Source organism: Aristolochia californica, unplaced genomic scaffold (genome assembly GCF_029961685.1).
Source record: "Aristolochia californica isolate CCGP_79_NKW_82.1479 unplaced genomic scaffold, dmAriCali1.0.hap1 SCAF_7, whole genome shotgun sequence".
Classification (NCBI taxonomy): domain Eukaryota; kingdom Viridiplantae; phylum Streptophyta; class Magnoliopsida; order Piperales; family Aristolochiaceae; genus Aristolochia; species Aristolochia californica.
The window spans coordinates 8,849,512-8,921,600 of NW_027182268.1; the positions used below are offsets into that span (position 1 = coordinate 8,849,512).

General features: G+C 37.4%; 2 protein-coding genes and 1 pseudogene across 2 annotated transcripts; 1 reads left to right on the forward strand and 2 right to left on the reverse strand.

Annotated features, from left to right (window-relative positions):
• The first annotated feature begins 218 nt into the window (after positions 1-218).
• LOC137936643 (protein NEN1-like) lies at positions 219-5,115 on the forward strand. Its single transcript, XM_068781446.1, has 6 exons — positions 219-596; positions 691-848; positions 939-985; positions 1,820-1,883; positions 3,532-4,247; positions 4,832-5,115. Exons 1-6 carry the CDS (start codon positions 305-307, stop codon positions 5,064-5,066), a joined length of 1,512 nt encoding a protein of 503 aa, XP_068637547.1. The 5' UTR covers positions 219-304; the 3' UTR covers positions 5,067-5,115.
• Positions 5,116-6,429: 1,314 nt separating this feature from the next.
• LOC137937244 (protein CDI-like) lies at positions 6,430-8,258 on the reverse strand (annotated as a pseudogene).
• A 41,170-nt stretch (positions 8,259-49,428) lies between these two features.
• On the reverse strand, positions 49,429-55,698 carry LOC137937594 (uncharacterized). The gene is made up of 5 exons (XM_068782691.1): positions 55,261-55,698; positions 54,022-54,121; positions 53,780-53,915; positions 49,839-49,934; positions 49,429-49,756 (listed from the first exon to the last, which is right to left on the reverse strand). Exons 1-5 carry the CDS (start codon positions 55,625-55,627, stop codon positions 49,619-49,621), a joined length of 837 nt encoding a protein of 278 aa, XP_068638792.1. The 5' UTR covers positions 55,628-55,698; the 3' UTR covers positions 49,429-49,618.
• Between the last annotated feature and the right edge of the window lie 16,391 nt (positions 55,699-72,089).

Below are 72,089 nucleotides of genomic sequence, written 5' to 3' on the forward strand. Positions count from 1 at the left end.
GAACAATTTATTGGCGGGCAAGATAGGAATACTCCTATTATGAAGGTATTCTTACTCTTACATACCTTTTATTAAAACCATTTGCTCTAAAAGATAGACTTATTAGAGAAGAGCAACGTGAATATTAAAGACAGGCACCGACAATAAATGCAGCCAATTCTAACACTTCCTCGCACGTGCAATACCCGAGAGCCATTTTCATACTTCCGTCTGCCCGGAGGAAAATACCATGGAACATTTCCCTCAATCCACCTCCATTTAAGACTTCAAATCTGAATCTCGTGCTGCATTAACTGCAGTTGAGATGGAATCATCCGGTGATGTAAGTAGCGCTCGTCAAGAACTCGTATTCATGGATGTTGAGACGACGATGCCTTTCGGAGCCGGCCAAAAGCGCTTGCTTTTAGAGTTCGGAGCCATTTTAGTGTGCCCTCAGACTCTCTTGGAACTGGAGAACTACTCCACCCTCATCAGACATTCTGATCTTTCCTCCATCTCCCCCGCCTTAGACAGGTGCAATGGTATCACAAAAGATGCCGCCACTGATGCACCTTACTTTGCACAAGTTGCTGATAAGGTTTTCGATATTCTTCACGGTTAGTTTCCCTCTTCATTCTGATTGATTTGCTGCGCCCATTTCCATTTCTCTTCTTCTCCGTCGCTTTCTGTTGTATGATGTTGTAATTACAGGACGAGTTTGGGTTGGTCATAACATCCTCAAGTTTGACTGTCCACGAATTCGCGAGGCGTTTGCACACATTGGTCGCCCTGCACCTGAGCCTAGTGACACCCTTGACTCCTTAACATTGCTGACGCAAAGGTTCGGAAGAAGAGCCGGAAATATGAAGGTTATGGATAATATTTAGCGCTTCATGGCGTCATCGACTATTCATTCTCTGCCATTTCTACATTCATGCACTGAACAACTATTTTTTCAGATGGCTACTCTAGCGAAGTATTTCGGCCTTGGAGAACAGAAACACAGGTATACTTTGCAGATATCTAAATAATGAATCCGCCTGCTTCTTCATAGTTTATTTATGCTGCTGCATGTTATTGTACTTCTTTGAATTTGAGTTGTCTTAGGCCCTAGTCAGACACCCTATTATTTTGAGACACAATGTTCTCGCCATGTAGGACAATTATGACCTGATGGTATTATTTATATTTATTCTTAAATTGTGCTTGTACATAAGAATACTTGTTTTTAATTTCTATCACTTTGTTATGGTAGTTTTTTCCTTCTTGAGTTGTAATTCTGTTGGGTCTTCTCCCTTGACCTGGTCTGCTTTTGTTTGGGCTTCATAAACCATAATTTGAAATTTACTCAAGTTAGAAGGGAGGAAAGAGAAAAAAAAAAGAGGGATTGAAGTGATGCGAGAAGTAAAAGAGCAGAGAGAGTTAGTCTGAGAAGATAGAAGATAGAAGATAGAAAGAGAGACGAGAGAATATGAGGAGGAACAGGATCAACATGAGGCATCCAGAAAAAAATATGTTTCCCTCGATTTCTCATTCTCTATTGTAATGCTTTCTCACTAATAATCTTTTGACCAAGGTTCAATGGCAACTCAACCACTCGTAGAAATATTCGCCTCTAATTACTTGTTTGACTAATTCTCTAGCTTCATTTTTGGTTGTTCTGGCTCTAGGCTTTTCATTTCCTTCTTGTTTTCTTTACCTTGTCTTTATAAAAGTCCCCATTTTCACAAAAAAGAAACTGCAACTTGCCTTTCAAAGGAAAAAAATTGTATATAATCTTTTATTATCCCCTACAAATAATTTGTATACTAATCATTTTTCTTCTCCTGTCATTTTCCAGAAGTTTGGATGATGTGCGTATGAATCTTGAAGTTCTCAAGCACTGTGCAGCAGTGTTGTTCTTGGTAACTTTCTCATATCTTCTGAATTTGATAGAAAAGTCATAAAATTGACTATTAAAATAAAACTGAAGAAAAAAACAAACAGAACATGGTATCCTATGTCATGTTCTGTTGGTAAGTTCCTTTAGTTAAATAATTAATTTATTTTTTGGAGATTCATAAAAGAAAAGATTCTACTCTGTTATTGTTGGTCTTCATGCATTTAGTGCTGACCAGATTATAGCTCCAAACTATTCTGCATGTGAAGCCATTTTTGTGGATTCTCACATCCATCAATGTGGTTGTCCTTGTTAGCTTATTTTTAACTTTTTATTTCCCTTACTAAAGGCTTTGTTTCCTCCTGTTGGTAGCAGAGTGCTATACTGTGGAACTGTTGTTGTTATTAGCTGAAAGTGCTTCCCTACTTCTGTTAGGTCTTCCCCTGTAATCCTGTAAGATCTCTAGATTATATGAGCTTAAGGTGCACTTTATGAGTGATCCAGACATAGACATTATTTCACGCAGTTGAACCACCATAATGTTACACCATTTTGTTCAAGGGAAACACATTAGAAATGATACAAGCTGCACAAAAACTTTGTAGTAGAAATACGCAACCTCCTATTCTCATCTGTGGAATATGTACAATTTTTGTAAAGAATGAAAGAAACTAATATACCTAGTATTAAGTTCTTAGAAGTAGTCAAACCCTAAGAATCATCTTAAAGGAAATCCAATATCACAAAACATTGCATATAAATTTAATGGCCAGTAACTTCTATACGAATCAAGTAGAAGAAAACACATATCTTTCTATATCTATAGGGAATTTGATTGATCTCTCAACTCTTTGGATTTATTGTTATGTCCTTAAACTTTTGATTTTATAATTGATTTCTGGGTTATCTTTCACTTCTCATCAATAATGAGGCTAAACATGGTTCTTTTGCTATTTGCTTGAATCAATTTGGGTGTAATTGAATTTTTCCCCATTCTAATAAGATAAGTTTCTTCTGTTTCTCAAATGTAACCGTTTGGGTCTCATGATAGGGATGCCACTACTATATCGTTCCCTTTTTGGTCATTTTTCTTTTCTGTCTAACGAAATTCTTCATCTGACATAAAGACTAGTAGTATAGCTCATGTCAGTATGCAAATGTAAGTAATCAAAATAGGAGTAGGACTGTGCAGTAACTTTCCTGCACTCGAGGGTCACTGGTGGCCCATATTGCCCCTTTGGCTGAAGAAGTACATCCTGCTTAGTCCTTCAAGGTGTTTTGTCTCCATGGCACTCTCTTTTCCTCCCCAAATAGATTTTCATTTATTGCCATTACCTGGGTGTATAGCTAATTTTCACACATCATGCTTGCATTTCAATGGTGCTAGTTTTGCATGAATTCAACAAGTTTGCACTTTTCAGCTGAGTGGTTGTGCATGTCTTTAAGTTTGAACTTTGTTTGGATTCTGACCTAGATAAGAATGTTTTTTGAAAATAGTGTGGATAGTGACCTGAAATATTTTGTGTGTTTAAGACTCGATTTTTTTCATTAAATCAATGGAAAATTTTCAGCACTTTGCCATTTCAAAAAAATGTGTCATCAATTTAAAAAGACATGTTTTTCCATGTACTGAACACTGTGTTTACCCTTTCGATGATTTTCCAATTGTTCAGGAGTCATGCCTTCCGAACACTTCTACAGCCTACAATTTGGTATCCCAAAATGTCACTGCAGGAAATCACATCAATGGAAAAGCTTCATCAGCAGAAACAAGTCTGCACTCAAGATTCTCTTCTCATCTTGAGTTTGGAAATCATGTTAGAAGATCTCAAGGTGCAGAAACGGTGGGAGTTGTCATCAATTTAGATGAAACTGTTGCACAATTATCAGCAGCTGACCCTGTTGACCTTGTACCTCTCATTGACAAAATGAAAATTGACCCTTCACTGCATACTGGGGCCATGGATGAAATTCTTGCACCAAACATATCTGGGGTAGTTTCTGGTGAGAATACAACATCAGATTGTTCTAATAGTAAACCTATGTTTTTAGACCCTGATGAAGTTTCACTCCATTCTATTACTACATCAATTTCTCCTGTTAGCCATGGAAGAGCTCCTAGGATTCTTCTTCTGCATGATGACATTCCTTTGCAAATCTGTTGCACAAAAATGAGAATTCGTTTTGGGGTCAGTTCCAAGTTTATAGACCCTGCTGGACGCCCACGAATCAGTATTGTGGTGGATCCATCTCCAAGCCTGTGCAAGGTGCTTGACATGTGCGGCCATCTTGTTAGGAGCTCTTTTATGAACTTGGGTAGCAAATCTGAATGGAGGTCCGTTGTGATGAAAAACCAAGGCTATACTAACATGTCAACCATACGACTACAGTAAGTTTTAATCTTTTCTTATTTTGGTTCTCTACTGAAATGGATATCTTATTTGCCTGCTTTAGTGAGGAGAAAGATGATAGTTCTTTGCAATGAAATTCTTCTTCTTTTTTCCTTCATTATTATAGATCTCAGTTTTGATTACAAAGCTAAGCATTGAAACTAGGCATGGTGAGGAGAAACAAGCTGACATTTCCACGGATTTTCATGGCAAATACCATTTGGCAAACGTGAGTGAGTGAAGCATGTGTACTGGCTAATGGCTTGGAACTGTATTAGTTATTTAGAAACTGTCACCTTTGTCCTGAAAGATGTCATTCCCTTTGCCGATTCCTCTGTGGGCAATCTGGTGTTGTAACACTACACTATTACTACTTTAGTTAATGTTTTGTATCCACCATGTAGGCTGTGGCTGTCTTTGGGCTCCCTTTTATTTTTTGGCCTCTGATACTGACCTCATTGTCTTTATATTTGTCACCCACAAGTTTTTTGGTTTTTTATTTATATTGATAGGATAGATCATAACTTATCTTGATGAATACTAAATCACTGTTCTGACTAAATCATTGTTATGCTTGTGTCAGTATACCCATTGCTACTTCTCCGAGCACCATGAAATACTGCACTGAGATATGTCAAAGAGAAACGTCTGGTAACATTCAAAGTCTTGTTTTTAGTGAAGTTGATGTCGCAGAGATTGAGGCATTGTTCATTCCTGGATCTTATATTGATGCATGTTTCTCTTTAGATGTGTACGATTATCAACACTATATGGGCATAAGACTGGTTTCGAAGAAGTTAATAATTCATTCTGCATAGATTGTATTTAAATTTATAAACATAAAAAAGTTTCAAATATTTACTTCTGTCAAGGGGAGAGATGCTACATCTATGTTGCATTTGATATTTCTGAAGAAAAGACTGGCTGGGATTAATCTGGATAGAAAGTCGCTAATTACTGATAATTTTAGGCACAAGTGAGACGATACGAATCTTGAGTTGGTCATGACCCATATGGGAGCCTCTCTTGATTGCAAGTTGGAAGACGTATCACTTCTTTGTGAAATAGGCTTTCATATGAAATTATTGGAAGCCAATTCACTTCGTTAGGGAGAACTTCAAACACTTCGTCCCCATTCATACGAGATCTCTAGTTGCTTACATGTGCTCTACTAGAGAAGAACTTTCAGTTTTAAGGCAAATAATTACCACCCATAAGGACGGGTTTCATTGTTTATCTACCCGACATCGTTTTGGAATTTCTACTCAGCAGCAGTAATTAGTGCCAACAGAAACTCTGTCACACTGAACCAAACGATGCACAATGACATCCTTTGAAAAGGAAGTCAAGGGGGAGGCACTGTTGGTGTTGTAGGATGTGGAGGAAGTCAAAGGGGGAGGCACAGTTAGGTGTTGTAGGATGTGGAGGCATATGGACAGGACTTCATGGCACCTTTCGTTAAATTACGCCCCTTACCTTGCTTTCAAACTTCTCTTAAAAACACTAACGTAGAAAAGGAGAAAAAGAACAGATATACTTAAGGGGGGTTAGTCAACAAACTGGAAATTTGATCTTCATCTCATGTATCTACATGATCTTCATCTTCGAAATGGGGTTAGTGTGGACAAGTTCATGTTTGAAATCTTTGAAATAGGGTGTTAGTGTGGATAAGTTCATCTTCATCTTTATCTTCGGAATTTAAAACCATTGATTTTATTAATTATAAAAATAAGTTAATTAAACCAAGTGCTTTAGTTAACAATATTTAATTACCACTATTAAATCACTAATACAATAGAGTAAATAAAAAATAAATATGATTAATGAATAAAAAAGTATTATATTAATAACATAAGATAGATTTTTTACATGGTATTAATTAATAATATATTTTCACAAAATTAAAAATAATTAATTAATCAAATGCATACTTTAATTATATTTTATTTACCAGCGACTTAAATATGAAGTTTAATATAGTAATAAAATTTTAAAAAATAATAAATAAATACATATACAACTTTATTAATAACCTAAAAGAAAGATTATTCAAATAACGAGTTTGTACCTTTAATATTAAAATCATCAAGTTACAAGTTTAGTACATATGAACGACACATGTTCAAAAGTAATAAGATACAACCATCATTTATCGTTCCACATGGAAATCGATATGGCATCTCAAAATTGTGCGGCTCTTGTGGATTGTAATGCACTTTGCCTCCGAAAGCATGTTACTTGACTACCCACATCCTTAAGACCATCGCAATCGTCGCTGTTTGTATCATCCATTGCACCTGATTGGACAGCATCACCTCCTCTACCGAGCTCACCACCCGAATCATCATCTTCATCTTCAAATATATCAGCATAATCCTCTCTTTGTGGTTTCAAACTAGACACCTGAACCAAAAATGTTGCTACTTTCTTTTTCTCTATCTTCTGGTTTTCTTTCAAGTGGCTGCTCCAAAACAACCATTCTCAAAAATCTTTTTGAAGATTATAGAACAGTGAGAAAAAAATTGAATGAAGCAGGGACTTGAATTTACAAACAGAATGGCGTTTACAAAGGCTCTTCCTTTCTTTTGCTTTCCTTCCTGAAATCAAGAGAACAATTACAATTTGCACTGCTACATCTTCATAGCATGCACCACAAAAAATTTCTAAAAAAAATTAAGATTTAATAACAAATTGAAAACATAAAACAGATGAATCTAAATCATGTTTCTCTTGAAGGAAATTCTTGTTCCAATCTTAGAATCACCAAAGAAAAGGGTTGACAATAGCATGGATAAACTTTTGAGTTTTACAGGGATGCAGAACTGATTAGCATTTAGATTTCTCACAATCAGAATCAGGTACCAACCCATGAATCCCCTCCAGAATCACATCTTTAAGATTGAAACAGGAGAAATTTAGTTTTAATGAAACTTAGGAGAAATTTATATTCTCTTTTCTATTTCAACAACCAAGCTAGCAAATAGATGACTAAACATTGATCAGAAAGCTTAATACTTTCCACAAATAGAGACCTTTTAGCAGGAACATTGCAGCAATTTGAAAATTTTTTACAACCCACCAGATCCAGCACTGCTAGTACACTATCAAGAAAATTAATTCCCAAAATCAGCTACATATAATCAAAACAACTCGCAGAAGTCGAAACTACTTTTCTTCTGAACCATCCACTGCATCAATAACTAATAGAATAAATGCACCTCACAGGTCCAACTGAGAAGAAATTTTTATATGAAAACTAGACTTATTGAAAGAACATATGAAACAATACACGTAATGGAACTGTTGGACAAGATATACCAATCCTGAGCTTCAAATACCTACACAATTTAATCATGAGAATATGGACCTCAACAAAGATACAACAAAGAATTGAACAGACAAAAATATAGAGAGGTCACCCATCAACTTACGAGGGAACAATTTTCCCAGTATCTGCTAGTATCTACTTGGTCTCCTTTGACTCCTTTATGTACTCCTTCATTTCATTCAACCAAAGATGTGCAAAATCACAGTTCTTCCATGCTTCAAACCATGGCCCTCCACTGGTGTAGTGAATAGCCTTTGTGGTGGTGGTTGGGTCACTCTTATCAACCTTGCTGTGACCGACCAAGAAATTCCAGACAAATGGGATGGCGCCAATTTCATGATCCTCAAGCCACATGAACTTATGAAGAAATGCACCTGTCTGAGAGTTGACCAAATCAGGTGTCAAAATTTTGTTCTTTGGATGACCACAGTTATATAAAACCATGGATGACCAGTTCTTTCTTGGATAAACGGTTTGTACTGCGCCATCCATCTTGGTGGTCTCCTTTGGCTTGTAATCGTGTCGAACACACATACTTATCATCTAAAAGGTCTGTAAGCTTTTTAATGTCAACTGTGTAAAGAAAATCACAGTCCACAAACATTGCCCAACCATCAAAATTCGCAAGATAAAGAAAAAACTCTATCAAACAACCTTTACCCAACACAGAAACACAAACCATAAAAAATAGAATACCATGTGGTGGATATGTATAACACCCGAATCTCCTCACCACATGGCAAAAACATTCCATAACACTTCAAAAATCCTCAACAACATTCTAAAACATTTCAAAATTAATTAAACTATTTCACTACTGCATATGCACTAAGCAATGAGAAAACACATACATCAAGTCCAAATTTATTGAACACCCCTGGTAGAGCCCCATATAACTTCACAGTCACTACGAACTGTACCTCTTCAGTGACGGGGGTCGGGTTTCGTTGGCTAATGGACGCCCGTATAGGCGACTCAGCCTTGTTTGAATTGGACTAAAAAAACCCTAATAAAACCTAAACCCTAACCCATCAAACCCTAAAGTCCCTAAACCCTAAACCCTATCACCTTCTAAACTCTAAACCCTAAACACTAATTCCAGAACATAATACCTTAAACCCTAAACCCCCTAAACCTTAAAACCAAACCCTAAAAATAATCCCTAACACGAATCAAGAATTTATACACTAAACCGTAACCCTAAATCCCACAATTATGCACAAATAACCCCCAATTAGGCACTGAAAATAAAATTAAATCAAATAAAACACTAATTTAATGAAAAAAATTAGGGTTTAGTCATACCTTCTGAAATTTGGGGAAAATCGAAGCCAAAGGGTGAAATCGATGCCTAATTGATGTAAAAATTAAGCAATCAATGCCCAAATGTCAAAATCGAAGAAAATCGAAATCGAACAAAATCGAAAGGTATTTTGGGGGAAAGGAGAATAGCCAGAGAGAGAAGGGAGTGGGAGGCTGAAAGGGAGAAGAGAGGGAGAAGAGAGAGAAGAAAGGGAGGTCGAGAGGGATAAGAGATAGAGAGAAGGGAGAGAGAAAAACGAAGAGCGAGTCTGAGAGAAGAGAGGGAGGCATGGAGACGAGAGAGGGGGTGCAAGAGAGAGGGCGAGTCCGAGAGAAGACCGAGAGATGGAGGCTGGAGACGAGAATCCGAGAGAAGAGAGGTAGTAGCAACTTCGAGGGTGCAGGGAGACGAGAGAGGGAGTGCGGGAGAGAGGAAGAAAAAAAGGGAAATGAGGACGAGCGAGAGAGGAGGGTGCGAGAAGAGAGAGGGGAAAAGCAAGCATCGCGCGTCCTTCATCTCAAAGAAGATAAAATATGGACTTCTTTGAGATGAAGGATTTAAAACCGTGGAGATGAAAGACCGCTTCATCCCCTGCATCCAGATGAAATGTCATTTGCATTCCACTAACAACTTCAAGTGTTAAAGGGCATCATACGGTTGAAGATCATCTCGGACTTCAAGTTGACTAATTAAGTGTATCTCTTCTAGTAGCCGGTCAAAACTTTTGAATCCACCGCTTCCCCCTCCCCCTGTATGAATGATACAAGAGCACTGTTTTTTCTCCTTCCTTACTAGTATATGTCGTTTTTAATGAATTCCAAAAGACGTATGCCACGCTGAATACATAAAACTTCCAGTAGGAAATTTTTTAAATTCTTTTAATTTGCCTACAAATCAAATTGTTGTTGCTGCGAAATCTGCTTTCTCTAAATATTGCTTGTTCATGCAATATTTCCTATACAAACATGACGTTCATAAAAGAAATAAGTATTTCAGTAGCAGGCTTATTTTTCAGATAAGAATGAAATATGTTCAACAAAAAAAGAATTGGTAACTATCTACCACAGCATCGGGATAAATTCAAATGAAATCTTCTTGGTCTTCTCTTGACCGTTTACGTGCTTCCAGGTTAAGTTTGAGATTTTTCGGGAGTGGCGGCACACCTGCTTACAACCAAATACAGTGTCAAACACTAACCTTGTGCAATCAAGTCGAGAAGAGGACAGCAAAGCAACTATTGCTCACCGACGATGCTTCAAGTTCTGCAACACCTTCACAACCTTGGTCCCTAGAGAAGGTTACAATATCTCACTGCATCCTGCTCATCCTCTAAGACTTGGAGTAAGCACCAAACATGAAATACCTTCAGTCCTATACCATCCAAAGTCAGCTTTCAGTGCGTGTAATAATTTGTCTTCAACCAAACATGAAATTCCTTCAGTCCTATACCATCCAAAGTCAGCTTTCAGTGTGTGTAATAATTTGTCTTCACTGTTTCCATCTTAACATACTGCGGATGTGTCTCATCCAAAATTTGTTACAGTTTAAGAAGCACAAGAAGGAATCCAGCTAAAGAGAAATTGGACAATCCTTTTACACTATTTCTGTCTTAACATACAGCAGATCTGTCATATCTAAACCTTGTTACAGTTAAAGAAAAACAAGAAGGATTCCTGCTAAAGACAAATTGACTTTGAGGAACCTAAATCGATTGGGAGAGAGAAGTCACTTGGAACCAGTGTCAATGCAAAAAGGTATGTTACAATTTGACATTTCATTTCATATGTGCACACTGGAGAGGATTCAGCAAGTGTCATAAGCTGGACGAAAGTAATCCTCTCCTCGGAGATTTCTTCATGTACTTTAAAGAAATTTCAACTTTTTGTAGCTCTCTCAATGTGTCCTGGTAGCATACTTTGCGTTCTGCCAATAGTATAACTGATTAGTTGGTTATGGAGGAGTTCCTCTCCCTTCTCTGATTATGTGAAACTCATTTTCTTTTGCCCTTCAAGGGTGGCTCCTGTTTGTAATCTCTCATTGTTTTTCCAAAACTCTTAGGGATAAAGTCAATTACCAATTTTTTTTTTTTTTTTTTAAACTGAGATTTCGTCCATTAAAGTAGTTGCCATGAATGTTATAGGATCTACTTTGCTAAATGGGTAAAGGTTTTACTGAGGGAGGGGACAGAAGACAAGGCTCTTATGGTTAGATTTATTATCCTTCAGTTACAGATAATACAAAAGAGGAATTAGCTAAAAAAGAATTAATGAGAAAGAAAGAAGACCTAAATGTTAAAGTGGAAGATGGCACTAGTGCGGGCCTGAAAGCATTGAACTATATTTGTTTTATAAACTGCTGGCTTTCTTTTCTTCCCACAAGACCCAGATGGATGCATGAAGATCAGCTATCCACGAAATTTCCCTTACCTAAACAAACTTCTAGAAGAAGCTTGCAGCAACATATCAGGGGAAGATACAGGTGAGTAGAAATGAAAGCCAAAGTTGTACAACATGACACTCTGAGCTGCGAAGTTATGGGGGCAATGTAAAAAAATTGCAATCCTCTGATTCGTCTAAATTTAAACAAAAGTGTACATCTAGCATTTGAGCAATTTCCCATAATAAAGGAGCTAATGGCTTCCAAACAAGAGCAGAGGTTTCGTGACAGCAGTTATTCAGGGAGAAAAATCAAGAACAAAATGACATACTATATAAAAACTGGATAATTTCCAAACTGTTTGGTCTTTTCACCTTTCTAAACTGACTTGACCTTCTACAAGAGCGAGGAGCCTATAGACCTCCCCAAATTCATTATTATGCAATTGACAATCATAGGTAGTTACTTGTATATCTCTCTCAAGTTTATATAAAATGGGAAAAGAGGACCATGAAGGCTCATAATAAATCCAGTTGTATGACCAAAAAGCTACCCTATTGCTATACCTCACATGAAATTGAACTCGCACAAAAAATTCTATAATTTAGGAGCACTTTCCAAAGACATGACATGGCAAAATATGTCGAACTTGGTAATTGTATTGAATTGAATGAGAAATGAATCACAATGATTTACATGTAAAACAGAGTGTTACTATATTAGGTAACTACCTAATCCGGGAAATACAATTATTCATAAAAGATGCATAATTATATATAAAATTTATTTAATAATCAAATACAAAAACATTCATTTGAAAAACAACGCTACATTTGAAGTGATGCGAGAAGTTAATGAGCAGAGAGAGTTAGTATGAGAAGATGGAAGATAGAAAGAGAGATGAGAGAATATGAGGAGGAACAGGATCAACATGAGGCATCTAGAAAAAAAATATGTTTCCCTCGATTTCTCATTCTCTATTGTAATTCTTTCTCACTAATAACCTTATGACCAAGGTTCAATGGCAACTCAACCACTCGTAGAAATATTCGCCTCTAATTAATTGTTTGACTAATTCTCTAGCTTCATTTTTGATTGTTCTGGCTCTTGGCTTTTCTTTTCCTTCTTGTTTTCTTTACCTTGTCTATATAAAAGTCCCCATTTTCACAAAAAAGAAACTGCAACTTGCCTTTCAAAGGAAAAAAATTGTATACAATCTTTTATTATCCCCTACAAATAATTTGTATACTAATCATTTTTCTTCTCATGTCATTTTCCAGAAGTTTGGATGATTTGCGTATGAATCTTGAAGTTCTCAAGCACTGTGCAGCAGTGTTGTTCTTGTAAACTTCCTCATATCTTCTGAATTTGATAGAAAAGTCATAAACTTGACTATTAAAATAAAATTGAAGAAAAAAAACAAACAGAACATGGTATCCTATGTCATGTTCTGTTGGTAAGTTCCTTTAGTTAAATAATTAATTTATTTTTTGGAGATTCATAAAAGAAAAGATTCTACTCTGTTATTGTTGGTCTTCATGTATTTAGTGCTGACCAGATTATAGCTCCAAACTATTCTGCATGTGAAGCCATTTTTGTGGATTCTCACATCCATCAATGTGGTTGTTCTTGTTAGCTTATTTTTAACTTTTTATTTCCCTTACTAAAGGCTTTGTTTCCTCCTGTTGGTAGCATAGTGCTATACTATGGAACCGTTGTTGTTATTAGTTGAAAGTGCTTCCCTACTTCTGTTAGGTCTTCCCTTGTAATCTTGTAAGATTTTTAGATTATATGAGCTTAAGGTCCACTTTATGAGTGATCCATACATAGACATTATTTCACATAGTTGGACACCATAATGTTACACCATTTTGTTCAAGGTAAACCCATTAGAAATGATACATGATACACAAAAACTTTGTAGTAGAAATACGCAACCTCCTATGCTCATTTTTGGAATATGTACTGTTGAATTTTTGGAAAAGAGAAATACTTCATTGACTTCATAAACTTAATATAATTAGAGTACATTAGCCTCTATTTATAATAGAGGAAAGTAGTAGAGTCCAATTACAATAAAACTACCTTTGTCCCAATTACACCAAAACTCTAACACTAGAGTACATTAACCTCTATTTATAATAGAGGAACGTAGTTGAGTCCAATTACAATCAAACTACCTTTGTCCCAATTACACCCAAACTCAATATAGATAAAAGATAAACATAACTCACACTAGAACTCTTCTAGGACATGACCACAGATAAAGATGCCTTTGTGAGTCCTTCTTGATCTTCCAACTTATGTAATAAGGATGCCAACTCGTGGTAATCATGGTGGGTCCTACTTCTTATGAGCTTGGGCCCATCTTGTGGGCCTTCCTTGGTAGTGTAGTCTATCTTATAATACTCTTAGATATGTGGGCTTTCCATGGTCATGTGGGCTGGAGCCCATCTTCCAACACTCCCCTTCAAGCTGGGGGTGAAAGAACATCATGAAATCCTACCTTGCTGCAAATGATGTATTGAATCTTTTTGTATAAAATGACACATCTTCCAATATGCCTTCATCTTCCAACACTCCCCTTCACACTGTTGCATCCTTCCATGAGGCCCTACTGGCATAATATAAGTGAAAGTAAAAATCACTCTTAGTCGGTAAGACATTGTTCCATAGTCCAGTCCTAATGCTGGATGTAGGGCACACTCCGTGTTATGGACTCGATAGCCGGACGAGTCATCCAAAGGCAATGCGGGTGAGTTGGTGACTCAGAGGATCATTCAAATACCTTAGGATTTATATGTTTATTTTATTTCAGTATGTGGTAGCATGTATGCCAACAATGGCATTATTGTAAAAACACTAAATCAGGTCCTTGGCGTGATTAGCCTTTAAGAGGGCTTACGAAAGGGAAGAAGGCAAACATCATTTCAACCTAAATCAGGATCAATGTTCTCCTTTAAGGAACCTAGGATCGGCGTTCTCCTTGACGAACCCAAGGTTCAGGTCTTCCTTCGACGAGCCTGAATTTTTCTCTCCACGTAATCCACCATTCCATCCATTCTCGACAATATAGGTCGACCAGGCAGGTCTGTTCGCTTTGGTTAATCCCTTGCTCCCTTTGACGATCCTTCACTTCGTCGAGTGACAAGGTCTATGGTCAAGGACCGTAACACTTTGGTATCAGAGCAGGGGAGTTTTCAAGCCATGAGGAATTGCTGGCAAGGTTCACAGAAATGATCAACGCCAGACAGGAAGAGACTGAGGGCTGATTAGCAACACTGTTGGATAGCCAAGTCTCTCAAGCGTTATCTCAACAAGTAGAAACGGTCACCAATCGGGTATATGAGATGTTTTCAGGAAGAACACCAACCCTGAGAGAGGGGGAAAGGGGCCCTTCGAATGGACAGGGCGTACATCAGGCTGGACGCATAGAGCACACTGTATATGGGGGAAATTTCAGTCCAGGCAGTGGGGCCGTCCCAAGGTACACTAAACTAGACTTCCTGTGTTCAATGGGTCGGAGGACCCTTTAATTTGGTTGTATCATTGTGAGATTTTTTTTTCTAATCAACGAACGGCTGAAATAGACAAAGTTGGGTTGGCCGCCTTCCATATGCTCGTTGAAGCACAGCTATGGGGCCATCAACTCGAATTGGAACATCTGGTCTAGATTGGGAGGAGTTTAAGGAATTGTGCACCATTCGGTTTGGACCGCCCACTCAAAGCAATCCTTTGGGCAATTTAGTACTCTTAAGACAAACGGGAAGTGTAGCACAGAACCAAAAAAAATTTCAAGAAAAACTAGTGCGAACAAGCAAGATGGTACTAGTAGACTAGCATGTCAGTTTGTTTATGGCAGGCTTAACTGAGGCACTACGATTAGAGGTGGAACTCCTTGGACCTATGGATTTGGCCAGAGCCATGAATTTAGCAAGAGTGTTGGAGGCCAAACAAAAATTTCAAACAAGAAGGCCAATGTGGCAAGGGGGGAAAACTAGTTTGGGAGTGCCCTCCTCAGCACCACCGTGGAGAAGTAATGCTGCTGCCCATAATCCTCCAACCCCTAAAAATCCTCCATCCACTCCAGTGTTCATCCGGAAATTAAACAGGGCTGAAATGGAAGAACGTAGAGCTGAAACAATGAGTGATTCGTGGAGCGTTGATGAAATATGTGCAGCAATCCGTCAAGTAATTCGGGAGAGGAAGGTCGCCATCACAAAGGAACAGTTACTAATCCATGATCATCTTGTAGCAGTGCGCACAAAAAGAATTTCGGCAGTACGTGATGTGTTAGTAGCAGTGCACAAAGAAAGAATTTTGGCAATACGTGATGATATACGACAAATTTTTATTGAAATGTCAGAGAGAGGAGCTGTAAACTCCTATAGTCATTTGGTCTTCTTGTGTGTTATTTATTTTATTTTACTTGTGATTTTATAAGTCTTGAGTGTTTGATTCCCTTACCAAACATGTATTTGAGTATGATTGAATTCTCTACGACTCTGAAATTTGTGATTGAAGATGGTTTTGAGAAAATTTTTTAAAAATTTCTTTTATGTCAGGTGGAGTTTCGTGGGTACTTTGATTTAAATCTTTTACCTTGAACATAGTTGAGCACATAGTCATTTTTCTTTTATTCCATTTTGCTTATGAAGAGAAGAAGTTGAATTAATTGGAAGAGGGAAGTTCAATCTTGCTTTGCTCTAGAATCCGTTGATGGATCCTTGAGGCAAAATCCTAGTTGATACCAAATATTAGAGAAATGATCTAGGCAATTTTTTTTCATAACCGAAAAGCTTTCCTAGCTGTCCTAAGTATCAAGCTATCATTACATGGTGTATTTCCATAGTCAACCCCCTTGAGCCTTATTTTACATAAGCCTTTATTTTTTCTTTTAACTACATAAACCATTCCCGCTCTAAGTCTGAAAAAAAAAAATAAAAAAATAAAAAAACCATGAATCTACCTTTTATAGAATTGAGAAAATACTTTGGTGGGAAATTACATTTAAAGAGAAAGTTAGTTCAAAGAAAATTATCCATATTATGTTTGCTCTGTTTGAACTAACTTCTTCAGGCTTGAAGTCCATGTGTAGTTAGGATCCTTCAACTTTATTTTCTTGATCAAATTATCCCTTCTATCTTTAGCATATTGGTTTGATGCCAATCAGATTAATTTTTGCGTTTCTGTTTCTGGATCGTATTTTCATTGCTGCTATCCATCAGGAGTCTCTTTTCGCCGAAGAAGAAGGCGGAGAGATCTTCCATTTTGTTATGTTCGGTGGAAGAAGAAGATACTGTAGAAAAATTAAATTGTTTCCTAAGTTAGAAAACTCAATTAATCAGCCGGGCCTTTCCTATCCTGCCGAGACCCGGACTCGCCTGAGTCAAGCCAGCGAGCTAGTGAACCAGATCTTTATCCTCAAATTGCACCGGTAAAATTTAGATCTTTATTTTCTTCAAATCTGACATAACATTTAAATAACAACAATGAAACCTAAAATCAATGAAAAATAAATAAAATTATACTAAGCTTTACAGTAAAGAGGTGATAAAATATATTAAATTATGCAAGTCATCAGGGGCCAAAATAAAGACACATCTTGATAAGGATCCAGAGGGGAAAATCGTTGTTTTGGAAGAAGACAGTGCAACCTCTGTCTTGGTGAATAATTTCGCCCATTCTGGAGCTGTTTGACCTCAAATCTTTGCGGAGTAGTCCGATTTGGGTTTGCCTGTTTTCTTTCGGCCAGATGCCTCCTTCGTCAACACTGTTGCTGTTCGCCGACGGACAAAGCTTCCTAAGGTCATTATTCTCGACGACACCCGTGCTGGGAAGATGGCGTTGATAAATATAAATGCAAACAGGAAAGAAAAAAATTCTAGAGCTTGGAATTTTGAACACGGGGAGTAGTCCAACGTGCGTCAGCCCTATTTGAAACCTCATCCCTGATTTGCTGCTGTTCGCTGTCGGGAACAAGCCAACTACCGCACGGATCAAACATTGGCAAAACGGGAATGGCGGCCACCGTGGGGCATCTCTGTCCAAAATTCCCGAAATTTCCTGTTCGCCATGGGGAACGGTGGTCCACCAGAGGGTCGACCTAACTCCTCTGAGCTTGGAAATCTATTGCCGACTTGTCTCAAAAATATTTGAGACTCCTCATTTGTCTTCGGGAATGGCCATCAAGCAGAGGGTCGACCTAAACCCTCCAAGCCTGGAAATTCCCGAGCTGAGAAGCTCCATGAAAAATTCCGGCTAGATGCCTCTGCTATTTGCCGTCAGGAAAAGCTTCCTACGGTAGTTCTTCTCAGCGACGGCGGTGTTGGGAACAAGAAAGAGCCAAATTCTAGAAAAATTGATTTCACTGTGGAGCATGTCGCATTGACGGAAGCAAACACTTCTGGAACATTGAGGCTCGGTCGGACATTGCCACCACAGAACGGGGACCCTGATGATGGTGTGGAAGAAATCGTCCAGCGTGCCCAAGAGATGAATTCTATGTTCATCATATCCATAGTGAAGGTGTTTGTGGGAATAAATACCAATTTATCTGCTGCTGATACAACAATTCGCCAGAGAGCAATATTTGCTCTTCGTGAGTCATCTCAGAAGAACTATAGAGAAGTTGATGTTGGCAAATTAGTCCTAAATTATATTGGTCTGCGGATGGAGAATATAATTCAACGGATGAATTATATTGCTGTTGGTGAGAACATAATCGGTGGGTATGTTCATTGTCATATATCCAGGAGTGGCATTCAATCTGATAAGTTTGTGCAGAATTCTTTGGCTCACATGTATTCAACCTGCAGAGGTGTAATGTCCACTCAGACTCTGTTCGATGAAATTCTTCGACCAAGGGTGGGTTCTTGGAATTCTATTATGGAGGGTTATGTCAAGGATAGCACCTATAGGGAAGCCTTGGCAAAATTTGAAAAGATGCCGAGTGAAGGTCCCAAAGCAAATTATGTAAGTGTTTTGTGTGCTCTAACTTTTGTTCTCTCTGGTTTTCTTGGAATGAGGGTTACTACATATGCTAATGCCAAAATAACCTTAGAGCCTACAAAGGGCACAGGGAAGGCTTATATTACTACTTCCATATTAGGGGCTGTGATGGGTTTTCTTCTAATTGCAAGTGGTTTGTTAGGTTTGTATAATTATATTAATCTCTTCGGGATATATTATAGAGATGACTGGGAGAGACTGTATGAATCCATTACTGGTTATGTCTTAGAGCATCTTCAATGGGACTCTTTGGACGAGTTGGAGGAGGAATATACTGGACTCATTATTGGATACACAAGAAAATATTACACTAGCAATGCTTACAGTCCTGTGCAGGATATTGCTGCCTCTTGTAGAACAGGGGTAGCAACAAATGTCATATGTGGCCTTGCACTAGGTTAAAAATCTGTCATAATTCCAATTTTTGCCATTGTAGTAGCCATCTACGTAAATTTTAGTCTAGCTGCCATATATGGACTTTCTGTGGTAGTTTTGGGAATGCTTAACACAATGGTAACAGGGCTTGCATTTGATGTCTGTGGACCTATTAGTGATAATGCCAGTGGTATTGCCGAGATGGCAAGAATGCGTCACAAAATTAGGGAAAGAATAGATGCTCTTGATGCAACTGGACAATGGTTCTCCACCATTGTTGGATTAATTGTTGGAGCTATGCTACCCTACTGGTTCTCTGCCATGACCATGAGGAGTGTGGGAAGTGTAGCCTTAACAATGGTGGAAGAAGTGAGGAGGTAGTTTAACACAATCCCAGGACTGATGGAGGGAAGAGAAAAGCCTAACTATGCCACTTGTCAAGATTTCTCCAAATGCTTCATTGAAGGAGATGATCCCCCCTAGTGCACTTTCTGGATGTGATGAGCACTTGCAAATTTTAGAGTTGTTTGATCTTGACATTTTTAATGCTGCCTACACACCGGTGATGAACATACAATCAATTCTTCATCAATTTACTCTAGTGGGCTTACTCACAGCTTGCTCAAATTTGAGTGCATTACATCAAGGGAAACTATGGCAGGCTCACTACCCGCATTCCAGCTGCTTTTCAGAAGCAGGGGATCTCACTGAAATTTTTGCTCGACTGTTGATGGCTTACTTGAATGAAGATGCTTATGAGGCTCATGTTGTTGGTCTCTAGTATGGGATATGTTGGAATATTTTTTTGTATCGATCGGGCCAGTCCTTGTATAAGATCCGTTGAGTTACTTTCCTAATAGGTTCGAGCCTTTTATTTCAACATGGTATCAGGGCAAGGAGTTTAGGATCCCTCTTGATGAAGTTATTATGTTATTTGTTCAAGAAGTTGTAAAAGAAGTTCAGTCATAAAGAGATAAGTTCATTCTCTTCTTATTTATATTTTATTTTCCTTCCTTATTTACATACTCCTCTTTACTATTTTTTTTACTTCTTGAACTTTGAATCACATCAAGTCAAGATAAGTTTTTATATGTTGTGAAAATTTATTTTTATGACTAAATTGATGTTATAATCTTGATCTTCTTGTAAATCAATTACAAACGTGATCAAGATCATTTGCTGTTTGCGTCTTATTAAGATTGATGGGTGAGATTCAATTACCTTTATGTAACTTGGATCAATTTCATTTGAGGTAGAATTCTAGCACATGTTGTTGTAACTTCTCCTACTTAATGTTGCTCATGGGTTTGTGTTATGTTGTTGGATGCCCACTATATGTTTGGTGCAATTCCAGCAGCCATTTACCCTTTGTAGTTCTTTTTGAACTTCAACAATTGAATTTTTTTACGTTGAAGTATCCCATGAGCTAAAGATAAATTTCTTTCAAGTATCTTGATTTGCCTTTAAATCTTCTCTAAATATTTTCACTATCTCTTGGTTTGTCTTGGAGTTTGGATTAAGGCCTAATCGGTTGCATCTACCTTCTTCTCTTTGTTTTTAAGAATACAAGAGGAGTTGAGTGATGGCTGGATTTTTTTCACAAATTTGTTGATAATTTGGTGCTTGCTCTCGTGAAAGAAATTGGTTCTTGTTATCTTTTTTGGTGATTGATTTGGTCCACGGGTTCTTCAAATTACATTGAGTAATTGTTCTTTGAAGAAGGCCCCTTCCCTTGACCTCCACATTTGACTTGCCTCATCATGGAGAGTGGACACAACAGTAATAAGAGTGATATACTCCGTATTAATACAATTCCATTTAGAGGTTTCTCCAATTACATGAGACTGGGTCAAAACCACCTTGTGGCAACATGTTGGAAACTTCATGGCAAACTTGATTGGGCCACGGCTAACCCAGTCTCTGTTAGTGTTGAGAAACAAGAAGATAAGGCTGAATCATCCTATGGAAATGTTACTCTTACTACTGAAGACTATGTTGCATTTCAAAAAATGAAGTCCTTCATGGAATCATCTATTCCCTCATCATCTACTGCTGCCACTACTATTGCCTCGGGTATGCTTTCTTCCTCTTCTTCCTCTTCCTCTTGGATCATCGACTCCGGGGCCTCCGAACATCTATTAGGTAACAAACACTTGTTGCAGTCCTTGTATCTTTGTTATCCTCAGAAATTTGTTACTATTGCTAATGGTACCCAAACCAAGCTCATTGGCAAAGGTTCCTCCTTTCTTACCTCATCTATTCCCCTTCAAGATGTTTTTTTTGTCCCTCAATTTTCCTTTAAATTTGCTCTCAGTTAGTCAATTAACCAAACAATTAAATTTCTCTACCACCTTCTCACCGTCTTCTTGTATATTTCAGGATCTCACTATGAAGCAGGTGATTGGTGACGGCCATGAAAAGGGGGGTTTGTACTACTTCTCACTTCCACCATTAACTGCATTATCATCCACTACATCCGAGGCCCAACTTTGGCACAACTGACTTGGTCATCCGTCTACCCCTTCACTTCGTTCTTTGCTTCTGTCCTTAAAAGAACTTTATAATTTTAGTTGTGAGGTTTGTCAATTAAATAAACTTATTAGGAGTACATATTCTCCTCATCTTACAACTACAAGTACTGCTCCTTTTGAGCTAATACATTCTGATGTATGGGGACCATTAAGTGTCTCAAATATTTCCCAAGTTAAATATTTTATCTTTTTTATTGATGATTTTACTCGAGTGACTTGGTTATATGTATTTAAAGAGCGTTAAAAAATTCTTCATTTGTTTAAAAATTTTCATGCTATGGTCTAGACACAATTTGGGAAGAAAATTCAAATCCTTAGATATAATAATGCTAAGGAATACATGTCTCATGAATTCAAATCATTTTGTGAGAGTAATGGGCTTATTCATCAAACATTATGTGCTTATACTCCTCAACAAAATGGTGTTGCTGAAAGGAAGAATCGTCATCTTCTTGAAGTTGCTTGGGGCCTCTTCTACTCCATGAAGGTACCCTATTTCTATTGGCCTCATGCTATACTTACAACATGCTTTCTTATTAATAGGTTACTTTCATCCGTCATTCATCATAAAACTCCTTACTCTATGTTATTTAATAGTGAAGATCATTTTTCTCTTCCTTTGAAAAGTGTTTGGATGTACATGTTTTGTTCATGTTACATCCCCACATAAAAATAAACTTGATCCTCGGTCTATGAGGTGCATTTTTTTGGGGTATTCTCGCACCTAGAAAGGTTATGTCTCTTACAATCCTACCCTTCAGAGGATGCTTATCTCTAGGGATGTGACTTTCTTTGAGGACACCTCCTTCTACTCCTCCCATGATGCTCCTCCAGGATGGACTTGTCCTTCTACTTCTCCTTGTCTGCTTATGCCTTTTAATCTTGATGTTAACCCATCCCCTGATGCACCGGCCGTACCTTCACCTGTGGAGTTGTCGGATCCACCAGAGGTAAGTCCTTCTCCTCTTATGTATAGGCCTGAATTTGATATTTAGCCTATTGCTTTAAGAAAGAAATGTCGTTCTTGTACTACTACACATCCTATCTCAAATTTTATGTTTCAACATCGCTTGTCTTCCGAGTGTTTTCAGTTCCTTGCGTTTCTTTCTTCTACTTCAATTCTACAGTCGTATCAGGAGGCTCTGAGGCATCCAGGATGGAAGGCGGCTATGGATGAAAAACTGCACGCCTTATACGAAAATCAAACCTGGTCCTTAACATCATTCCCGAAAGGTAAAGACCGGTTGGTTGTAGATGGGTTTTTTTGGTAAAACATAATTCGGATGGATCGATTGCTCGTCTTAAAGGTCGACTCATTGCTAAGGGCTATACGCAGTGCTATGGGATAGATTATGAGGAGAACTTCTCTCCTGTTGCAAAATTGAATTCGGTACGCATCATCTTGTCTATTGCTGCTAACTCATCTTGTCTTGTCTATTAATTGGATGTTAAAAATGCCTTTTTTAAATGGTGATATAAGTGAGGAAATTTATATGGTCCAACCACCTGGTTTTTTGGTTGAGGGGGAGTCAGTATGCCGGTTAAAAAAATCTTTATATGGGCTTAAGCAATCCCCTCGGGCGTGGTTTGATAAATTTAGTCAAACACTTCTACGGTTTGGTTTTCATCGGTGCTCGGTTGATCATTCCGTATATTATAATGATACGGTCAAAGGGAAAATATTATTGGCCGTATATGTGGATGATATTATCTTAACCAGTGATGATGCTTTGAGCATACAAGAGGTGAAGAAGATGATATGTCAGGAATTCAAGACTAAAGACTTTGGTATGCTTAAATATTTTTTGGGTATAGAAGTTCTTCAATCCAAACATGAGATAATATTATCTCAAAGGAAATATGTCTTGGATCTCTTGATCTCCTTGAAGAAACAAGAATGAAGGGTTGTAGACCAGTTGACACACCTATGGATACAAATGTAAAATTATTTGCCACAAATGAAGAAGATATTGATATTGGCAAATATCAAAGACTCGAGGGAAAACTGATTTATCTCACGGTAACTACGCCAGACATATCATATGCTGTAAGTGTGGTGAGTCAATTCATGCAAAAATCACAAATTACCCACTAGCAGGCTTTAGAGAGAATATTAATTTACCTAAAAGGAGCTCCAGGAAGAGAATTGATGTATAAAAAACATGGGCACTTGAACATAGAAGACTTCTCAGATGCAGATTGGGCTGAATCACCTGATGATAGAAGAAAATCTACATTAGGATATTGTACTCTGGTTGGAGGAAATTTGGTTACATGAAAAAGTAAGAAGCAAAATGTGGTTGCAAGATCTAGCGCCGAAGCAGAATATAGAGCTATGACCCATACCGTTAGTGATCTTTTATGGGTTAGGACCCTTCTTACCGAACTAGGTTTTTACAAAAAAAGGGTCCATGGGTCTGCATTGTGATAATCAAACGGCCATTCATATTACTTCAAATCCAATTTTTCATGAAAGAACTAAATATATTGAGGTGGATTGTCATTTTATACGGGAGAAGTTTCAAGTAGGAATAATCTCTCTCAAACATGTGTCATCTCAAGAGCAAGTAGCTGATATTCTCGCTAAACCCGTTACATCTAAAATCCTATCGTTTTGTATGTGGCAAGCTGGGTATTTTTTATGTCTTTTCTCCTCCAGCTTGAGGGGGAGTGTTGGAAGATGAGCTAAAGCCAACAAGCTCAAGGCAAAAAACTCACACGTCAAAGGAGTTGCACATTGTGAATTATGATACTTCACTTAAAGATGACATAGAGGTGTAAATATGTGTTCTTTTTATATCTTTTATTTCAACAAGTTGTAGCCCTAAGGGCATTGTAAAACTATAAATAAAGGCATTGGCTAAGAGATAGAGCATTGAAGCACTCTCCTCTCTTTCCACAAATTCGTCCAACCCTCATTTTCACTTTGACGCAAACCTCTTTTCCCTTAATCCAAACTCTCTCCTTCCACGTCCTTCTTCTTCTCCTCTCCTTCTCTCTTCTTCTTCTTCTTCTTCCTCGTTGATCTAAAGTTCCTTTCATGAGATCCTAAATTCCACATGGTATCAAAGTAGGTTGGTCCCGTGTTTGAGTCCCGCTCTCACCGAAATTGTCTCAGGTATTTCTGGTGAATTTGTCTTGGGTTTTTTTGGTGAGTTTGTCAACGGATTTTTCTTGTGTGGGGGAGTGTTAGAATATTTGTTTGTATCGACCGGGCCAGTCCTTGTATAAGATCTGTTGAGTTGCTTTCCTCATAGGTTCGAGCCTTTTAGCTCACTGGTTTCAACAGGATAAACAATACAGAAAGTGGAACCCAGGTGTAAAGGATTTCAGGCCAACTATTTTCATTCCCATTTGAACATGACTGGGAGGATGATGATGTTTATTTGAACCATTGGAATGATTCAATGAGGATGATGAGGTCAGCAACCCAACACTCTCTAGCTGCTAATAATGCTTATATACGAGGTGATCATTTCTCAGCTCAGCAGCTTTCACTACAGTAAAAAAAAAAAAAAAAAAGTTTTTCAGGTGAAACCTACGGCTAATGCGAAGTCTTAGAGGAGGGTTTCAGATCCCACAAACTTTCCGTCCATGGTGCTACATTGGCACGGTTACTCCGATTGTGTCGTCTAGTGGGCTGACACAGTCAAAGGGGTGCTACTTGGGATGATGTGGAGCCGTTTTGGCAAGCATACCCTACCTTCGAGCTTGAGGACAAGCTCGTTCTCCAGGAGGGGTGTAATGTTATGAACCCAATAGTGGGCCAAGTCAGGAAGAGACACCACGACTGAGTCAATTACTCTGACTGAGTTAGTTATGTAGTCATTTAGTTTATTTTCATGTTAAATGCCATGGAGGGGTAAAATTGTAATTTTCTCTTGATCCTTGTGGACATGAGTCCTATTTAAAGGACGACCTAGAATGAAAAAGGACAAGTCTAATTTCACCAAAAACATAGAATCGGCGTTCTCCTCAATGAACCCTAGGATTGACGTTTTCCAAAAATGAACCCAACGAGCGGTGTTCTCCTCAATGAACCCAGGGTTTCAAGCTCCCCTTTGAGGTTGATTTGCTTCTCCTCCTTGCTCTTCTTTGAGAATCGCATTGTGGGATTTGGGACCATAACAATTTGGTATCAGAGTGGGTGCCCACGTTGCGAGTTCAAATCCCGGCGTGAGAAAACTTATTGGAGGGGGCGACCTAGTGGCTGGATTAAAATTACTGGTAGGGTAAAAAAAGGTGGGTCGGGCCAGTTTCGCTAGAGTGGGCCGTCGCTAGAGTGGGCAGTTGCAAGTGGACGTCGACTCATGAAGGTGGGTGTGATGTTATGGTCTTGGATTAAGTACTTGGCTTTCTGCTACCTAACAGGCCGGTCTTTTGGGTAGTATTCGCTAGGTGCTTAACAAAAGGGGTTATGTTAAAATTGTGATGGGCAGTACACGTTCGGGCATCAATGTAAGAAACTATTCTGGTTATAAATTGAGGATGAGGAACAAGAGGAACCAGAAATAGAGCAGCTAGAGGCTGAAGAACCAACCAGTTCCTTACACGCAACCACAGGACTTCAGACCACCAAAACAATGCAAGTCTGTGCTTTAGTCAATGAGCATCCACTTTTAAGTCTTGTGGACTCAAGTAGCACTCATAATTTTTTGAGTTTCACAACAACCAAGTATTTACAACTTCTACTTCAATCTCAGCCAGTAGCTTCAGTTTCGGTTGCCAATGGAGAAAAGATTCCTAGTTACGGGGTCAGCAAGGGAGTCATGTTAACTATTGCTAGTCACAAATTTTTGGCAGAATTTTTTATCATTCCACTCACAGGATTTGAGATGGTTTTGGGCATCAAGTGACTTGAAACGTTGGGCCCAATATTGTGGGATTTTGCAGCATTGACCATGAGCTTTGAGTTTGAAAACGACAGGGTTACATTACAGGGCTGTCAACTTGAGGTTACAACCCATGTACATGGCGTTCAACATTAGCACCCTATGGAGAGCAATTTCGATAACTTGTTGGAGGGGTTTACAAACCTCTTTCAAGAACCTCTCACTCTACCACCATTGAGACATTGTGACCATCAGATTGGTTTGAAGGCTGGGTCCGATGTGGTAGTTGAGAGACCTTACAGGTCCTACGTCTAGCAATGACTCTAGATGCTATGGAGTCCATAACATACCCCCACCTCCAAAAGGATGAAATTGAACGTCAATGCAAAATTAAGTTAGAACAAGGCCTCATCAGACAGAATACGTCCCCTTTTTCCGCTCGTGTTATATTGGTGAAGAAACATGACAATACTTAGACGTTTTACGTGGACTACCGGGAATTAAATGCCAAGACCATTACGGACAAGTTCCCTATACCAGTTATGGATGAGTTATTAGATGAACTGCATGGGGGACAATTTTTCACAAAGTTGGACTTGCGCTCGGTGTATCATCAAGTCATAATGTACCCTCCGGATATAGAGAAGACCACTTTTTATACTCACCATGGTCACTTTCAGTTCATCGTCATGCCCTTTGGTCTATCCAACGCCCCGTCAATATTTCAGGCCTTAATGAATGAGGTATTTGGTGCCTATCTCAGAAAATTTGTTTTAGTATTATTTGATGATATTTTTATATTCAGCAAGTCATGGAATCAACATTTAAAAGACTTACGTCTGGTATTCCAACTTACATTCCAAGTGCTCATTTGGTAGAAATTAGGTGGCCTATCTGGGTCACGTTATTACAGCAACAGGGGTCACAGTGGACCCAGAAAAAATTGAAGCTGTCATACATTGGCCACAACCGAGAAACATTTCAGCATTACGGGGATTATTGGGCTTAGCAGGTTATTATAGAATGTTCATCCACAATTATGCACCCCTAGCAGCTCCTTTATCCAACCTCCACCGAAATGCCTTCCACTGGAATGATGCCACTGAACAATCATTCCAGACACTCAAGCAAGCTTTGGCTTCCGCTTCGGTACTACAATTACTCGATTTCAAAGTTGTATTTGTTGTAGAATGTGATGCATCTGGAGGCAGTATTGGGGCGGTGCTCCAACAATCTCAGCACCCTGTTGCCTATTTCAGCCATCAACTAGCGCTCCACCATCATAAGTTACCGGCCTATGAATGAGAACTCATTGGCTTAGCGAAGGCCATTCACCATTGGAGACCTTACTTGTGGGGCATATTTTTTATCATCCGCACTTGCTTCTACAGTTTGAAGTTTTTGTTGGACCAACGCATATCAACTTCTCCCCAACAGCACTAGATTAGAAAATTAATGGAGTTTGATTTTACAGTGGAACATAAGGCTGGTACATTGAACAAAGTTGCTGATGCCCTCTCACGTCGTTCAGAAGAACTACTGCAACTTACTGCCAATAGTCAGCCGACACCTCTCTTACTCGATTCTATAGGAGAGGAAAACCAGCGCATACCAAAACTGAAGGAGTTGTCCCAACAGATTTCATAGGGAAAAATGCTGTCCACATGGTCACTTCATGACAACAGTATTAAATATAAACAATGCATATATTTATCTCACTCTTCTCCTTTGGTGGTTGTGGCATTATCATCTTATCACGACAGCAATCATGAAGGCCTTCAGAAAACATTACATTGACTCCGAGGGGATTTTTATTGGGCAGGTATGAAATCCATAGTTGCAAGGTATGTGGCTGCTTGTCCAGTGTGTCAGCGGAACAAGGCAGACCATTAACTCCAGCTGGGGTACTGCAACCACTTGGTCTTCCCACCCAGGTATGGTCGGACATCTCTATAGATTTCATTGAGGGCCTTCCTAAGGCATCGGGGAAATCTATTCTTTTTGTGGTAGTTGACCGATTTTCAAAGTATGCACACTTCATTCTTTTGGAGCATCCTTATACAACAACAACTGTAGCCCAAGTGTTCTTTGAGAATATTGTTTTTCTCCACGGCATTCCAGAATCAATTGTAAGTGATCGAGATGTAGTCTTTACAAGTAACTTTTGGAAAAACCTATTCAGATTATATGGTACGAAACTCAAATATTCCTCCGTGTATCACCCTCAAACAGATGGCCAGACTGAGGTGGTGAACCGCACCATTGAAATGTATTTAAGGTGTTTTGTAGGGGGATAACCCTAAAAGGTGGGTGCAATGTATTCCATGGGCGGAGTATTGCTACAATACCTCGTTCCACACGGCTTTACAGGGGACACCATTCAAAATATTATATGGTAGGGATCCCCCCGTTTGCTTTCGTATGCTAAGGGGTCAATCAGAGTGGATGCAGTTGACCAAGCTCTTATGGGTCGAGATCAATTGTTGGAGTATGATGTTCAACACCTTAGAAAAGCTCAAGCATGCATGAAGGCCCATTATGATCAGGGTCACCACGATGTTCAGTACACTCTGGGGGAATTCGTATGGCTCCGTCTCTAGCCTTATCGTCAAAATTCCATTGCGGGCAATCAGCACAAGCTTTCTTCAAAATATTTTGGCCCCTTCAATATTTTCCAGTGGGAAGGGCAAATCGCCTATAAGCTACAACTTCCTCCAGAGTCCAAGCTTCAAGATGTTTTTCATGTCTCTTTGCTCAAGCTATTCAAAGGATCAACACCAACTTCAATTCCTTCCTTACCACCGATTGAAGATGGTAAAGTTTCTCACTCCCATCAAAATTTTGAGTGCTCGCCAAAATGTGTAATGGAGAGAAGTACTAGTTCAGTGGACACACACAGATGCCACGAAAGCCACTTGGGAGGACCTAGAAGTATTCCAGCACGTCTACCCTACCTTAGAGCTTGAGGACTCTTTTCCCAAGGGGGGAGTGATGTTATGGACTCGACAGCTGGACGAGTCCTCCAATGGCGATGCGGGTGAGTTAGTGACTCAGAGGATCATTCAAGTACCTTAGAATTTATATGTTTATTTATTTCAGTATGTGGTAGCATGTACACCAGCAATGACATTTTTGTAAAAACACTAAATCAGGTCCTTGGCGTGATTAGCCTTTAAGAGGGCTTACAAAAGGGAAGAAGGCAAGCATCATTTCAACCTAAATCAGGATCAGCGTTCTCCTTTAAGGAACCTAGGATTGGCGTTCTCCTTGATGAACCCAAGGTTCAGGTCTCCCTTCGACGAGCCTGACTTCTTCTCTCCATGTAATCCACCATTCCATCCATTCTCGGCAATATAGGTCAACCAGGCAGGTTTGTTTGCCCTGGTTCATCCCCTGCTTCCCTTGACGATCCTTCACTTCATCGAGTGACGAGGTCTATGGTCAAGGATCGTAACACTCCATTTTTTGTAGGTAGTATGTTTATCGGCATTGCTCTGAAGTGTCCACCACCGTGTCCCTCCACAAGACAACGACTCTCAAGTGGTAGCAGTAATAAAAGCCATTATAGGGGGGTAGTGGGTTTATTTATAATGGTGTCCCAATCCGGACAACGAATCTCATGGTATCCCAATCGAGATATTTTTGAGAGTTAAATTTATCATGGTGTCCCAATCCGGGCACCGATTCTCATGGTGTCCCAACCGTGATATTTTCTAGAGTCAAATAAATTTTGGTATGAGAAAAGGTACTAAGGCTACCTCTTCTTCAATAATAATGTCTCATCCGAAGAGAAATAATACCAACAGCTGTAATGTAACACGACCATCTTCCAACACATATAACACAAACCAAAATAATAAACTTTGTAGAAGGACCCATCAAATAATCATAATCCGATATAATAATTTTTATTAGATGCTTAAGCTTCATCTTTTGTGCTCCCCCTTTCTTGAATATTTTGGTCACATAAACTTATCCACAACATATGGAATAAAATACCTCTTTCTTTTATTTCTTCTACTTCTCCCCCTCAAGTTGGGATGTAATGGCAGTGATCCCAGCTTGAACCAAATATCATAGATGTAGCAATAAACCCTTAAACCAGGGAGAAGTGAGATATTTTCTTGATATAGTAACTCAAACAATGACGCAAAATAATTGGCTTAAATTCAGAGTTTTCAATACAACAGAATACCAACATGACATTTGATTATTTGAATGCGAATATATCTTTAAATATAGATCAAATTGACATGAAAATTTTCCTTCTGAAACTAGACTCAAATAACTTTAATCCAAGTATAACTTCTCTTCATAAAATAGAATTATCAGAAGATAAATAATCTGATAGATTTTGGTCTCTGTCATCTGGCCGAACTAAGTACTATTTCTCCTTTTTCTAGCATGACCATGGACACTTCCAAGATCAATATCTCCTTATAAAAAACTCAGATCGAGAATTGGTTGAATAGGTAAGAAATTAGACTTACAGATATTTCTTTTGATATATAATTATCCATATAAAGTCTCATTCTAGATAACATAAAATACCTCAGAAGTTGAAGCTTTCTACTGCTGGATTAACCTTTTTTTCAATCTGACCTTTGCTGCTTTGAATATTGATTTAACTTTGTAGATAATTTCTATTGAAAATTAGTTGAATATTTAAGAGAATAGAGTTACATATATTTCTTTACATATATATATATATATATCTCCATATAAAGTCTCGTTCTTGATAGCATAAAATACCTCAAAAGTTGAAACTTTCTGCTGTTGCTCAAAGTTCTTTCGTAATCTATCCTTCACTCATTCAAATATTGATTTCTCTTTGTAGATAACTCTGATTGAAAAAAAATCATTTTTCATTGGAAAGTAAACTTAAATATATTTCCGCCAATATATAATTTTTAATATGAAAATTTCAGTATAGAGGTGAAAAATGCAAAGAAATCTATGGTTGTAGAGATTGAAAAAAAAACTACGAACCTAGACTTAGGGTTTAGGGTTTAGGGTTTAGAGAAAAGGATCTCATTATCTTTGTGGGTTGATCAAGTCAACTCACAGAACCTGCTTTGATACCATGTTGAATTTATGGAAAAGAGAAATACTTCATTGACTTCATAAACTTATTATAATTAGAGTACATGAATCTCTATTTATAATAGAGGAAGGTGGTAGAGTCCAATTACAATAAAACTACCTTTGTCCCAATTACATACCAAAACTCTAACACTTAAAGATAAGTCATTTCATAATTAAATAACTCAATATAGATAAAAGAAAAACATAACTCACACTAAAACTCTTCTAGGATGTGACCATCAGATAAAGATGTCTTTGTGAGTCTTTCTTGATCTTCCAACTTATGTGATAAGGATGCCAACTCGTGGTAATCATGGTGGATCCTATTTCTTATGAGCTTGGGCCCATCTTGTGGGCCTTCCTTGGTCGTGTGGCCCATATTATAATATTCTTAGATATGTGGGCCTTCCTTGGTCATGTGGGCTGAAGTCTATCTTCCAACACTCCCCCTCAAGTTAGGGGTGAGAGAACATCATGAACTCCCAGCTTGTTGCAAATGATGTATTGAATCTTTTTATATAAAATGGCACATCTTCCAACATGTTCAATTTTTGTAAAGAATGAAAGAAACTAATATAACCAGTATTAAGTTCTTAGAAGTAGTTAAACCCTAAGAATCGTCTTAAAGGAAATCCAATATCACAAAACATTAAATATAAATTTAATGGCCAGTAACTTCTATACAAATCAAGTAGAAGAAAACTCATATCTTTGTATTTCTATAGGGTATTTGATTTGATCTCTCAACTCTTTGGATTTATTGTTATGTCCTTAAACTTTTGATTTTATAATTGATTTCTGGGTTGTCTTTTGCTTCTTATTAATAATGAAGCTAAACACGGTTCTTTTGCTCTTTGTTTGGATCTATTTGGGTGTAATAGAATGTTTCCCCATTCTAATAAGATAAGTTTCTTCTATCTCTCAAATGTAACTGTTTGGGTCTCATGATAGGGATGCCACAACTATATCGTTCCCTTTTTGTTCAAATTTCTTTTCTGTTTAACAAAATTCTTCATCTGACATAAAGACTAGTAGTATAGCTCATGTCAGTATGCAAATGTTGGTAATCAAAATAGGAGTAGGACTTTGCAGTAACTTTCCTGCACTCGAGAGTCACTGGTGGCCCATATTATCCCCTTGGCTGAAGAAGTACATCCTACTTAGCGCTTCAAGGTGTTTTATCTCCATGACACTCTCTTTTCCTCCCCAAATAGATTTCCATTTACTGCCACATTTTTTTTAATATCAGATTTTCTTTATCAGGCCGTCCATGTTGATAGCCTATTATTGGACTTACATTTGTTTGCCCAGTTTTTAACATTGTGTGGTAAGAAAGTCCGTTAAGTTCCTTCTGACTGACCATTTGTGGTCTTTGATACATTTTTGATAAGTAATATTTTTTGGATGTGACCGGTTTTGGGTCATAACTGTTTTGGGAGTATGTAAACCTAAATAGAAGAACCAAAGTTAATCCTTGGCTTTGATACCATTTTTACAAACTGTTGAATTTATGGAAAAAAGAAATACTTCATTGACTTGTTTTAATCAGACTACATGAACCTCTATTTATAATAGAGGAAGGTAGTAGAGTCCAATTACAATAGAACTACCTTTGTCCCAATTACACCCAAAATCTAACACTTAAAGATAAGTCTTAGCATAATTAAATAACTCTATATAGATAAAAAACAAATATAACTCAAACTAGAACTCTTCTAGGATAGGGCCATAAGATAAAGATACCTTTGTGAGTCCTTCTTGATCTTCCAACTTATGTGATAAGGATGCCATCTCTTGGTAATCATGGTGGGTCCTACTTCTTATTGGGTTGGGCCCATCTTGTAGGCCTTTTTTGGTCGTGTGACTGATAGATGCCATATTCAGACATGAGAACTAAGTTAATTATAATAGAATAACCTTTATAATTGTGTTATAGGTGGTTATTTATCGGTTTTCAAATGAAATGAGCATTTATTGAATTTGGCATTAATCACTATCGATATTGCATATTTTTCTCTCCTGAATTATATTTCATTGTTTTTAAGGTTTATTTCTTCCTGAAATACTTTTTATAGATTTAATTATGGAATTTCAGGAGAATTTTGGTGGAGAAGGAGATATTTACCAAAATGCCCTTAGTGAAATGGAGGTGATTTTTAGGTCAAATCGTTTTAAAATAAATAAGATGGTATTAAAGGAGAGAGGAGAGCGTCGAACGGGAAAGGGGGGGAAACCCAAGAAGGGAGACTCGAGAGGAGGAACGAGTGTGAAGAGAAAACAGAGCATCGACCGTCGATCGAAACAGGGGAAGACCCGAGAGGAGTTTCCCTCCGTTGGTCGCTGCGTCACCGTCGTTCGCCGCGCCACCGTCGTCCACCGCCGTCCAGCAATCGAGAACAAACCCGAGGAGAGCTCGAGAGAGTCTCCGTCGAGGTGAGTTCGACAGTCGTCGCTCGCAAGACCAAGAAGTGATCCGAGAGGGCTTCTCCGGTGCCACTTCCGCTTTTCGACCATCCTCCGGCGTCGGTTACGTATTTTTGACCATTCTCGGAGCGATTTCGACTCCGACCGAGACTCGAGAGAGCCGGTTAGAGAAGTTCATCTTTGTTTCGCTCTTCGCCGGACATTACCTCCGTTCGTCGGCTTTCAACCTTCGTCGCCGACATCGTCTCTATCTCCGGCCACTCACTCTTGCTATCCGAAGCCATTAATCTCGGGAAATTGCAGCACCCGTGAGAACGAGTTGCTGCCCGAGCGAGAGGAAGAAGAAGGGGAGTAATTCGTAATTTTTGAATTTCATTTTTTATATAGTTTGAACTTAGGTTTTGAATGTTTATTGAATCTGATTTGATAATTAATGTTTATTGAATATTTATTTTCCGGATATTTGATTAAATTAGCTAATTAGGGTAGGATTATAATTGAGGTTGGATTTTGGTATTTTAATCCGATTTTTGTCTTTCACTCTATGCGCCCAAGAGGGGCTAGACGCAAGGATTGAGAAATCGGATTTGTGATTACGTGGCGCTCGAGAGAGGCACGAATCACAGTAAAATTCAGAGTTGATAATTTTAGTATCATCACAATAGGAAACTGATTCTCTGCATTCTATTGTAATTCGCTCTTTGTCATTAACTCTAGGCGCCCAAGAGGGGCTAGACGCAAGGATTGAGAATCCGGATTCGTGGTTACGTGGCGCTCGAGAGAGGCACGAATCACGGTAAAATCCAGAGTTGATGTTTCCTGTTGGGCAAGTAGTTAATTTGATTATTGCTTGATAATTTAGGATATAATTAGTGTTTAGTTCAGATTAATTCATCATATTTGGTTAGGCTAGTTGACTGAAGAATACACAGAATTCAATCCTCCCTGTGGATATGACCCTCGCTTACTGCTAAATTACATGAACGATTCGTACGCTTGCGAGGTATTAAAGCCGATGTAATTAAATTCTACATCAAGTTTTTGGCGCCGTTGCCGGGGAGGCATGTATTAAGTGTATTTCTTTGTTCTTCATGGTCTTAGGTTAGATTTATTTTTATTTTATTTTATTATTTTATTATTATTATTATTATTTTTTTCTTTCATAATTTTAGATTGGTGATTTTTTATGGAATTATTTTTATTTCTTCTAGTTAGTTCATATTTTTAGTAGTGAGTTTGTTAGCTTAATTTGATAGTTCGTTTTTTTTCTTTTTGCGTTTTTATGCACGGGCACCGCTCCCTAGGTGGACCATTAGCTCCCTTTGTTGAAGAGGTAGAACAAATTTGTAGGAAAACACCCGAAGTCAAAGTAGGAGCTACCATGGCCAATCAGGGTGAACCATTACAGTTACCTGAAGCAGGGAAGCTAAGATCCAAGTGGTCCGGTCTATTTGAAGTCACACAGGTGTTTCCTCATGGTGCTATTGAAATCCACAATCACGGAGATGGGTCGGTCTTCAAAGTTAACGGTCAGAGGCTCAAACCGTATCTTGAGAATGTCCCCACACCGGAGGAGGTGATGGTGATTTTCTTGGAGGAACCTGTCATTTCATCTTGAATGCGTCAGAGTCTTGCTTACGACTATAAACTTAGCACATTGTGGGCAATCCCCACGTTTCTATCCCTTTGTACATTGTAGTTTTATTTTTATTTTATTTTTTTCGTTTATTCATTCTTATTTGCCGGCTGAGAGCATAAATGGTTCCGATAGTCGATGACCAGACTTTTGGTCCCTAGTTTGAGAGGTCTGTACTCAAATAACCGTTCTGGGATTGACCAGTTCGATCTTGAAGTATTGAATGAAAACCTTATGGTGAGTAACTTAAGGACTTGTGTTCAGCGCGTGATTCCTGCTACCTTCAGTGGCCAGTCACACGGAGATTTCTTCAAAGTGTGATGTGGGATAGCGGTTTTATCTACGGATGATTACCTACAGGAGACTATGTATCATTCCTGGGGGTCTTTATTGGCTTTTCGGTATTATTGTTGATGACCAAACACATATGGTCCCACCTATGGATTTAGGAGCCCTGAGGGAGCTTAACCCCTCACCCTGCTGGAGTATAACTAGCTAAGATGTTATTCCTTTTTGTAGTCGTTATAGTGTTGTAACTTTTCCCCATTGAGGACAATGTCAGGTTTAGGTTTGGGGGGGGGGGGGGGGGGGGGGGGGGGGGGGGGGGTGAAACTGCTCTTTTATATCTTAACAATGATTTTTTTTTTATTTTTTTTTGTGGTTTTCAAATTACTCCTCTTAGTATGTGGTTAACGTTAGTAGAGTTAAAATAAGTTGCTCAAATGTGTTTCAAAACTTTTCGTAAAACTGTGTAGAATATGCCTATTAGAAATCTGATATCATTTGTTGTGATTCATGAGAATTCAGTGGGATAACTTACTATTGCATTAGACTTGGAACTTAGTTGCAAAAGAGAACATGTAAATCTAGTGTTGATCTATGTTAGTCTGAATAGTCTTGTATGCCTGTTTGAACTCAATCTTTTTTATACCTCAGTGAAATTCCTTGTTGTAACGTATGAATTCAAATGGAAATGCTCTTGCTTGCAAAAGACAGATAACTTCAGAAACAGCCTGGGCAAACCCAGGGACATGCACCAGAACAGTCGGTTACTTAAAAATGAGTGCATGTGCAGTGAAGACGAATACAAGATGGTGGTAATACCAAAAGTATTCAGTGAAGCAAAAATTACGCTGGTAATAGCAAAAGTGCGCTGGAAATAGCGTAAAATGGTTTTAAATCTGGAAGCAATGAGTTTCTTAACTTTGATGATGAATTGTAATTTGAAAGAAGTTGCAAGTCAAGATTGAAATTGGTATATTTTTTTTGTGAGATTGTCAGACAACAGGCTTACTCTACTATTTTCTCTTAATTGTGATGTGACCAGGATTTTATTGTTATTTGTTGCCTCTTTGTTCTGTTGAAGTAATTGCTTATGGGTCACATTGGTTCAGGTGGAGTAACAATGAGTGTATTTGGATTGATAATAGGCTATATTTTACACAAGTTTTCAAAATTTGCAAGATCTCATATGATTTTCAGATATTTTACGATACTAAGTGTTAATCATATGCTAATGAGGAGTAAATTTTCTTCAATTTTTCTTTTTATATTATTGATTTAGATGAATTTTGAGGGTAAATTTCATGGAAACCCTCACGAGACATAACTCGTCCACTACTGCAGAGTAGGGTTTAACGGCTTGTTGCATGCGCTAAATGCAATCGTGCTCCCTACGAAAGTGGCATTTTGTTTTCCTAGGCTTAATTTTGGTTCGATTGTTGTTTTGCTACGGACTAGCAAAGATTTAGGTTTTGGGGTGTGATAGATGCCATATTCTGACATGAGAACTAAGTTAATTATAATAGAATAACCTTTATAATTGTGTTATAGGTGGTTATTTATCGGTTTTCAAATGAAATGAGCATTTATTGAATTTGGCATTAATCACTGTCGATATTGCATATTTTTCTCTCCTGAATTATATTTCATTGTTTTTAAGGTTTATTTCTTCCTGAAATGCTTTTTATAGATTTAATTATGGAATTTTAGGAGAATTTTGGTGGAGAAGGATATATTTACTAAAATGCCCTTAGTGAAATGGAGGTGATTTTTAGGTCAAATCGTTTTAAAATAAATAAGATGGTATTAAAGGAGAGAGGAGAGCGTCAAACGGGACAGGGGGGGAGACCCGAGAGGGGAGACCCAAGAGGAGGAACGAGCATGAAGAGAAAACAGAGCATCGACCGTCGACCGAAACAGGGGAAGACCCGAGAGGAGTTTCCCTCCGTCGGTCGCCGCGTCTCCGTCGTTCGCCGTGCCACCGTTGTCCACCGCCATCCACCGCCGTCCAGCAACCGAGAACAAACCCGAGGAGAGCTCGAGAGAGTCTCCGTCGAGGTGAGTTCGACAGTCGTCGCTTGCCAGATCGAGAAGTGATCCGAGAGGGCTTCTCCGGTGCCACTTCCGCTTTCCGACCATCCTCCGGCGTCAGTTATGTATTTCCGACCATTCCCGGAGCGACTCCGACTCCAACCGAGACTCGAGAGAGCCGGTTAGAGAACTTCATCTCTGTTTCGTTCTTCTCTGGACGTTACCTCTGTCTGTCGGCTTTCAACCTTCGTCGCCGGCGTCGTCTCTACCTCCGGCCACTCACTCTTGCTACCCGAAGCCATTAATCTTGGGAAATTGCAGCACCCGTGAGAACGAGTTGCTGCCCGAGCGAGAGGAAGAAGAAGGGGAGTAATTCATAATTTTTTAATTTCATTTTTTATATAGTTTGAACTTAGGTTTTGAATATTTATTGAATTTGATTTGATAATTAATGTTTATTGAATATTTGTTTTCCGGATATTTGATTAAATTATCTAATTAGGGTAGGATTATAATTGAGGTTGGATTTTGGTATTTTAATCCGATTTCTGTCTTTCACTCTATGCGCCCGAGAGGGGCTAGATGCAAGGATTGAGAAATCGGATTCGTGATTACATGGCGCTCGAGAGAGGCACGGATCACGGTAAAATCCAAAGTTGATAATTTTAGCATCATCACAATAGGAAATTGATTCTCTGCATTCTATTGTAATCCGCTCTTTGTCATTAACTCTAGGCGCCCGAGAGGGGCTAGACGCAAGGATTGAGAATCTGGATTCGTGGTTACGTGGCACTCGAGAGAGGCATGAATCACGGTAAAATCCAGAGTTGACGTTTCCTGTTGTGGAAGTAGTTAATTAGATTATTGCTTGATAATTTAGGACATAATTAGTGTTTTGTTCGGATTAATTCATCATATTTTGTTAGGCTAGTTGACTGAAGAATACACAGAATTCAATTCTCCCTGTGGATATGACCCTCGCTTACTGCTAGATTACATGAACGATTCGTACGCTTGCGAGGTATTAAAGCCGATGTAATTAAATTCTACATCAAGTTTTTGGCGCCGTTGCCGGGGAGGCACGTATTAAGTGTATTTCTTTGTTCTCCATGCTATGAGAAAAGGTACTGAGGCCACCTCTTCTTCAATAATAATGTCTCATCCAAAGAGACATAATAGCAATAGCTGTAATGTAACACGGCCATCTTCAAACACATATAACACGAACCAAAATAATAAACGTTGTCGAAGGACCCATGAAATAATCACAATCCAATATAAATATTTTTTCTTAGATGCATAAGCTTCAACTTTTGTGCTCCCCCTTTCTTGAATATTTTTGTCACAACCTTATCCACAATATATGGAATAATATACCTCCTTGTACTTCATCTACTTCTCTTCCTCAAGCTAGGAGGTAATGACAGTGATCCCATCTTTTGTCCAGTTTTTAATGTTGTGTTGTAAGAAGGTCCGTTAAGTTCCATCATTGCACATCACAAGCGAGAATTCCCATGAATACAACACCCAACTCGGTCTCAGGTTTATCGGCTCTGATACCATTTTTACAAACACCTATACATAACATCATGATTGGCTACAAAATTGGTTACGTGGCATTGTGACATCTAGGAACGATGCTTTTCCGTAGTGGAGACGGATTACATCTCTTCGAGCCGGTAGCCCTGCGCTCGAAAATATTCCAGCCTATATAACCAAATTTCTAATCTTTCATTGATATTATGATCTTAATTACACAACAGTAATCTATAACAGTAGACTATTTACAACAATGACCTAGTAGTGTCTAATAGGCCCAACATGACTTCTGCTGCTACTTAGTTTCTCCAGGGTTTGACCCTATTCCTCTTGACTTACCACCAAGTGTCCTAAATCATTACGCGACCTCACGGTTTTAAGAGGTCCCTAAGCCGTACATGTCAACTGATGAGGCTCCTCGACTGCTTCAACAGGGTATAGCACAACTCCATTTCGTTTTCTACCTCAGAGTGTAGTCGAATAACGCTAAGTACCTAACTTTGATCCTATTTAGCACTATTTCGATACTATTTAAGGGACACTATTCTAAACAGTTACTGTCAAGATTACATAACACAGATTCTTACCATATTTTAGAATTTATATTAGTGTTAGTTGTTTAGATATTTATATGTATATAGGTTAATAAGTATAAGGGTTAGATTGTAATTAAGCCCATGGGCTGTCTTGTTTAATCTAAACCTAATCCTATGTTTAAATAGGAAATAGAAAGAAAAGGAAAGCGACACTCTCCCATTTTTAAGACTCTCTCGTTCTTGGTTGTTCTGTCAGCCTTCAATGGTGATCGGTGATGCTCTCTCCAGCAACTTGTTCAACATGGTATCAGAGATAGCGTGTTGTTCTTCAGAATCTTCCTTCCTCTGCTGTGAGGGATAATTTATTATTTATTTTTGGTTTTGCCGTGGACAACTATTTTCCGCCGAGAGTTCTTCTACACCGTGGAGAAGAGGACGACGACATCCCAAGTTGTTTAGCATCATTTTCGGGGAAGGAGATATTTTCTGAGTCGTTTGGTGCTGTTGTCGGGGAAGAAGGAAACTTTGTTGGGAACAAGGAGATGTTGCAGTCTTCTAAGTCATTTGTCGTGAAGAGGATGACAGATCTTGAGTTGTTTAGCACCATTGTCAGGGAAGAAGGAGACGCTTTTCGAGTTGTTTGACACCATTGCCGGGGAAGAAGGAGACTTTGTTGTCTTCCGGCGCTGTTGTTGGGGACGAAGGAGTTTTGACACTGTTGAAAAATTAGATTTTCCAAAGTTAGGAAAATCTAATCAAGCGCCGGCCTACCTACGCCTGTTCAACCCTTACTAGCTAGCACCAGTATTCCGAAGAAAAAAAAAACTCTAGGGAGTTCTGAGTTTGGACTCTGAGTTGGCGTTTTCAACAAAGGGGATTTTAGTTTATTTTCAAAAAATTTGGTGCCTCAAGGCTTGCATTTCAGCAAGGTTTGCCCTCTGATTGTTGTGTCTCTGCGTGGCTTGCTATATTTCATCATGTCATCTGACAAGTTAGATGTTTTACCTATTCGTTTCACGGGTAAGAACAACTCTACATGGGCATTTCAATTCCGTTTATTTGTTATGGGAAAAGAGCTATGGAGTCATATAGATGGAAGTTATTCGGCGCCTCAAGAGGTCGTAGCTTTGTCAAACTGGATAACCATGGATGCTCGGGTAATGACCTAGATACTTGGCTCTGTTGAGCCACATTTTGTTATTAATTTTTTGGCCTAATAGAAATGCAGCTGATATGTGGAATTACCTCCACAAGATTTACAACCAAAATAGCACAGCTCGGCGGTTTCAATTGGAGTATGAGATGGCTAATTTTAAACAAGGCAGACTATCTATTGAAAAATACTATTCTGGGTTTCTAAACCTTTGGGCCGATTATGCTGAGATTATTTATGAGAATGTTTCAGTTGTTGGTCTCTCTGTTGTTCAGATCGTGCATGAAACAAGCAAGAGAGATCAATTCTTGATAAAGCTCTGTTCAGAGTTTGATGTTGCCCTTTCCAATCTAATGAATCGTCATCCTGTACTGTCTTTGGTTACTTGTTTGAGTGAGCTTCTAAGGGAGGAACAACGTCTTGCCACTTAGGCCGGCATGGAACATCGGGCTAATACTGATGCTCCTATTCGTGTGGCATATGCCGCACAAGGGAGAAATCAAGGTAAGGACATGAAGTCTGTCTAGTGCTTCAATTTTATGGTCTCTAGTCATGGATCGAGTAACTCGGCATGGGATTTGAGAATCCAACACTGTAATAGAGCAGCTGCTCTCGATAAGGATGGGGAAAGAGTCTTTCTTTGGTCTGATCTTGGATAGGAGGAAAGCAACCTCATTTGTGAGACTATGTTGCTGCTTTCGGTAAGGGCAGAGATCCTCTGCTCGAACAAGAGGGGAAAGGTTCCCCTTTTGCTCACTAAAAAGAGGGTTTGGAACCCTCTTTTTTGCTACTCGGGTTAGGGGCTGAAAAGCCTCTAACTTGGGGTTCTGACCTTCTTCTTGCAGGCCTTGAGGCTGAGACAAACTCTGGCTTGTGCTGCTCGTGGTAGGGGGATTGAGAGACCTCAACCCTGGCTCGGAAAGAGGGATAGTGCCCCTCTATGGCTGCTGGTGATGAAGGCTCTGTTTGAACTCGAAAAAAAGGGGCAGAAACTCCCCTCTTCTTGGGTGTGGATCAATGTAAACATAAATCAAAATAGGAGAGAAGGATAATCAAATTCAAGAGGGAACCTGGACCTAGAGCTCATCAAGGAGACCTCCAAAACCTAGAGCTCTTCAAGGAGAACTCCAAACCTTGTTTAACCTAATTGAAGACTTTTTATTTTTTCTCATTTCCTTGCCCTCTAAGTAGGGTTGACGCCAACCATAGTTTTAGGGTTAATTATTACAATTCAGCCCTTATGAAAATTTAACTAAAATAATGCATAAAAATGAATTTAAAAGAATATGGAGAGAAAGCTATTAACTCTTCTATTAACTTTGTGACTCAGTGCTCCTCCATTGTATGACTCAGTTAGCTATTGAGTCCTCAACATTTAACTATAAAGAATTTGGTCATTTTGCTCAGGATTGCACTAAGAAGTTTTGTCGGTACTGCAAGCAAACAGGTCATCTCCTCACCGCTTGTCCTATTTGCGTAGCAAGGAAGAAAGGCACTGCTTATCATGCCTCTACAAGTGCTTCTAGTTCTACTATATTGCCTCCTGCCATGCCAGTTACTCCGAATACTGTTTCTATAGTCTCCACAAGTCTGAGTACACTCACTCCTGAAATGGTACAACAGATGATCATTTCTGCCCTTTCTACTCTTAGGCTCTCAGGTAAGAATAAAGTTTCTACTCGGCCATGGTATGTTGACTCCGAAGCTTCTAACCATATGACCAACACTGATATTTCTCTTTGCAATGTTAGAAAGTATGATAAAAATCTGAAAATTAACACTGCTGATGGCAACTCTCTGCCTATCAGTGTTGTTGGTGATCTTTCTCCTACCTTAGCTAATGTTTTTATGTCCACTAATCTCTCCACAAATTTTATTTTTGTTGGTCAGTTCATTGATGATAATTTTAATGTTTTGTTCTCTCGATCTGATTGTGTTGTGCAGGATCAAATGTTAGGGAAGATGATCGCGAAGGGGCCTAAAGTGGGACGACTCTTTCCCATTCAATTTTTTTCTCTCTACCAGTGTTCCTCGTGCTCCTTTACTTCCCTTTGCATGTAATGTTGTTAGTTCTGGAACTAAGATGTGGGATAGACGTCTCGGCCAACCAAACTTTGATGTACTTAGTACCGTGTTTAATTATGGTTTATTAACAAGTACAACATGTTCTTCTCTTGATCTTTCATTTAATTATTCATCATGCAAACTTGGCAAAAGTAAAGTTCTCCCTTTTCCTCATCATGGATCTCATGCCACACACTGTTTTGATATTATTCATAGTGATGTTTGGGGGATTGCTCATGTTGTTTCTCCTGGTCATTATAAGTACTTTTTTACTTTTATCGATGACTTTTGCCGTTTTATTTGGGTCTACTTCCTACGGGCTAGGTCTGAATTTTTTTTCGTATTTAAACGCTTTCTTGCGCTTCTTGAGACTCAATTCTCTGCAGGCATCAAGGCATTGCACTCTGATTTTGGTGGTGAATACATGTCTAATGAGTTTTAGGATTTTCTTCAAATCAAAGGTATCATCTCTCAGCGTTTGTGTCCTTCGACACCGTAGTAAAATAGAGTTGTGGAGAGAAAAAATCGTCATCTTCTTGATGTGGTATGAACTCTTTTATGTTATTCATCTGTTCTTCCTCATTTTGTGTGTGAAGCATTGTCCACTTCGGTTCATTTAATCAATCGCGTGCCTTTTGCTACGTTACATCATGTTTTTCCATTTTTTAAGTTATTTGGTTATTCTCCTACATATGCGGATCTTCTGATATTTGGTTGTGTTTGTTTTGTGCATCTACCTACTCATGAATGACATAAAATAACAGCCCAATCCATTAACTATGTTTTTCTTGGTTATGCTATATCGCAAAAAGGTTTGCTATGATCCCCATGCTCATCGTATACGTGTTTCTCAAAATGTGGTTTTCTTTGGAAATTAATATTTCTTTCCCTCTCATGCTGCGCTACCATCAACATATTTATCTATTCTACCTAGCTTTTATGAGCCCTGTCCCACTTCATTTGTGCCCACTCATGATCCTGACCTGGTGCCTGCTCCTGATCCTCCTTCCATCACTCGTCGCCGATCTACTTGTACTTCTTGCCCCCCTAATTGATATGTTTTCTCCTCCACTGTCTCTCTTGTGGCTACTTTATCATCTATTTTGATTCCCTCTTTCTACAAATAGTCAATGGCACATGAGTGTTGGCAAAAGGCAATGCAAATAGAACTTCAAGCTCTTGAGGAGAATCACACTTGGGGTGTTGTTACTTACCCCCTCCCCCCCCTTACTATTAAGCCTCTTAGGAGTAAATGGGTTCTCTGTAAACCTTTGATCGAATAGTTCTTTGGATTGGTACAAAACTCACCTCGTAGCTCTGGGAAACACGCAGGAATATGGGATTGATTATGAGGATACATTTGATCCAGTTGCCAAGATGACCACGGTTCACACTATTTTAGCTATTGCTGCTTCGCAATCCTGACATCTGCATCAGATGGATGTCAAAAATGCATTTTTGCATGGTGATTTACAAGAACATATCTACATGAAGCTTCCCTCTGGTATGACTACTTATTCTCTTCAGGATGTCTGCAAGCTATGCCATCCTCTGTATGGGCTTAAGCAAGCTCCTCGGGCTTGGTTTGAGAAGTTTTACGGTACACTTCTTCTCCATAGCTTTACACAAAGCCAGTGTGACTTTTCTCTATTCTTTCACAAGTCAGCATCGGGCATAGTCCTTCTCTTGATCTATGTGGATGATATTATCCTTACTGGCACTGACTCTAGCTTAATTATTAAGCTTCAACGGTTTCTACATTCGACCTTCCATATGAAAGATCTAGGACAACTCACGTACTTCTTAGGACTAGAAGTACATCATCGGGATGAAGGTGTTTTCCTAAACCAGCACAAGTATATCCAAGATAATACTACCTTAGCTGGTTTGGCGGACACTTCTTATATTGTTACTCCTATGGTGGCCAATGTGAAATACTGGAAAGATGAAGGGAACCTTTTTGATGATCCTACTCTCTATCGGCATTTAGTTGGGAGTCTCATCTACTTGACCATGACTCGCCCGGATATCTCTAATGTCGTTCATCAGGTCAGTTAATTTATGTCTTCTCCTTGACATCTTCATCTTGCTGCAATCCGACACATTATTCGTTATCTTCAATGTTCTCCTACTCACAGGTTATTCTTTCCCACCGGCTCGTCTCTTCAACTTGTTGCCTACAGTGATGCTGATTGGGCTGGGTGCCTTGATACCTGTCATTGTACTACAGGTTGGTGTATGTTTTAAAGGGATGCTTTGATTTAATGGAAATGTAAGAAACAAGATCGTGTATCTAATTCATCTGCTGAGGCAGAGTATCGAGCCATGTCTACTACATGGTCTGAAATTATATGGCTCCACGGTCTCCTTGTAGAACTTGAGTATCCTCAGACCACCTCGACACCTCTTCATGCGGATAACACTAGTGCTATTCAGATTGCTACCAATCCTATTTTCTATGAACGCACCAAGAACATTGAGGTTGATTGTCATTCTATTCGTGACACCTTGGAGTGTCGAGTGATATCTCTTTACGAAAGCCATGACTCAACACCGCCATAATATTTTGGTTGGCAAATTGTTGCTAGTTGACTTACCCACACCAATTTGAGGTGGCATGTTACCACATTTTGGAATTTATATTAATGTTAGTTGTCTAGATATTTACATGTATATAGGTTAATAAGTTATATGGGTTAGATTGTAATTAAGCCCATGAGCTGTCTTGTTTAACCTAAACCTAATCGTATGTTTAAATAGGAAAGATAAAGAAAAGGAAAAGGACACTCTCCCATTTTTAAGACTCTCTCTCGTTCTTGGTTGTTCTGTCAGCCTTCGTTGGTGATCGTTGACGTTGTCTCCAGTAACTTGTTTAACACAGATAACATAACAAACTGTGGAGATCAAACAATAAACAAGCAAAGATGAATAGTACAAACATTTACTATAAAAATTCATATATTTATAAGTGTGAAAGATAACAAACTTAAATACTATTACAAACATGTGGAAAAATTAAAAAACTTTGTTCAAAATAAAACTAATTACATACCCCGAAGTTATCGACCGTGTTACCGGTCGGCTCCCTCTTTACTACTCAGCCATTACGGCTGTTTTGGACATATTGTGCTTTCGTCGGAAATCGTCTTCTTGACGAGGATCGCCTTGCTTCGTCGCTCTTCAACTTGCTTGATGATTCTTTAGTTTGTTTTTGAATGCCCTGAAGCACTTCGCCTCTTCGAATTTATAGCCAAAGGTAGAAAAATCTTTTCAACCCTGCCCTTTAAAGGAAAAACTCTCATTTAAAGTCGATGGATAGTTTCAACTTTGTCTTAATGTCTCCTTTACCCTTCCATTATTGCCTTTCAGCACCGAAAGTAGGGGTAAATGGGTCTTTGACTCTTCTGACATCATTCTGCTGACGTATAAGGAATCTTTATTTCTGTCTTTTATGCTAACTCATATTTTGACGTCGTTTGCTAACACAATTGCTGATGTCTGGAAGTGATTGCCTTCATTCTGACATGCTATCGTCTGATGGCTTCTTTGTGCATAGTTGACACTTGTGCAGTTTGTTGAAGGTGAGCTGGGTCATGCCGCAAAAACGTTCCTTCATATTTTTACTTACTGGGGTTTTACCACTAAGTAATTTCCCAAGTGATTCTTCCAGTGATTTCTGAACATTCACTGGTGATTCTTTGAAGCTTTTTGATACAATAGTCAGTGGAACTATCGTCTTATATACATAACTTTTCTTCTTTTGTACCAGTATTTGGAGGTACTGGATGATATTTTTAATTCTCATTGTCTGTCTGTTTTTCCAGGCTTCTTCAGGACATGGTCTTAATTTTGGTTTAAGCTTTGGATCGAAATCCGGTAGTTTTCCTTATTTGTCAAGAATTTCAAGAGTTATAACCGAAAGACTCAGTATGACCTTGTTATTCTAAATAATTTATGCTATGAAAGAGACAAATTTCAACCGTATGGCTTTAGCCTTAGTAGCAGAGTAGAAACTCTTGCAAGCTTCGGTTATTTCTTTTGGCAATCTTTCAAGAACAGATAAATCCGTTGCTTGTATTAAGATTTGTCCAAATAGTCCGTATGTAAATAACATACCAACGTATTTACTATCCAACCCTCGATGTATCACCAAACCATTCCAACATTTGCTAGAGTCCGTGGTCATGAAGGGAGTACAAATCCATGTGCCAAGTTTTTTATTCCAATTTTGGAATTGAGTCTTATGGCAAATTAACTCTTTGGAATTATCACTGGCCACCTTTTGAGGGCGTAGCGAAGGTTCTTCAGACATGATATCTTAGAGTTTGAGTGGTTTGAATTTTTGAAGAAAATCGAACTCATTAAACTCCGTTTTATCTGGTTTACCCAGGCTTTTCAACCTGGTGAACTCAGATGGGGTAACTAACTTTGCCTTGAAAGAAATGTCTTTCGTTGGCTTATCAGTCTCCATGGGTTTTGGAGTCGTTAAGACTTCCTTTCTAGTTCGAGACTGGTAGGTAGAAGTTCCTAATTCCTTTGTCTTGAAAGAAGACTGAGTTATGGTTTCCTTCTTATGCATTACATAATCGGTAGAAACCCCGATTCTACCTGTATTTAGTTGACTACTACAGCCATCCGTCTGCATTAATGCTGACGTTGTTGCTTCCTTTTCGTGCAAGGGGGATCCGGTAGAAGTCCCGGAGGAGCTTGGCGAACCACTCTTTTTTTTTGAGTTCTTTTAACTCTTCGGTCGATGATTTTCCAAATTTTCAAGAGTCATGCCTTTCGAACACTTCTACAACCTTCGATTCAATGTCCTAAAACCCTATGTTTATAGACCCTGATGAAGTTTCACTCCATTCTATTACTACAAAAATGAGAATTCGTTTTGGGGTTAGTTCCAAGTTTCAAGATGATGCTGGATGCCCACGAATCAATATTGGGGTGGATCCATCTCTAAGCCTGTGCAAGGTGCTTGACATGTGCGGCCATCTTGTTTAGAGCTCTTTTATGAACTTGGGTAGCACATCTGAATGAAAGTCAGTTGTGAGGAAAAATCATGGCTATACTAACATGTCAACCATACGACTACAGTAAATTTTAATCTTTTCTTATTTTGGTTCTCTAGTGAAATGGATATCTTATTTGCCTGCTTTAGTGAGGAGAGAGATGATAGTTCTTTGAAATGAAATTCTTCATTTTTCCTCCATTTTCACGGATTTTCATGGCAAATACCATTTGGCAAACGTGAGTGAGTGAAGCATGTGTACAGGCTAATGGCTTGGAACTGTATTAGTTATTTAGAAACTGTCACCTTTGTCCTTAAAGATGTCATTCCCTTTACCGATTCCTCTGTGGGCAATCAGGTGTTGTAACACTACACTATTACTACTTTAGTTAATGTTTGGTATCCACCATGTAGGCTGGGGCTGTCTTTGAGCTCGGGTACTTTTTGGCCTCTGATACTGGCCTCGTTGTCTTTATATTTGTCACCGACAAGTTTTTTTGGTTTTTTATTTATATTGATACCATAGATCATAACTTATCTTGATGAATACTAAATCACTGTTCTTGGTTTTCAGCATACCCATTGCTACGCCTGCGAGCACCATGATATACTGCACTGAGATATATCAAAGAGAAACGTCTGGTAACATTCAAAGGCTTGTTTTTAGTGAAGTTGATGTCGCAGATATTGGGGCATAGTGCATTCCTGGATCTTATATTGATGTGTACGATTATCAGCCGTCTATGGGCATAAAACTGGTTTCGAAGAAGTTCATAATTCATCTTCATAGATTAGTGGATCTTACTTTTGTAGATTGTATATAAATTTATAAACATATAGAAGTTTCAAATATTTACTTCTGTCATGCGGAGAGACGCTGCATCTATGTTGTATTTAATATTTCTGAAGAAAAGATTATGGCTGGGATTAATCTGGATAGAAAGTGGCTAATTACTGATAATTTTAGGCGCAAGTGAGACGATACGAATCTTGAGTTGGTCATGACCTATATGGAAGCCTCTCGTTATTGGAAATTGAAAGACATATCACTTCTTTGTGCAATATTTAAGAGGCTTCCATATGAAATTATTAGAAGCCAATTCACTGCGTTAGGGAGAACTTCAAACACTTCGTCCCCATTCATACGAGATCTCCAGTTGCGTACATGTGCTCTACTAGAGAAGAACCTTCAGTTTTAACACAAATAATTACCACCCATAAGGACGTTTCATTGTTAATCTACCCGACATTGTTCTGAAATTTCTACTCAGCAGCCGTACTTTTAGAGCCAGCAGAATCTCTTGTCACACCGAACCAAACGATGCACTATGACATCCTCTGAAAAGGAAGTCAAGCGGTAGGCACTGTTGGTGTGGTCGGATCTGGAGGCATATGGACAGGACTTCATGGCACCTTTCGTTAAATTACGCTCCTTACCTTGCTTTCAAACTTCTCTCAAAAACACTAACGTATCTCTTTTAGTAGCCGGTCAAAACTTTTAAATCCCCCACTTCTCCCCCTCCCCCTGTTTGAATGATACAAGAGCACTGTTTTTACTCCTTTCTTACTAGTATTTATCGTTTTTAATGAATTCCAAAAGAAGTATGCCACGCTGAATACATATAACTTCCAGTAGGAAAATTTTAAAATTCTTTTAATTTGCCTACTAATCAAATTGTTGTTGCTGCGAAATCTGCTTTCTCTAAATATTGCTTGTTCATGCAATATTTCCTATACAAACATGACATTCATAAAAGAAATATGTATTTCAGTAGCAGGCTTATTTTTCAGATAAGAATGAAATATGTTCAACAAAAAAAGAATTGGTAACTATCTACCACAGCATCGGGTCAAATTCAAATGAAATCTTCTTGGTCTTCTATTGACCGTTTACGTGCTTCCAGGTTCAGTTTGAGATTTTCCGGGAGTGGCGGCGTCCTTCCTCGGCGAAACAAAATAGCTAGAGCCCTCATTTTGTGGCAAATATCAAACACCTGCTTACAACCAAATACAGTGTCAAACGCTAACATTGTGCAGTCATGTTGAGTAGAGGACAGCAAAGCAGCTATAGCTCACCGACGATGCTTCAAGTTTCGCAACACCTTCACAACCTTGGTCCCCACCCTGGAGAAGGTTACAATATTTCACTGCATCCTGCTCATCCTCGAAGACCTGGAGTAAGCACAAAACATGAAATACCTTCAGTCCTATACCATCCAAAGTCAGCTTTCAGTGTGTGTAATATTTTGTCTTCAATGTTTCCTTCTTAACATACTGCGGATGTGTCTCATCCAAAATTTGTTACAGTTTAAGAAGCACAAGAAGGAATCCTGCTAAAGAGAAATTGTACACCGATTTCTCCTTTTGCACTATTTCTGTCTTAACATACAGCAGATCTGTCATATCTAAAACTTGTTACAGTTTAAGAAAAACAAGAAGAATTCCTGCTAAAGACAAATTGACTTTGAGGACCTAAATCGATCGGGTGAGAGAAGTCATGCACTTGGAACCAGTCTCAATGCAAAAAGGTATGTTAACATTTCATTTCATATGTGCACACTGGAAAGGATTCAGCAAGTATCATAAGCTGGACGAAAGTAATCCTCTCCTCGGAGATTTCTTCATGTATTTAAAGAAATTACAACTTTTTGTAGCTCTCTCAATGTGTCCTGGTAGCATACTTTGCATTCTGCCCTGATAAGTTGGTTATGAAGGAGTTCCTCTCCATTCTCTCATTATGTGAAACTCCTTTTCTTTTGCCCTTCAAGGGTGACTCCTGTTTGTAATCTCTCATTGTTTTTCCAAAGCTCTTAGGGATAAAGTCAATTACCAATTTAAAAAAAAAAACTGAGATTTCGTCCTATTAAAGTAGTTGCCATATATGTTATAGGATCTACTTTGCTAAATGGGTTAAGGTTTTACTGAGGGAGGGGACATAAGACAAGGCTCTTATGGTTAGATTTATTATCTTTCAGTTACAGACAATACAAAAGAGGAATTAGCTAAAAAAAAATTAATGAGAAAGAAAGAAGAGCTAAATGTTAAAGTGGAAGATGGCACTAGTGCGGGCCTGAAAGCATTGAACTATATTTGTTTTATAAACTGCTGGCTTTCTTTTCTTCCCACAAGACCCAGATGGCAGCATGAAGAGCAGCCAACCGTGAAATTTCCCTTACCTACACAAACTTCTAGAAGAAGCTTGCAGCAACATATCAGGGGAAGATGCAGGTGAGTAGAAATGAAAGCCAAAGTTGTGCAACATGACACTCTGAGCTGTAGTTCAAGGGGCAATGTAAAAAAAATGCAATCCTCTGATTCATCTAGATTTAAACAAAAGTGTACATCTAGCATTTGAGCAATTTCCCATAATAAAGGAGCCAATGACTTCCAAACAAGAGCAGAGGATTCGTGATTGCAGTTATTCATGGAGAAAAACCAAGAACAAATGACATACTATATAAAAACTGGATAATTTCCAAACTGTTTGGTCCTTTCACCTTCCTGAACTGACTTGACCTTCTACAAGAGTGAGGAGCCTCTAGACCTCCCCAAATTCATTATTATGCAATTGACAATCATAGGTAGTTACTTGTTTATCTCTCTCAAGTTTATATAAAAGGGGCAAAAGAGGACCATGAAGGGTCATAATAAATCCAATTGTATGACCAAAAAGCTACCCTATTGCTATACCTCACATGAAATTGAACTCGCACAAAAAATAATGTACCCAATATTAGGAGCACTTTTCAAAGACTTGACATGGCAAAATATGTCGAACTTGGTAATTGTATTGAATTGAATGAGACACAAATCACAATGATTTATATGTACAACAGAGTGTTACTATATTAGGTAACTACCTAATCCTGGAAATACAAATCAGAATCAAATCAAAATCTAATCTAATCCCTACAAATCAGGAATTACAATCACTAGATAAAGTCAAATATTCATAGCTGCACATGAACTAAAGTTTTCCACATGCTGCACATGCTGTATTCACAGCTGTACACGGACTGTATTTTCTAACATGCTGTACATGCTGTATTCACAGCTGTACACGGATTGTATTTTCTCACATGCTGTATTCACAGCTGTACACGGACTGTATTTTCCTACAATCCCCCTCTAGCTGATGAATGGATATCATCCATTCTAAGCTTGCTTGTTATTCTCTAAAAAACAATACCAGACAATCCTTTGGTAAGCACATCGACAAGTTGATCACCAGTAGGAACGAAAGGAATACATATTAGGCCACTATCCAGCTTCTCCTTTTTTGTTTTTTTTTTTTTATCAAAGTGATAATATATTAACAGAGAAGAAAACTACAAACTAAGGGGGCCTCCTGTTATGACCATTGCGGGAAGGGAGGTCCCATGTTTAGCAAGCACATCGGCCAAAGAATTGGCGGAACAGGGAATATGACACCAAGTACAAGAGAATGATTGCAACCCTAAAATCCTCAGAAGCATCAAAAGAAGAAGGAAGAAGAAGCAAGAGAAAAGATGACACATGTGGACCCATGCACATGAAATGGGGGAGCAGGAGCTCAAGGGCAAAAAAGGAAAAATAGCACTCAAGGACAAAAGTGGAAATAACGCCAAAAGTCAAGGGTAGAAATAGGAGTCTTAGCTTCCTCTTTTTGATGAATTCTTAGAATTTTTACTTTCCTTTCTTAATGAATATCTACTTTCCTGGATTATCTCCTTTGATTTTGTAATCTTCCCTTTATTTATATAATTAGGGAGCCTAATTGATTGTTCCTCTAAACATGTAATGAAAAAAGTATAAATAGGGGTCTTAGTTGAAGGGAAAATCAATCAAGCCTATTCCCAAACCTTTCTTGCTCTTCTCTCCCTCTCCTAAAATTCGTCCTCCCTCCTCTTTCTCCCTTTCTCTCCCTCTCTTCCTCTCTTCTTCTCTCTCTCCCCCTTGCATAGAAACATTCTTTCTTCCTTCTTCCAAGATGCCCACATGGTCCCTCTTGCCTCCAAGAGCCCCTCGTGCACTCTGATAATCCCCTCCATCAATCCATCAAAGCACTCCATTTAGACACAAATTCCAGCCTTTTTACAAGACTTCCAGCCCTAGTTCCCTTCTTGAAAGTTGAAAAAAGTAGGACCTTGAAGAGGTTTCTATCAAGATCTTTCTTTGCAAAGAATCTCTCTTCAGAAAAAAAAAACATAAAAACTTAGTCACTTAGCTAAATGATTTGGGAGATACACCTTTTGAAAGGAAATAAAGCATGATAGACTCTATTTTCACCTAAATATTGGTTAGACAAGGTACGATAAACAGTAGTTTGGAATGTCCACCAATGTGGCTTTAATAAGAGTAGTCTTTCTAACAAGATTTAGATAGTTGCCTTCACAAGAGGAAAACTTTCTCAGATCTTATCAACTACTACTATACGATAAATCCATGATAACCTGCCAAAAAAGAGAAAAAGACCTAAATATAGCAAAGCCAAGGACACAACTTTACAGACTAAACCTTCAGAAAAACATTTCTCATCAGATTACAGAATATTGACCCCAATAAATGACGTTTAGGATCAAGTAACAAGTTGGCCAGATATAAGCTCATATATAGACAAAAAAACTCTAATTATAAGGATTTGGTCCAATTTACCAGAGCAAAAGCATAAAGTGTTATCGGCGAACTGGAGTAATGAAGTGCTAAAATGGACTAGGCTTGGAGTGAGATTTGAAGGAAGCCACGCTGATGACCAGCACTAAAGATAGGGGTCAAAGATTCATCTACAATACTAAACAATGGAGTCAGTGGGCAGCCTTGCTGGATCTCTCTAGAGCTTTAAAAAACCCTTTAGCTGCTCCGTTTAATTGAAAATGAAGCTGATTTAGAATCGTACATGGGCAAATAATGTACCCAATATTTCTGATGCATGCTATAGTTGAGAGAAAATGAAAAGATACCCTCAACTAGATGACAAACTCACAAGATCTTCAAAACATGCTGCATGGACAACAGATGAGACAACTGTAGGTACTCACCAGAACTCCTTCCCTAATATCCTCAACTACCATCCAAAACTCTGTACTGTCTCTTGATTGCCTGGCCATACTTCCAGCTTCTGACCTCTGCTTTTCACCCTTGGGAAACAAAAGTCTCAGCTCTTTCTCAACTTCACTGCACAAAAAAATAAAAAAATACAAAAATACAAAAATAAAAAAATCCTCAAAAGTTGCGTCAAAATTGAAAAACCTAAATACAGTTCCACACAAGTGGACCAAACCTGCGACTGCTTCTTGTTCTCATGGTACATAACTGATTTTCCCTCTGAGTGAGTACATATACAAGTTTGGATACCTCTCTCCATGGATTGGCCTCTAAAACTGAAGAGGGAGAAAAAAACTATCAAATGTAGATTTTGACACGGCAATGAATGAGGATAATCAAAACAGGTACATCAAGTAGAAATTGTTAAGGCCCTGCTTTCTGAGCAAAAGCCAAAAGGTATAAAAAGAAACTAAAACAAATGCGTACAAGACCAGTTTAGACAGAAATTAGTCTAGGTTCATTATAACAATTTCAAAATGCAGCTTTTGTACTAGGCGATAGAGCTTTAAAATCGGTGTTATTCTTTTTTGGGGTTTTCTATTATATTGGTTTCATATTCAGTTACCCCCCAAGCTTAGTGAGATTCAAACTCAATACCTCAATCTAGCAAACCCCCCAATATGACCACTGAGCAGCAGACCCAGTCTTGAGTTTGGAGTTAGTTGTGACACAAAAAGTAGAGGGAAGTTTGACCTGCATGTCTCAATCAACTAAAAGGCTTAAGATTCACAGGTATGCACAACACAATCTCATTAATATTAGGCCACATTAATCAAGCCTCCCCACGCCTCCAGTCAACATAGTCTACACGTTGTAAATTCACAAACATCCAAAGGAATTGCAGAGTTAACTGTAGTGCTGCTGCATTTAAGCACCTGAGAATCACCATTGTCAAGCTTAGCTTGTTAGTGGGAATAAGTCTACATGGGTCAATATCAAGAAAGATACGATTATTAATTGAAAAAAATTCTCCTAACTTCAATTAGCCATTTTGGATATACATAGACCAACTTTAACGTGGCAGGATGTCTGCCTTAGGTTGTCTGTTTAATTTGAACTCCCTGTCTCGAAGCCCGTTGCCAGTTTGAGTAAACTTGGATGTGAGGAGGGAGTGTTAGTGAGAATAATTGTACATAGGTCAATTATGAAGAAAGTAATATGTATTAATTGGAAAAAGGCTACTAATTTGTTGGGATGGATCTAAACCCTACTTTAACATAACTGACTCACCCAACAACTCGTTAAGCATATCATGTGACTTTTGCCTGTGGCACCGATAGTCAGTTAAAAGGAAATTCCAACGTACGTAACAAATATTCAACCTTCTAATAGATAGATGTTTGCATCCTCATCAGCCAGTTTTAATTCATGAATCAGATCATGAGGGAAAATAAAACGGGATCGAGCATCCTACCATCGTAGCTGCTGCAACCAATGGTCCGTTCAAGGCGGTGTCGTATATAGTAAGCACGAGAGGACACTTGTCTCACGAATTCAACAGAATTTTCGGGAATGTCACCGCCCATGTGAAGAGCCTCCTCCAAATCATTACCTTCCTCTTCTCCTGGACTTCCAACTGATTTGCACGCAATCCTCTTACATCCACTTCTCCTTGCTGATAAATCCCCAAAAAGACTGACAGTGAATGAGGAGCTGAGAGCCGGAGGCGGGTGGTTGCAATTTCTTGCGTACGACAAGATGATCTCAGTAGGGCGATGCACTTTGTAAGCATTTGAAGGAAGCGTAATCGATGCAGTCAAGGCTGTACGAAGAGATTCCATTCTCTGGCCCGAGAGAGAGAGAGAGAGAGAGAGATGCGCCGCAATAACTATCAATAAGTTTGCATCTTACATCCAGACTGCAGCGTTAGCCGGTGCTTGGTCCATCTGCCTTGATATTTTTTTCTTTCTCGGTTAGTGCCCAGAGGAGGGCCAAATCGACGGACTATTGTTTGTCATGAAATTTTGTCTTAGGGGAGGCGTCGAGAGCCGAGCCTAGCCGAGCCGAGCCGAGCCGATCTTGAGCCGAGCTGAGTTCCAAACCTAAAATTGTTATCGAGCTCCCAAAAATTTTAATCGAGCTCGAGCCGAGCTTCGAGCCGAACTTGAGCCTCAACATACATTTAAAAATTTTCAAAAAAATATATATCAAATAAATTGTATATAAAATTATATAATTAAATTATACAATTATATATTAAAAATATATATCAAATAAATTGTATATAAATTGTACATACATTTTACATAAAATTGGGCATGACATCTATATAAAATTAGGCATAATCTATATATATAATACATGTATAAGATTGGGCATAACCTCTTCTTAAAATTGAGCATAATCTATGTATATAATAATACCTGTATAAAATTCGGCATGACCTTTACTTAAAATTGGGCATAATCAATATACATAATGCCTGCATAAACACTCCATAAACACTCCATAAAATTATCTATATATTCCATAAACATTCTATGAAATTGTTTATACACTCCATAAAATAATCTAAACACTCCATACACTGCATAACTTTATAAATAAACTCCATACAATAATCAAACACAACAAAATTAAATGAAATATCACTATCAATTTACAATCACCCAAATAAAAACTATAAATCTATTATAAAATTACAAACTATAGTTGTTTCTCTTAATGCTAGAAAATAATATACGTCCCTGCATGAGCAAAATCTCCACCTATGACAAAAACAAAAAAAATAAAATTAGTTATTGTCAGATAAAAAAATACTCTTCCACTACTAGTTACTTAATGTCTTTAAAAATATTAAAATTACCATGATGAGAGAAACATGAAAAATCATGTAGCTGGTAGCATTATCTCTACACTCTTCTTCTCAGGCTGTAATAATAAAACAAATTTTTAATAAATAAAATAAAAAATATAATAATAAAGAATTAATCAAAGAAATTCACCTTTTGATATTTCTTTACACCGTGAAGAACCCGAACCCAATTATTGCCACAAATCAAAGCTTGAACCGTCTTTGGTGCCAAGGAAGAACGATATGAGTCTATTACTTTACCACCAGCACTAAATGTAGACTCTGAAGCTACTGTGGATATGAGAATTACAAGGATGTCTACTGCCATCTTAGATAATACCCAAAATTTCATATGTCTCACTTTCTACCATTCTAAAACATCAAAATCATATTGTGAAGTTTCCTCACAACTATATACACCTTCTTCAAGATAAATTTCCAATCCTAACCTTGGTGAATTAGCTACATCCTTTTGTTTCATATAACTCATTAACTTTGACCAACCTGAACTTGATGAAGGCCTACGACTTGTGGAAACACCCATAGAGCTAGTACTTGAAACAATCTCTTCATTTCTAATATCCACATTATATAAGGATACATATTCATCGTAGATCTCATATAAGGTACATCGAACTAAATTTATATTCATTGTAGCTTCCTCCTTAGAATATATCACTAGAAAACACATTTCGATCAACTTTAATTTAACCCTTGGATCCAAAACTGAAGCAACAACCATCAATAAATTGGATTCACCCCAATACTTCTCAAATTTCTCTTTCATTCTACTAACCATTGTCCTAACGAAAACATTTTCGTTTTTAGAATGAAAATCCAGAACTTATTTTACCTTGTATACCTCACTAAGGTACAAATTAGAAGTAGGGTAGTCACTCCCAGAAATTATATTAGTAACTGCATTAAAAACTTCTAGAATCTCACGCACCATGTCAACCTTTTCCCATTCATCAAAACTTGCCAAACAATCATAAGTTGGTTCTCTAACTTTAAATCTAAAGAATGCATCTTTGAATTTTTATGCAGATGACAACATATCATAAGTGGAGTTCCAACGAGTTGAAAATCAATAACCAACCTCTTTTGACCAAGTTCTAATTGTTGTACAATTTCAGAAGAAGTGCGAAGTCTAGCCTCCGATAGATTTATGAATTTGACACTTTCACGCACATTATCAATGATATCCTTAATCTGAACAAGACCATCTTGGACTAATAAGTTCAAAATATGAGCACAACAACGCACATGAAACAACTTTCCACCACACACCAAATTTTTATTCCTTGAAAAATTTTGTTTCAAAACTCTAATAAAAACATCATTATATGCAACATTATCAACTGAAATACTAAAAACTTTATTTTCGATCTCTCACTCTTTCAAACACTTGTAAATAGCATCTGCTATATCAACGCCATGACGAGGAGGAGGAACATGCACAAAACTCAAGACTCGTTTTTGTAGCTTCCAATTACTGTCAATGAAATGCCCAGTAATAACCATGTATTCAATTTTTTGATTTTGGGACTTCCAAAGATCCGTGGTAAGACTAATCTTGTTAATCTCTTTTAATAAAATTTTCAATTTCTTTTTCTCTGCCTCATACACCTCCATACACTCCTTCTTAATGGTCTTACGAGATATTTTATCATAATTCATATTTGCCATCTTCATTACAAAATTAAATCCCTCCTCTTCTACTAGCATGAATGAATGCTCATGCATAAAACTCCAATGACCAATGAGTACTCTCATTTTAACTTGACCATATTTTCCTCCAAAATCCATAAAAGGAAGTCCAGATAGACTCTGATCAACATTAGACCCCGCTCCCAGTGGTTGAAAGTTTAAGGTTTTTTGTTTTCTCATTGCCACTTTTCTACTAGTGCAACGTTTCAAATGTCGACTCATATGTGTGGTCACTCCACTACTAATAACACTCAAATTGATTTTACAATGAACACACTAAGCCTTTTTTGTACCATTAAGTGATACTTCTTTGAATTCCAACCACACATGAGACTTTTTTTGTCTTTTTGAAGTATGGGTAGAAGCACCTTCATCCTCATTTATGGTAATTTCATCTGGGCCCACTTCTATGATAGAGGGTAGTGACTCTGAGGAGTTGAGTCACTATTTATGGCCACACTAGAACTAGTGTTAATTATTGATGTCAATTGATGAGGTGTTGACATTCTTACTTCTACAAGAAAAACAAAATTACAAATTAAAAACATAAAGAAAAGAAAGTTATCCAAACAACAAAGATCTTACACATAATTTAAGATATTTGTCTATTCTTAGAGGAAGGTACGTGGCATTGTGACAATTGGGAATGACCCTTGTCTTTCAATGCAGCGGGGTATCTTTGAGCCTGTAGCCCTGCACCCAATAGTTTCCAGTCCAATATACCGATCCTTTTTTTATATATAAATTTAAAACTTCTAAGAGAAAGAAATAATCACACCAACATTCTCTTCTAATATTCTGATGAAATTCAAACTCACTACCAAGAAATTAATGATAAAAATGAAAAAAAATCAACACTTACAGAACCCGAAAGTGTGTTCGCCGTTTAGAGATATCTCCAAAAGCCTTTCCAAGAATGAAGGAGCACTACTGAAACGAAGCGAGAGTTAGAAATTTTGTAGGGTTAGGTCGGCGACGAAAAAAAATAGAACATTAAATAAAAATCTTACCTCCCGTCGGACCGTCACTTTCTTATCGTCAGCGAGGAAGAATTTCGGATGAAGAAATCGAAGAGGAAGGATAAAAATCGATTTTAAAAAAGAGAGATAATTTACATCTGTCTATATCTAACGTATCAATTCAATGAAATATGAACATTTGACAAGGTTTAGGCATCATATATCATCCAATGAGTGAATTTAAGACATCAAAGGTTCACACACAAGATCTCAATTTCCAAAAGATAGAAAAGGAACTATCAAATCACTTTTGCTAATACATCAAGCCATATAACATTTTAGAATAGCAGCAGATATAAGTTCAATGAGAATTAAGAAAGGACAAAAACTAACATTTTTTATTCTTTTTTATAATAAAGAGAAGTTGGATGCAATTAAGAAAGCTCTTGATTCCATTAACTATAATAGAGTATTATTGAACAGAATATGTTATCAACACTAACATTTTTTTGTTTTTTTTACAATAAAAGAGAAGTTGGATGCAATTAAGAAAGCTCCTAATTGCATTAACTATAATAGAGTATTACTAAACAGAATATGTTATCAACACTAACATTTCTGTTTACTTTGACAATAAAGAGAAGTTGGATGCAATTAAGAAAGCTCCTGATTCCATTAACTATATTAGAGTATTATTGAACAGAATATGTTATCAACACTCAAAATCATGAAATAAAATTTCATTGCTAAAATATATCAAGTAACAATTTGAATACCATTGCTGTTTATTGCTGAAATATATGATAAACGTACAAAATTTTATAAGAGGTCAGACACCTAAAAATAAGAAGGCCCAAAAGAAACAAGATCCCAAAACATAAAAATATTTGAAAGTCTAGAATAATAACTTCATTTATGAAGAACAGTACAATTTGAGAAAAAAAATCATTGATAACCAACTGTTTTCCAAACATTATAGCACTTGAGCTTAGTAAGTCATTCTGAGATATACAAAAACATAACAAATGACGAGGTGGGAGATTTTTCTCCCCCACCCTTCCTTTCCTTTTTGAATGTCATAACTCAGTATGAAGTTTCCTGGCTCTCAGCCAGCTAGAATGCAATTGATGGCACACTCAAGCAAAAAAGAAAAAAAATGAAAAAAAAAAGAGAGAATAAAATAGGTCAACCTCTAGTAAGAACAGGTGTCACTGAAGCACCATTGAACTATTTGAGATGCAAACAATTGCAAGAAAAATAGAGTATACCAAAAACTCATCTAGTAGAGGAACCTATATTACAATACCAAATGCCAGAATTTGAATGCCCCATACATATATTTTCCCAATTAAATTGATCAATATTCTTTGTTAAGTGTCTTTCAACTGATTGTTTGCTTGTCCAGTTTACCAATTCACCAAGCTAATTCCTTCATCAAGTTTCATAATATTTACTTCCAATCTAAAAGTCACCTAAACATTGACAACCATTTTCACCTTCACTTGTAACCTTGTTTGCACTCACTACAACAGACATATATGTATGCCTTCGCAAACACTACCTATTGTTTTACAGTCATCCCCACAGGAAACTACTACCTCAGATAAAGTCCACAGTGAATTTTGTGACCTTTTGCATTAGAAATGGACACCCTTTGTATTATTCTTTCCATCAATCGGTATCCCCTATTAAGAGTTCCAAGGAACTATCTTTGAGTGGATATAACCATTAAGCACTTTTGAGTCAGTCAGAGGGAACGAAGAAAGATGATGGGATAACATACTAATGAAATCAACAGAATATGGAAAATATGTGTTTAAAAAGTAGAATTTTAGAAAGAAGGCAGTAACTTACTTGAATTGGCAAGAAGCTCAGAAGAGAACCCCATTGGAGTGTTTGCTGGTAGAGGTTTTGGTAATAAATGTTGTTATTCTAACCCACGCGAACAATATATTCTGCAAAACAACAAAAATAATATAGCTCGAACAACTTTACTGGATGTCTTTGCTGCTTCCCTTCAAGAAGAAGAAGTTGTACACCTCAGCTGAGAAGGGGTGAAAGGAAGAGAGGCCTATACCCCGTTATTAAACAAAAATGATACTTAAAGTTTACTTGTCAATATTTTCAAATCCCAAATATATAACCAAGCTTTAATAGAGGGGTATAGCTGTTTTTATTTGTTGATATAAAAATTTTAAATAAGCCATAATTCGCCCCTCACCCACCAAAATCACTTAAAACTAACTTTAACATTAACATTAGGATTGGAATTGTAAAGGATATTTCCTTGAAATAGTGGAGGTTGTGCAGATGAGACTTGAAATAAGACATGAGAACAAAGAGAATAATTATGACCATCTCTATTGGAAAATCCATCCCCCAATGTTTTTTTTCTGTAAGTTATAGAGGAAAAGGAAACATCCTTATACAATCTGTATAAAATGATCTTCTCAGTATGTTGTGACAGTGCATTTCCTTCTACCCTTAAATCAAGAACTCACCGTTTCAAAAAATCAAACAGTATCAACACTCAAAATCATGAAATAAAATTCATACTGGCAGTTTTCATCCAAGGATTTCTTCCTGAGTGTACTTTGTAAGTTCAAGAAAACTGTCAGTTGTAAATATCTTAAAAAAAAAAAAAAACAGATCATTATCTTTGCTTAGGCATAACTGCATTCTAACACATAACATTTCACTTACAGAAACAAAGTGTTTGCCGTTCGGATATCCAAAAAGACTTTCCAAGAATGAAGGAGTACTGCTGAAACGAAGCGAGAGTTAGAGATTTTGTAAGGTTAGGTCAGCGACCAAAAAAAAATAGAAGATTAAATAAAAATCTTACCACCTTCCACGGATCGTCGATTTTATCTCGTTAGCGAGGAAAAACTTTGGATGAAGAAATCGAAGAGGAAGAAGAGAAAGAAATCGCCGAGGAAGAAATTGAGGAATCGAAGAGAGAGAGGAAGAACGAGGGATTTGAAGACCAAATCCCCCATTTCCCCTGAATACCTGCCGACGGAAAGCGATTTCCACAAGCAATCATGCAGAAATGGCAGAGTGAAGTATGGGTTTCGCAGGTAGTAAGACGAAACGAAGAGACGGTTTCTCCAAAAATTTCCAAATCCCCCGATCCCCAAATCACTCATTAAATTAACGAATCGACTTGCGAGCCGACGAGCCGAACCTGGCTTTGCTCGAGCTCGACTCGTTAATCTAAACGAGCCCATTTATGAGTTCGAGCTTGGCTCGAGCTCAAAATATAACGAATCAAACTAAGCCGAACTTGAGTGCCTCACGAGCCGGCTCGGTTCGAAGCCACCCTTATCTATACTTATATGACCAGGAAATTAGGTTGGCATTCCTGTAAATAAATTATGTGATTCTCAAGTATGTCTATTTACGTTTTATTAAAGCTTCACCCATGTAGTTCTTAAAAATTACTGTAATAAAATATAAAAAATAATATTTATTTTTTATTTTATGTTTTATCCATTTTTCAAAAGTTTTTGTGAAGGGACCCGCGATCGAGATGGGAGAGGCCCCACTGTTAGGAATTAGACACCCTAATTTCAAACTAAAGAGAGCGATAATAATAATCGTGTGAGAAAGGAAAAACAAACACGGAAAAAATAACAAAATTTATACAGGTTCGCTTCAAGGTAAGATTATGTCCTATTTTTGTCGTTGCAATAATCCACTATGAAGATGAAATAGTTTACAAGAGAAATCGCACACACTTACATATATTTTTCTCTAACACATCTCTCGAGCCACAACTCAAGATGCTCCTCGGATGAATGATTAAACATTAATAGCGGTGCCCCTAAATATAAAAGAAAAATTAGGGCAACCAGATTACAAGTGTGCAATCCCCCTAAATGCTCTTAATGAATTGCCATCTAATTTTAATTTTTTTGTCTTAGCTCTTCTTTTTAAATATGATTTGGTCTTCCTCTCATTGACAAAAATAATAAAAAATTTAAGCAAAAGAAGCAAAAAAATAAAAATAAAAAAAATCTGAATAATCTGACAAAGCAATGGGAATGAGGCGAAGCGAGTTTGATTAAGTGTTGTTCGTACCTTGCAATGGAATGGCAACTAGACGGCATCGGCGTCATCAGAGACGATGGAAGAGGGAAAACAAAATGAAAGAATGAATAAAGAATGAGATGCCGTTGGGAATGAGTTGTGACTACAAGGAAGAGGACGACAGTGAAGAGAGGCAGAAGGGAATGAGGCGAGGTGAGGGTACATGGCTAGGAGTCGGTGATAGCGTTCGAATGGGTTATGCGAGCCGGGCGAAATGAGAAGAGAGGGAAAGAATGGGGAACAAGAGGCGAGCAGGAGAGTTGAGCAGGGAAATTTCGCCTTGGCCTTTGATCAAGATCGAACCGGGTTGAACGGCCAAAAATGTGATTTCGTATTTTTTTGCATGAAATCAGTTTTTGTATTGGATCACCCGTTTATATGTGTGTATATATATAATTTCTTTTAGAGTACAAAAGGAATTTATGATCCTAAGAAAAACAAACGATAAAAGAAATGCCCATAGAGTTCTCCAAAATCTTAACCAAAAACTTCTCAAAGTTTTAGGGAAGCAAAGAAACAATACCCCTGCACAGAAAAGGACATAGCATAATCTACTGGTAGTGCTTCACAACATTTGCAGCAACACCCCTTGAAAGAATAGCCTTTTCTTGTTTTCACTTTCTCCCAGTCGACTAAGCTTTTCAATCTTTGCAACCTTTAATATGGCATTTTATCCAAGATTTTGTTTTCTTCCTAAGCTAGCATGAAAATAGGCATAATCATGACAAAATTAAGAGAAACAAACGAATAAACAAAGAAAAAAGGAAGCAAAACTCACTGAAGAATGCTATATGTACATAATAGACATGGAAACAACCATTCAGTTAAGCATGGTTCGAGGATCATTTAAAGAACACATAGCAGGACGATGAACCTTGCTCAATCAAGAAGCTAATTCAGGTGCATTATGATGGGTTGAGCAACAACATTGCAATAGGAACACTTTAAAAAAAAAAAATATATCATTGCAGTTGGAATACACCTTTTGTACAAATTACTGTGAAATTCAATACTATGTTGATAAATTAAATAAATTAATGAAATAACTTAAGTTACTAATTTTTAATTTATTATTATTTATTTAATTAAAAATTATTATAAATCAAATTTGAAATAATAAATTAATTGATTAATAAATAGTTTAAAAAATAAACAACAACAATTATAGTAAACATAATAGATACCCTTCACAATATTTTTCAATGCCTAGTGCAATTACACTTGCAAGAGAAATTGAAGAATGGGGAGAAATCCTTTTGGCCCTCATAACATTTACTGGAGGAAATGTTGGAGATGGTCAAACCCACCTTTGAACCTGCTTGTGGCTCATGAGAATATGAGAAAACTTATACCAACTCGAAATTGCCCCAACTTTGGCACGTATCAAACACTTGACGAGCTGAAGAAATGGATAGCTTGCTACAACTTGTTCTAGAAGCACCACAACTTTGAATATAAATAACACAAATTAACAAAAATATAAGAAACACAAACTATATAAACAATAGCACTAAGTGGCTCAACCAGATGCAACTTTCTTTTGTAAAGTCTTTTTATCTTAAAAAAAAAAGGTGCTTTTCTGCCCAAAGAAGCTTTGGCAAACGCAATATATTCAATACCAATGAAATATACTCAACAAAAAATAGGTACAACATCTAAATCAGATAAAAGAGATCATAATAGAACAAATGAATTTAGACTTTTAACCATTCTATTTTGAAAGCACAATTCATCTCAAGTAGTGTGTGGCTTAAGGGCCCTAAACCCTAAACCCTAGTCACCTTTCTTCTTCAAAAATGTCTTGATTGAAAAGACCCAATATACAGCAACGAGGGTAATGAGGCACAATGAGCGTGTCAAGCCGGGTTAAGATCCTGAGTTAAGCCGAGTCAAGAGATTGAGTCCAGCTGGCCAAGGTACCGAGTTAGGCTGTCAAGTGACCGAGTCAGGTACCGAGTGAAGCCAAGTCGATAGACCAATATAGCTGAGTCAATAGTTGAGTCGGTTTCAGACTTCGGATGTCCAAATAAGCCTTAATATGAATCATATACAACTTAATATATCATAACCATATACTTTGGATGTTCAAATAACCAACGGGAAAAACAATTTGGTGTGGCACTAAAGTGATGTAATTGACGTCTAAATACAACTGGAGGCATCCAAAAATAGAGTGAATCCAGCTCAAGGATAATGAGCAATACGTGACATCCAAAAAACCAATTGGAGACATCCAAAAATATAGTGAATCCAGCTCAAGGATAATGAACAATACGAAGATACAAATCTGATGGCTAATGAGATTGATTCTTCCATTGGAGGCAACTTTCCAAGAGTACTGGATAATAAAGAATCTCTCACAGATTTAGAGAAACTTTCCAGCTTATAATTTCAAAGATTGATGGCAACTTTTTGGAGGAGATTGACGAAAATTTCCAAGATATCAATTTTAATCTCGCACGGGGACGTCCAAAATGGCAATGAAGTTGAAAATTTTTGTTGTTAAAGAGATTCATATCAAATCAGGATTACGTGAGCCCTCTGATAAAAACAGCAACGTCCCAAAAAAAGATCAAATTTTTTAGGTGGCTAATGGCTTTAGGATTGTCATTCTTAGCATTGTTGTTGCTGTAATCTCGAGCTTCATCTCTGTATGAGGAGCAGAAGCTTTAGCAGTCTGGCATTTTTGAAACATTATCATCGTTGATGAAGTATTCCCATACTTTGCTAACATTCCAACTTTCTCTTATACTGCTTCTACCCAATAATTACTGGACAAAGAAAAAGATGAAGACGAAGATAGTAAAAAAAGAAGATTAAATGAAGCGGGAGGCAAAGAAGGCATTCAACGTACTTGGTGGAATCTGACTGCCTTCCCTTGAAATCAACTCTAATAGAGACCCTTCAACCCGGAACTAGAGACCTATCAGACTTTGGTCGACGCCTCGACTTTGCAGCAGGGTAGCAACAAGCAAGTTGCACACTAGTGCCATAGGCTAGAAGTATCTTACAACCAAGAACGAAATCATGCTTGCAGAGATAATTGATGTAGAAAAGCATTTCAACGATACCTGTAGACAATGTAGCATTGTTCTTTGATATATTTTTTTTTCCTAGGTGGCAACTTTGAGCATGTTTACAATTTTGGCAGGAGTCCCATTGAACCTGCTTTGTTTCCACATAGAAAGAGAGTAGTTGACCACCTCTCTCTATGTGGAGGTCAGCTTAAATAAAGTACAAGTCTTGAATTTGATCCTTTTATTACTTTCCAAGTCCATTTTTAATTTAGTACTTAATTTTCAGCTTTAATCCAGGTCCACTATTTATGAAACTCCCACGCTATGTTGTGTTGCTCTCATTCAATGCCAACAATGCAAAAAAAGGGTGCTTACGATAAGGTAGAAGTTCATAGAATTTATATAGCAAACACTTCTGTGTTTTGCCCATCTTACAAGAATCTATATCATAGAAATAAATTTTATAAATTTAATGTTGTGGTCCCAGATTTCCACAATGTGATTCACATGGAATATTGAAGAAGATAACAAAGAAGAAGAGAAGAATCGTAGGGAAGAACAAGGATTTTGACTCGTCGAAGGGAGTTTGCACCTTGGGGTCCAGGGGAACGCCGACCCTGGTTCCTTGGGGAGAACGCAGATCCCTTGTTAATTTCTTCTTAGTTTTCAATTCCTTCTCGATGGCCTAATAAGCAAGGCTCGAGCATAGAGTTTCGGAATATTACAAATCCTACCCTCGTGGACTACCTACTTGACAATAATCGATTAAATGACATAGATAAAAGACAAACATAACTCAAACTAAAACTCTTCTTGGACGTGACCATAAGATAAAAAATACTTTTGTGAGTCCTTCTTGATCTTCCAACTGATGTGATAAGGATGCTAGCTCAAGGTAATCATTGTGGGTCCTACTTATGTGCTTAGGCCCATCTTGTGGGCTTTCTTTGGTCATGTGGCCCATCTTATAATACTCTTAGATATGTGGGCCTTCCTTGGTCGTGTAGGCTTGGGCCCTATCTTCCAACAGTCTCTATAATTTTTAGGGATTATAAACTCCTTTAGTTTTTATATATAAGGTTTTGCAATCATCAAGAAAGGGGGAGGGTTGGGGATTTTTAACTATGTTGACTCTTAAACCAGAAGTCATTTCTTATAGAAAAAATAGTTGTTATGCATGATTGATCAATCAATCTCTTTGCAATTATCTATGATTCTTAGGTCAACTTTTTCTAAATGGCCAAAAAGTGGCTTGTTGTGCTGGGGTAAATATCCCACCGCACGTTCACTTGAGAATTTAAAGAGCATTTGTTGTACTCCTTGAAAGTTTTGGATCATTTGGTCATTTGCATCTTCAAAATTTTTCATGCATGCACACCCATTTTTAAAACATGTTACGACCAATTAATATTTTCTTTCTTATAAAATTCCAATCTATTAGGGGTTGTAATAGTGGAATTTCCCTAACATTGAAAACAAAACTTGGTGTTCATTAGTGGTGTGTGAATAAATTTTCTTTACTTACATTTATTGTTGTTTTCAAATTTTTCCTTACATAAATTCTAAAGTTTTCATTTTTTTTGTGATCTATTTGCCTTATCTTCTTGTTTACGAGAAAAAAGGGAGAGTGAAATATCAAGTTTGGTTTTGAAATAAAAATTGAATATCTATAATTGAAATGCACAAATGCAGAGAGAGATAAATCCAAAAAGTGTCTGTAATTTGTAGGGATTGTAAACTCTTTTAGTTTTTATATATAAGGTTTTGCAATCATCGAAAAAGAGGGGGATGGGGATTTTTAACTGTGTTGACTCCTAAACCATAAGTCATTTCTTACAGAAAATATTTTTGTGATGCTTGATTGATTGATCAATCACTTTACAATGATCTATGATTGTTAGGTCAGTTTTTTATAAATATGCAAAAAGTGGCTTGTTTGGCTCTGGTAAATATCCCACTGCACGTTCACTAGAGAATTTAATGAACATTTGTTGTACTCCTTGAACGTTTGAGATCATTAGGTCATTTTTGTCTTTAACATGTTTCATGCATACATATCCATTTTTAAAACATGTTTGGATCAATTAGAAATCTTTTTTTTTTATAAAATTTCAAACTATTGGGGGTTTTAGTAGTGGAATTTCCCAAGCAAGGATAACAAAACTTTGGTGTTCATTTGTGGTGAGTGAATAAATTTTCTTTACATAAATTTATTTTATTTATTTTTAATGCATACCTAAACTCTAAACTTTGTTTTTGTTGTGATCTATTTGGCATATCTTTTTGCTTACGAGAAAAAAAAGGGAGAGCGTAAACTCAAGTTTGGATTAGAAATAGAAATTGAACATATGAAAATGGAAATGGACGAATGCAGAGAGATATAATTCCAAAAATCTCTATAATTTTTAGGTATTGTAAACTCTTTTAGTTTTTATATAATAGGTTTTGCAATCATCGAAAAAGGGAGGGGGGCTGGGGATTTTTCTCTGAGTGTTCAAACCCAAACCATAAGTCATTTCTTATAGACAATATAGCCGTTATGCATGGTAGAACAATTAATCACTATACAATGTTCTATGATTGTTAGGTCAGATATTGTAAATGGGCAAAAAGTGGCATGTTTGGCTCAAGTGAATATCCCACCGAAAGTTCACTTGATAATTTAATGAGCATTTTTTGTGCTCCTTGAAAGTTTTTGATCATTAGGTCATTTGCATCTTGAACATGTTTCATGTTTGCATATCCATTTTTAAAAAATGTTAGGCTCAATTAAAAACTCTTTTTAAAAAAAATTTCAAGCTATTAGGGGTTGTATTAGTGGAATTTCCAAAACATTGATTACAAAACTTTGGTGTTCAGTAGTGGTGTGTGAATAAATTTTATTTACTTACATTTATTGTTATTTTCAATTTTTAGCATACATAAATTCTAAATTTTTCATTTTGTTATGAACTATTATCCATATCTTTTTGTTTACGAGAAAAAAAAGGAGAGTGAAAACTCAAGTTTGGATTTGAAATAAAAATTGTACATCTAGAATTGCAATGCACAAATGCAAAGAAAGATAAATCCAAAAAGTCTCGGTAATTTTTAGGGATTGTAAACTCTTTTAGTTTTTATATATTAGGTTTTGCAATCATCGGAAAGGGATGGGGGGGGGGGGGGGGGGGGGGGGGGGGGTTAACTCGGTAGTGACTCCCATACCATAAGTCATATCTTAAATAAAATATTGCTGATACGCATGTTTGATCGATCAAACACTTTAAATTAATCTTTGATTGTTAGGTAAGGTTTTTTAAAATGGGAAAAAAGTTGCTTGTTTGGCTCGGGTAAATATGCGACCACACTTTCACTTGAGAATTTCATGAGCATTTGTTGTACACCTTGATAGTTTTGGATTATTAGGTTATTTGCATCTTCAATATGTTTCATGCATGCATATCGATTTTTAAAACATGTTAGGATCAATTAGAAATCTCTTTCTTATTAAATTCCAAGTTATAAGGGGTTGTACTAGTGGAATTTCCCAAACATTGATAACAAAACTTTTGTGTTCATTTCTGGTGCGTGAATAAGTTTTCTTTACTTACATTTGTTATTGTTGTCAATTTTTTTCATACATGAAGTCTAAAATTTTCATTTTTTGTAATCTATTTGCCATATCTTTTTTTTATGATAAAAAAGGGAGAAAGAAAACTCCAGTTTGGATTTGAAATAAAAATTGGACATTTAAAATGGAAATGGACAAATGCATAGATCTTTATAATTTTTTGGCATTGTAAAATCTTTTAGTTTTTATATAATAGGTTTAAAAATAGATGGGGTTAGGGATTTTTCTCTGAGTGTTGACACCCAAACCGTAAGTCATTTCTGACAGAAAATATAGCCATTACGCATGATTGATTGATTATTCACTTTACAATGATCTAAGATTGTTAGGTCAGGTTTTTGTAAATGGGAAAAAAGTGGCTTGTTTGGCTCAAGTAAATATCCCACCGCACGTTCACTTGACAATTTAATGAGCATTTGTTGTACTCCTTGAAAGTTTTTGATCATTAGGTCATTTGCATCTTCAAAATGTTTCATGCATGCATATCCATTTTTAAAACAACTTAGGATCAATTAAGAGTCTATTATTTTATAAAATTCAATGCTATTAGTGGTTGTATTAGTGGAATACCCCAAACATTGATAACAAAACTTTGGTGTTCAGTAGTTGTGTGTGAAATTTTTTTCTTTACTTATATTTATTGTAGTTTTCAATTTTTTGAATACATAAATTCTAAAATTATGAATTTGTTGTGATCTTTTGCCTTATCTTTTTGTTTACGAGAAAAAAGGGAGTGTGAAATCTCATGTATGGATTTGAAATAAAAATTGAACATCTAAAATTGAAATGCACAAATGCAGAGTGAGATAATAAAAAAAATTATAATTTTTTAGGGATTGTAAACTCTTTTACTTTTTATATATTAGGTTTTGCTATCATCGAAAAAGGCAGAGGCTAGAGATTTTTCTCTGAGTATTGACACCTAAACCGTCAATCATTTCTTATAGAAAATATGGCCGTTACGTAGGATTGATCGATTAATCACTTTACAATGATCTATGATTGTTGGGTTAGCTTTTTGTAAATGGGCAAAAAGTGGCTTGTTTGGCTCACATAAATACCCCATCGCACGTTCACCTAAGAACTTAATAAGCATTTGATGTACTCCAAATTTTTTTATCATTAGGTCAATGTGCATCTTCAACATGTTTCATGCATGCATATCCATTTTCAAAACATGTTAGGATATATTTGAATTTTTTTTTTTTAAATTTCAAGCTAATAGTAGTTGTATTAGTGGAATTTCCCAAACATTGATAACAAAACTTTGGTGTTCAACAATGGTGTGTGAATAAATTTTATTTACTTACATTTATTGTTGTTTTCAATTTTTTGCATACAACACTTCTAAAATTTTCATTTGGTTGTGAACTATATGCCATATCTTTTTGTTTATCAGAAAAAAAGGGAGAGTGAAAGCTCAAGTTTGGATTTGAAATACAAATTGAACATCTAAAATGGAAATGGACAAATGTAGAGAGATATAATTACAAAATGTCTATGTTATTTTTAGGGATTGTAAACTCTTTTATTTTTTATATATTAGGTTTTGCAATCATTGAAAAATGGAGGGCTAGAGATTTTTCTCTCAGTGTTGACACCCAAACCATAAGTCATCTCTTACCGAAAATATAGAAATTATGCATGATTAATCAATCAATCACTTTACAATGATCTATGATTGTGAGGTCAGCTTTTTGTAAATGGGCAAAAAGTGGCTTGTTTGGCATAGGTAATATCCCACCGTACATTCACTTGAGAATTTAATAAGCATTTGTTGTACTCCTTGAAAGTTTTGGATCATTAGGTCAGTTGCATCGTCAACATGTCATATCCATTTTTAAAACATGTTAGGATTAATTAGAAATCTCTTTCTTATAAAATTCCAAGCTATTAAGGGTTGTAATAGTGGAATTTCCCAAACATTGATAACAAAAGTTTGGTGTTCATGTCTGGTGTTTGAATAAATTTTCTTTACTTTCATTTATTGTGGTTTTTAATTTTTTTCATGCATGAATTATAAAATTTTCATTTTGTTTTGATCTGTTTGCCTTATCTTTT

Bases quoted from the DNA above. Each gene is read 5' to 3' on its own strand.
- LOC137936643 (XM_068781446.1), top strand. From the start codon at position 305: ATGGAATCATCCGGTGATGTAAGTAGCGCTCGTCAAGAACTCGTATTC. The intron at 597-690 runs GTTAGTTTCCCT...TTGTAATTACAG, and splicing joins GGTTTTCGATATTCTTCACG to GACGAGTTTGGGTTGGTCAT. The intron at 1,884-3,531 runs GTAACTTTCTCA...CCAATTGTTCAG, and splicing joins GTGCAGCAGTGTTGTTCTTG to GAGTCATGCCTTCCGAACAC.
- LOC137937594 (XM_068782691.1), bottom strand. From the start codon at position 55,627: ATGGAATCTCTTCGTACAGCCTTGACTGCATCGATTACGCTTCCTTCA. The intron at 54,122-55,260 runs GTAGGATGCTCG...CTCCCTCTTCAG, and splicing joins TGGTTGCAGCAGCTACGATG to TTTTAGAGGCCAATCCATGG. The intron at 49,757-49,838 runs GTGAGCTATAGC...GGTTGTAAGCAG, and splicing joins CGAAACTTGAAGCATCGTCG to GTGTTTGATATTTGCCACAA.